The 72089-nt window shown below is 39.6% G+C and overlaps 4 protein-coding genes across 4 annotated transcripts in view; 2 read left to right on the top strand and 2 right to left on the bottom strand.

Moving 5' to 3' along the window:
• The window catches only part of CA12 (carbonic anhydrase 12), a 23812-nt gene extending 6968 nt beyond the window's left edge, over positions 1-16844 (top strand). Inside the window, exons 3-10 of the mRNA XM_009897406.2 lie at positions 2942-3121; positions 6364-6506; positions 8426-8521; positions 10200-10263; positions 10696-10853; positions 11918-12044; positions 15672-15756; positions 16745-16844. Coding sequence (XP_009895708.2) covers positions 2942-3121; positions 6364-6506; positions 8426-8521; positions 10200-10263; positions 10696-10853; positions 11918-12044; positions 15672-15756; positions 16745-16829 — 938 coding nt within the window. The 3' untranslated portion in view covers positions 16830-16844. The remainder of the gene's footprint in view (positions 1-2941; positions 3122-6363; positions 6507-8425; positions 8522-10199; positions 10264-10695; positions 10854-11917; positions 12045-15671; positions 15757-16744) is intronic.
• A 9454-nt stretch (positions 16845-26298) lies between these two features.
• On the bottom strand, positions 26299-53694 carry RAB8B (RAB8B, member RAS oncogene family). The gene is made up of 8 exons (XM_009910859.2): positions 53481-53694; positions 37837-37897; positions 36525-36585; positions 35088-35165; positions 32963-33052; positions 32131-32196; positions 29956-30006; positions 26299-29487 (listed from the first exon to the last, which is right to left on the bottom strand). Exons 1-8 carry the CDS (start codon positions 53602-53604, stop codon positions 29395-29397), a joined length of 624 nt encoding a protein of 207 aa, XP_009909161.1. The 5' UTR covers positions 53605-53694; the 3' UTR covers positions 26299-29394.
• Positions 53695-61316: 7622 nt separating this feature from the next.
• Positions 61317-65885, top strand: RPS27L (ribosomal protein S27 like). Its single transcript, XM_054169224.1, has 4 exons — positions 61317-61420; positions 61774-61882; positions 64301-64411; positions 65462-65885. The coding sequence occupies exons 1-4, from the start codon at positions 61415-61417 to the stop codon at positions 65488-65490; spliced, it is 255 nt and encodes an 84-aa protein (XP_054025199.1). The 5' UTR covers positions 61317-61414; the 3' UTR covers positions 65491-65885.
• A 2291-nt stretch (positions 65886-68176) lies between these two features.
• LACTB (lactamase beta) overlaps positions 68177-72089 on the bottom strand; it is a 10054-nt gene continuing 6141 nt past the window's right edge. Inside the window, exon 6 of the mRNA XM_009897179.2 lies at positions 68177-69779. Coding sequence (XP_009895481.2) covers positions 69236-69779 — 544 coding nt within the window. The 3' untranslated portion in view covers positions 68177-69235. The remainder of the gene's footprint in view (positions 69780-72089) is intronic.

Here is a 72089-nt window from a genome sequence, read left to right as displayed (position 1 = left end):
TATTTTTGCAATACTTCTCATATTAATACCTTTTTGTTATAACTCAGCAGTGATCAGACAGAGCCTTTGTAAACAGACTGTGACTTCCACTGATTTATCTGAACATGCTGGTTGACAATCAATCATTTGTCTTGAACAGAGCTAGGTGAGAAATGCCTTCCAGCTGTGTAGTTTATCTACTATGAAAATCTCAATTTCACATATGCAAACCCAAGCTGCAGTGAGATCAGCAATCTCAGACAGGAGTTTTGAGCCACTGAAATTACAAAGAGTACATGACAAAAGGCAGAATTTCTAGAAAAACTGGTTTTGTACCAAAAAAAAGGGGGTTTGGTTTGTTTGGTTGGTGGTTTCTTTTTAATTGAGCAGGAGTGAGAAACAGAAACTGCCGTAGCTTAGAGGTCTTGTAAGTGGAATTGCAGATTTATGTCACAGAAAGGACAATTGCTTGTAAAGATCACGGTACATAAAGACTGTGATAACTACCACATTTTAGAGAAAGGACAAAAGTTTCCCTTCTGAACTGCTAATGTTGTTGTGGAAGCTCCCATACTCTGTTACCAGCTCCTAAGTGCATTCAATTCATCCAGGCATAGTCCTGAAAAAATGAGTGGTACTTCATGACATGATTTTCACTGTCTGGGATTAGACTTCTAATTTATGCACAAATTCAAAATTATATAGAAGTCTTCTTGCATACTATCTTATCAGTGTACAAAACACACAAACCTAAATTACTGAGGGTTTTTTACAAAAAAAGGCTTCTCCCAGTTTTTTCTGACACTGCTGTAATCTTAGCTCCCTGGAAAGTGTTTCATTTCAGTGTCATTGTCTTGCACATCCAAGTCCAACCTCAAGAAACTATGATTTCCTTGTATATCCTGATATATATTTTCCTGGTGAATATTCTTGAGTATGTGTATCTCACAGTATGGAAAATTGTCTTTCACATTTAAAAAGTGAGCCTACAGTAATACTCTCCTGACTGTTAATTTTCCTTCCGAAAAAAATCTGAAGTTGCTTTGTCACTGATGACCCAATCTTACATTAGATTCTGGCATTCACGATTCATGGAAGATGTTAACATTCTGGGCGGACTTCAAAGAAACCACAAGGAATATTATGGGTTTTGAAAAGAACACTTCTCACCAAAGAGTCAAGGAATGCAATGTATTTAGTTTAAGCAAAGTGAGAAACTATGTCCTCCATGTTACAAGTACTTCAATGAGGAACTAAAGTATGCTAACAGGAGGTTTTTTGATTTTTAAGCAAAGAATTAAAAGCAATCACTATTTATACAAAGACAAAACTAGACAAACTCACAGTGAAAAGCATGCTGCCAAGGAGAGTAATTATCCACTGGGCACTAATGAAATATCTTTTCCCTGCAGTGCTTAAAGGAAGAGTAGATGTTTTTTCCTTGCTGAAATGTATTCTCACCGCAGTACAAACGAAACCAGGGAGGTCCAATGGCCTGTGTTATACAGATCACGCTGAGTGATCCCAAAAGACTTTCCTGCCTTAGAAAGAATCAGGATGAATATTCAGAGTCATGGAGAAACACACGTTTCAAGTTCCTCTTTTATTATTTAAATCCAAATGGTCTCATCTTACAGCTTGCAAACAGCTGCTACCTATTAATGTGTAATTAAATCAAAGGCACAATTAAAAATCTCTTGATATTACCTATTCTTTGTAGAACCTGCCTGAGGCAAAAGACTGTGATGAAGAAAAGTTTCACCAGAGTTTGAGCAAGTTATTGCAGGTCAAATTACCTTCCATTTTTGCAAATCAGCTTTTTGCAATGGGTTGTGCAACAGTGCTAGGTAGAGCCAGACAGTTTGTATGGAAAGGAAAGGTTTGTGAGGATCTGGCTTTCTGTCTACTGAAAAATATGGAAAATTTCCTTTTTCAGCAGGAATCTCTTCTTTCAGCAATTCAGAAGGCTGCAACAGCTGCGTTACTACACATACACCTCTTATTTCCATGGGGAAATTAATCCATGTCAGCAAATAATCCAAATACTGTCTTAGATACAAACTCTACTTGTCACATTTGCAAGCTCTGAGGAGAGACAATACCACCACAAGAGAGTCAGAGGACGCTGGCTGTGGTGCTGCGAGGTAGTTTTAGGCTATGCCTTTAAAACTTTTTCCCGAATCTTGACAGAAAGTAGTAAAATGCAAATAAATTACTACTGGGTGTAAAAAGGAAAATAATGACATTTCTAAACAATCCTATTGGAAAGTTATCTACCATAAGATTTCATTTGCAAAACAATTTCTTGCTTCTCTCGCTTCTTTGCTTGGGAGAGATACTAACTCACTTTTGCTTGACCTTGGCTGCATTGTTGTGGCTAAGTCTAACAGCTCTCTGCTCCTTTCTCTTGTCCCTTTCGTGTACAGGGGAGGTAAGGGGAAGCAGGGAGGGAGAGGCTATTAGCTTTCCCTGGTCTTTGGCCAGGGGGGGCGTTGTGCTGTTTATTAATTTCAAATACCTATAAATATTGTAAATACTGTATATTTTGCACATATTCATTGCATTCCATTGTAGACTGTAGTTTTGCTAGTAAATACAGCTTTCATTTGCTTCCAACTGAGCTGGCCTGGCAAATTTAATGTTGGGGGGGGAATTTTCAACCCTGCAAACCAAACCTGATGAGCTACCCATCCCACAGTTCCCCAGGATTGTAACATCAACAGCAGGTGAGATTATCAAAGAATCAAGAGGCAGCAAAGTGCCTCCATGTGAGATTTTTATTGGCATTTGGCCCATTTCTATTTAATGGCACACTGGAAAGATGAAATTAGGATTAAAAAAAAAATTTTAAATGTTAAAAATTCAGAAAAGGTTCCTATCCAGATTTTGAGTGAAGGCTGAAACATGCGAGGTTTTAAATTAATTTCATAATTGACAAGTGTGTCTCTGTTCATTTACACAGGTCCTGATGGAGAGAAAGCCTGGCCAAAAAAATACCCATTTTGTGGAGGAGTATTCCAATCACCAATAGATTTCCATAAGGATATTCTCCAGTATGATTCTAATCTCTTGCCTCTAGAATTCATAGGCTATAATGTGCCCTCCACTGACCACTTTACATTGACCAATAATGGTCACTCAGGTAAGAGAGCTCAATGACAGCAAGGGATTGTAAAGGAAAGATTGCTGGAGCCTGTGAATTTTTATTTCATGGGTGAACTACTTTGCTTATCAGATAAAATTAAGGTGTGATGATGAGGCCTTCACATCAGCACACCCACATCTAGAGAACAGGTTAGAGAAACCTGGGTCTGTACTAAGTACAAATGGATTCATGGTGAGCCAAACTGTGGTTTTTAAATAAGCTCTAGGCATGCTTGAATTACATCTTAAGATTTTCTTGTTACTTTGGTTGGAGTGCTTTGAAACAAACTTTGTGATTTTTTTATAACCAGATAAACTGATAAAATATGGGTTCAATGGGTCTCTGGTCTCTGACATTCCATTCCCACCAAAGCAACTCAGCTGGATTATGAAAGGGAGAGGGGGGAAGCAAAAACAAGGCAAGCTAGGAGCACCATTTTGTTCCTTGACTTGTGATAAAAGCCTCTTTAGTGTAAGGTAAGATAAAAAGACAGAAAAATAATTAGATACAGCATACAAACATGCCCTACACTGTAGTACTAAATCAAAGTGTCAGTACAGTAGGTAAAAGCAGAGAGGATGTAGTCTCAAAAAGGTCTACTATATTGACATAATATACAGTATCAGTAAGGAAGTCCCACCGTTTTTTGTTCCTTCCTGAAACATTTGATAACATAGAAGTAAGAACAGTAATAAGACCCAGCTTCTTCATATCCTCCTATTACATAACCATCAAATGAACCTGTGTTATAAACCTGGCCTCTGTATCTGCTCTTCTCCAGCATGCTTGCTTAAAAGAGGCCCAACATGCAGACATCTCTTTTTTCCCCTCATTCTTTCAGCAGGGTAAACCTGCTTTGTAGAACATCATAAGTCCTATCCTCAGTAAGGGCCAGCCTTTTAGGGAATGGTTCCTGGTTTTCCTCTTGACCGATTTCTCCATCATACCCAGGCTGCTTTAGACTAGGAATGGCTGGGACACCCTGCCTTTTGGATCTTTTCCTAAGAGCCTTTCTTGGTTCTGAGTGAAAGATTGTATTGTCACAGTTGAAGTATTAGGCTGATACAAGCAACAGGCAGAGAAGGAAACATCATCTGTAGACTTGAATGGTGCCGGAGAGCAGGCGGAGACAAAAGAGCAATACTGAGAGCCCATCCCTTACGTAATAGTCACACAGGTAAAAGCAAACTCCTCGTACAGCCTCTGTCACTAACACTGTCAGATCTTGCCCCTAAAACAAGAAGTACAACTACTTCCTAATGAAAACCAAGACAAAAATACATTCCTGTCTCAGTAAAAATGGGAATTCACTTCTAAGGTCAGCGTCCTCCTGGAAAGCAGGGGACATGCAACCCACTGTAGAAACCTTACTCAGATATGAATATTAATTGCTCTGAATAATGAAAAATTAATCTCTACTGGAGTCATCATTACACCATCAGTAGGATGCTTAGTATTGTGATATCAGTCATTTCTACATATAATTAATGTGCTTCATTGGCCAACTAATTAAGTTACAGTTACCTGCTTTAGCCAGACTGAAAACAGAAGAGATCAAGAAAAGCTTTTTAGCACTAGCATAAAAATACATGGGCTTTAGCTGTTCCTTCATTAAAGTTTTGAGCCTTGTTTCCCCTACAAGACATGCCTGGACACTCCAGAAACAAACTGTATTCACACTGGAAAATAATAAACTGCAAAGAAATCGATCTGTTCTTTACATAAAACATTTCTTTATGAAGTGCCAAAATTCCCAAGCAAACTACTCAGTTTCAGCTGAGCCAAAAATTATTGCTTTAATTTCTATACAAAAACTAACCAATTCTGTCTTCCACACTGGAAAGCATTAGTGAGCAGAAGGGAGAGCAGTGTACACAAAGGCCTTCCTTCATCATGTCAGGAAAGGAAATGCCAGTTCTTCAGGCCTGTGATATTCTTGCTGCTTGACATCAGTGTTCTGGGTTTTGGGGAGAGTGAAGAGGGGTGGAAGTTTATCTGTTTTCGTCATGTGCTTGTAAAAGAATACTAAGAGGCAATGAAATTCAATACAACAGGAGTTTAAAAAATAGTACAAGAAATATTAATTCATTAAGCTACTTTTAACTGGTTTAGGCTTCAGTTTTGCTTTAACGTGCTAATAAAGCTGGAGAGCTGAGTGAAGGCAAACCTCATGAAGATCAGTGAAGACAAGTGCAGAGTCCTGCATCTGGGGAGGACTAACACCAGGCACCACTACAGATTAGGGGGTCATCCTGCTAAAAAGCAGCTCCATGGATAAAGACCTTCAGTCCTGGAGGACAGCAAGTTATCCATGTGATAGCAAATTTGCCTTTGCAGCTGAGAGGGCCAATGGCATCCTGGGGTGCACTTAGAAGTGTGTCCGGCAGGTTTAGGGAGGTTTTTCTCCCCCTCTGTTCTGCCCTGGCAAGACCACACTTGGAATACTGTGTCCAGTTTTGGGCTCCCCAATTCAAGAGAGACAGGGATCTGCTGAAGAGCGTCCAACAGAGCTACAAGGATGAATGAAGAGACTTGAACGTCTCTCCTATGAAGAAAGACTGAGAGACCTGGGGCTGTTCAGTCTTGAGAAGGCTGAGAGGGTATCTTAGCATCTATAAATACCTGAGGGGTGGATGTCAAGCTGAAGGTGCCAGTCTCTTTTCAGTGGTGCCCAATGACAGGACAAGGAAAATTAGTACAAACTGGAACACAGGAAGTTTTACCTCAACACAAGGAGACATTTCTTTATGATGAGGGTGACTGAGTACAGGAACATGCTTCCCAGAGAGGTTGTGGAGTCTCCTTCTTTGGAGACTTTCAAAACCTGCCAGGATGCATTCCTGTGTGGCCTGCCCTCCATGATCCCCTGCTTTGGTTGGACTCGATCTCTGGAGGTCCTTTCCAACTGCCAGCATTCTGTGATTCTGCAAATTGCCTCTTCAATAAGCCTGAGATAACTTTCCATTCTTCAGGGAGAAGAATGCAACAAGTCTCACATTCAATTCCTTTAGTTTAAGAAAACAGAAAGAGAGTATATTCTAAATTCTTCTGAATTACCTAGAAAGGATTAAAGACAACTAAATTGTTTCTCTCCTAGCACAGAATAACAGATTTGAGTTAGGAATCTGCTTTGTTAATGCTCCACACATAGTAGACACTAGACATAGTAAATTTTTATTTGCCCTGTGCTTGAAAGGTGTGGTATCATCTGCTCCCATTTGTTTTTGCTCTGCTTACAGTGAAAATGTATCTATCACCTACTATGTACATCAGAAACCTCCCGTTTGAATACACTGCATCTCAGCTTCACCTGCACTGGGGAAACAGAAACAAGTCTGAAGGCTCAGAGCACACAATCAGTGGGAAGCATTTTGCAGCAGAGGTAAGACAAGTTCAGATCAGGGAAAGGAACAAAGAAGGTTAGGCAGTTCCCATTGGTTCAAAGTGGGATCTTTATCTTGAGTATATGACTGGAGGAAGGCAAATGTCACTCCAATCTTCAAATTGGGTAATAAGGAGGACCCAGGTAACTATACACCAGTCAGCCTCACCTCCATCCCTGGAAAAGTAATGGAACAATTTATCCTTGGTGTTGTCCTTAGGCATATCAAGGACAAGAGGGTCATTAGGAGCAGGCAGAATGTTTTTACCAAAGGGAAAATATATTTGACCAACATGACAGCCTTTTATAAGGACATAACCAAGAGGATAGATGGTGGCAGAGCAGTGAATGTGGTTTATCTTGATTTCAGTGAAGCATTTGACACTGTATCCCACAGCATCCTTGCAGCTAAACTGAGAAAGTGTAGTTGGGATGATCAGCTAGTGAGGTTGAAGGATTGAAGCCAGAGAGCTGTGGTCAATGGGATGGAATCTAGTTGGAGGCCTGTGTCTAGTGGAGTCCCTCAGAGGTCAGTACTGGGACCAGTGCTATTCAATATATTCATCAATGACCTGGATGAAAGAACAGCGTGCCCTGTCAGCAAGCTTGCTGATGACACAAAACTGGGCAGAGTGGCTGACACACTGCCCTAGTAAGGCCACATCTAGAGTATTGTGTTCAGTTCTGGGCCTCTCAGTTTAAAAAGGACAGGGAACTGCTTGAAAGAGTCCAGTGCAGAGCCACAGAAATGATCAAGGGAGTGGAACATCTTTCTTACAAGGAGAGACTGAAGAAGATGGGTCTCTTTAGCTTGGAGAAGAGGAGACTAAGGGGTGACTTCATTAATGCCTATAAATATGCAAAGGGTGAGTGACAAGAGGATGGAGTCAGGCTCTTCTCAGTGATACCCAATGACAGGACAAGGGGCAACAGGTGGAAGTTGAGGCATCGGAAATTTTTTTCACTGTGCGGGTGATGGAGCACTGGAACAGGTTGCCATGGGGGGTTGTGGAGTCTCCTTCTGGGCAGATATTCAAAACCCACCTGGATGCATTCCTGTGTGGTCTACTCTAAGTGATCCTGCTCTGGCAGGGGGGTTGGACTGGATGATCTTTCAAGGTCCTTTCCAACCCCTAACACCCTGTGATTCTGTGATTCTGTTAAAGGTTGCAAGATTCTAATCCAAGTATTTATGATATGGATAGATACGTAAAAATACTGCACTGTGCACCACAGAAGGGATAAACTCTGATGTACTTTCATGAATACACCACAAGTCAGGGACTCAGAGTCTAGGTTCTAAACACAGGGCTGGCACTGGATCACTTGAGTAATTTCAGGCAAATTCCTGGCTATTTGACATCTTGGTTCTTCTTTGTAAATCACGTGTATCTTTTAGCCACAAGACATTGCTTCTCTGTCTGCCTTTACTCACTTTCTTCTGTTCAATGAAGAACTATTTGCTATCTTTTCTAATCATAAATTAAGGATTTGGGATATTTACCTCAAAATGATTAAGAGAAATCAGTCAGAACAATTTGTTTGCATAACAGCACCTTAGGAACCCGTTTCTTCTCTAGTTGTATTTAACACCAGGGTTTGCTAACGTGTTACTTTTTCAGAAAAAATTACTGGTACTACAGTCAAAATGCCTTGAAGTTGAAGTGACCAATACTCATTCCATCCCACATTATATAAAGGGTGTGTGTGTGGGGGGGTGTAACACAGCTACAGCAGGGCTAGGAATAGTTGTACCAGGACCTTTTGCTCTTCTCTTAAAAAGATCTTGCCACAACGGCTAGAAATGACTGAAGGATTTCATTGTATGGTCATAGCCTGAGGTGGTCCTTTTTATCTGTGAAGCAGAGATGCCATCATGCCCCAGACATTACCATAAAATTGTATCTCCTTCTTTGTAGCTGCATATTGTACATTATAACTCTGAGAAATACCCAGATATAACAGCAGCCATGGACAAAGCGGATGGACTGGCAGTTTTGGCTGTTCTTCTTGAGGTAGGATGCAGGATTTTTTTGTTTGTTTGTTTAAAATGCACTTTCAATCATTAAGTCACCAGGGACCTTTAATGTACAAAATTAGCTAGATTATTTAACAATGCTGTGGCTGAATAAATGTTTTGCCTTTTCTCTTTCACAAAAAAAGGAGCCAGATTCCAGGAGCACATACATAAAAACAGGAGCATATTTGAAGAAAATAAGAGATTCTGACTATTTCCCATATTTTTCAGTAAATTAACTTCAGCTATATTCAATCCAATTTTGCAGCCATTGGTAAAGTTTATGGAACAACAGACAGCAGTGAATTTCAATCTTACTTAAAACTGCATGAAGCAGTTTGAACATAGCAGAGAGGCACTGGCAGACACAACCCTGGCTTTGGTCACTGTATGCAATTAGGACTCGACCACAGTCTTCAGGTTCCAAACTTCCCAGATTCTCTGAATCACAGCTTACAGTAAATAAGTAAATTCAGTGCCCTTTCTAAGATGAGAGAAAGACAGCTTTCCAGTTTTCCTCTCTGAAGCCTCACATACAAGCAATTAAAGATAATAATGATCTGAAAGAGAAACTGTAGAAGCTTGCACATACACAATTTTGTAACCCCCCCTTTTAGGATTAAAACTCCTCAATAAGATAACTATAAAGATTACTTTTAAACATGAGAATTTTCTACAGCATAAAAAAAAAAATACTGAAAACATCCAGGTTTTCACATTTCCATCAAAAAAGTGCAAATGTTCTAGTTAGCAGACAAAGCTCTAATTCTCATTAGTATTACCCAAACTCACTTCCTAGCAGCCCTAAGACTCTGACAAATTTGTGTTAAATTTCAGTTCATTTGGAACTTGCAGCCACAAAATGTATAGGGTATTGTACATTATACTAAGGAATAATACTAGGATTCTGGTTATTTCTGAGCAATGGTATTTAAAAATCAAACAAAGGAACAAGGGAGATAAGGTCTTTAAAATACTTTCAGACAGCTGCTGGCTATTACAATTGGTCTAAGAACATCAGTTTAATATATCTGGTTGTCAGAGGAGCTGCTAAGCACCAGCTCCAAAGAATCCATAAAACCCCCACTGATTATTAAACTGAAAAGCTGCTGCTAGCAGTTGAAAAACATGGTCTTTGATAGCTGAGTTACAGCTCTTGCCAGACAGTTGAGTTATAGCCCTTGCCACTGGCCCTGCAGTACCCAATAAAGTCTTTCTTTATCTTCCTGAACTGAAAAATGTTTGTGGGTGGAAAAATGTGGCTTTGAATAGAAACCAGTAGACGGTCTGAGAAGCCTGTCAGTTGAGAACTTACGCCTGCAATGTTCTCAGGGAAAATGGTTTCTCTTCATTTGCACAACATGCTGAACAGGCAAGGACAAAAGAGTCTCCTAAGTGCACACCCAGAGATCTACACTACAGTTAAGACAGCATCATGACAAAGCTGCTCTAGTAGCTCTGGAGCCAGTAAGAGCATTATTTGGGTTCTGAGGATAGCGTTAATGTTTTGAGTAAAAAGAGGTTCTATGCTATTCTAATATATTAATACCTGGATGGTGGAGACACTTGCCTTATGACAGAGGCCACGAAATACTGCTATCTGCTGCATGCAGAAGCAAAGACTCATATTCAGACTGTGGTGCTTGGCACAGCTGTTAACAGTCTGCTCATTACAGATTGGACCCTTCAACCCATCCTATGAAAAGATCTTCAGGCACTTCCGGAATGTGAAATACAAGGGTGAGTGGCTATAAACCTGCACCGGATTTCACCCAGGGAGGGATTGAACAGGCTGAAGAAAGAGTCCAGAAATCCCTGGTAAACCAGTCATGAGCTGTGAAGGACTTAAAAATGCAGTGCATTTCTGTGAAGAGTGGATGGCTAGCATGTGCCATGTGTTTTGGATTGGGCATTACTTCTTACACAGAATGTTTTTTGGTTACTGTGGCCACAGTTCATCTTGCAGAATTCTGACTAGTATCTTAGCAAGATTTGTACACAGGAAACCTAAAAGGCTGTATTCCTTATGAAACTGGAATAATCTCTGTTAAAATGTATTTTCCTTACCTAGTGATATGACTGAAAACATGCCAGTCACTGAAATCAGACTCACTTCACTGATATACCACCTGTGTGGTAATGATGCGGCATTTAACGTGAATCCTGTTTCAGATCAGACAGCCCAAGTGCCAGCCTTCAACATTCGAGAACTGCTTCCTCACAGACTGGATGAGTATTACCGCTATGAAGGATCCCTGACGACTCCTCCTTGCTACCCTAGTGTTCTCTGGACAGTCTTCCGACACCCCGTTAAAATTTCACAGGAGCAGGCAAGTTTAAACACAGCACATGTTTTCCTAATTGGTGTCTGCTAAAGCACAGCAACCACACATTCTCATTTCCTGGTCCTGTAAAGCTGGAAGATGACCATTGCTAAAATCCTTTAAGTGAGAAGAGCAGCACAGAACTGACACAAATCAATAGCCTATCAGTTTGCAGTTTGTAGTTAGCATGTTCTTAGATGAACAGAATAAATAAAGGTCAGACAGCTGCATAGCAATTAGTGCAGAGTCAGCTTGAAAAAAATCACAGCCAAGTGAGATGAACTTCTGTTTCAACTATGTACTTAGTCCCTGCTTTGAGTCTTTCCATGAGTCACTTCCAGATCACTTTTGTTCAGACTTCATGTCTGAACCCTATTCATGGAGTGTTTTAGTGCAGCTTTGGTCCTGACTGACTTAAGTGAGATAGGTTTGGTAGATGTTAAGTTTCTAAAAAACATGTCATGTGTTATTTGTCAGTCTTGAATCCCTTGGCTTTTCTCCAGCTTACATTTTTATGCTTACCTAATTAAATGATTTTGTTCTTTAATGGCCACTTACATAAACCCCCAATCACTATTTTCAGATTCACGTAATTACAAACACAGGGGGGAAATGTTATTCTCAAAATCTCTAACCAAAATAGTTCATGCTCCTTATTACAAAAGTCCATTCTTAGCTTTGTCCACTCTGTAAGATCATGGCTTCACCAAAGAAGACAGTTCTTTCATAAAGCAGCTTTAAGGACTGTTTAGAAATTAGACTGTGCTATGGAGAACATGCTGTAAAGTGCTACCATGTTACCTCCCGTCCCATTTTCCTGGTAGGTAATTACTAAGCCTGACTAATTTTATCAAGACATAAACAAAATACAGGCAATGGTTTGGAGGTGCTACATTGTTCATATATTATTATGTATTTTGACTCACAGGCCAGAAAAGAGTTAAGTATTATTTAATGTATCCTCTTCCCCTTGACCACCCTTTTGATTTCAAATGCACACTCTCAGTGATCATTCAGTGGCAATGCTTCTTCTGTACTCTGGGAGCTGAACAGGGTGCTTCCCTTTATAGTTACTGGCACTGGAAACAGCTATGTACTGCACAGAGAGTGGTGACCCAGAACCTCTGGAAATGGTCGATAACTTCCGAAATGTTCAGGAATTTCATGAAAGACTGGTTTTTATCTCCTTCCATGAAGGTAAGTTGTATGACTACTTCTAGGTAAAGTGAAAAGTGATGTGTGTAAACTTGAAATACTGAAGTTGCAGTCCTGTTGCATGGTACCACTACAAAAATATAGCAGCCACATTTTCACACAGTTCACTTCGCTCCCTTCTCTTACTACTGTGTTTTCATAGAGTACATAAAATGGCTTTTTTCAACAACAGGTATCAGGCAAGTAGTAAGCAGTAACTTCACTCTTACTGCTTCAGAGTCAAGAATAAGAAGCAGAACAACCTCCCTATCAACTTATCAGCTAAGAAACCAGATTTGTCTGTAAAATGTTGTTAATAATTGAAAACTCCCCAATAAACGAAAATTATTTCTCTGACTATACAACTCACATGCAGGACATACACAAGTCACACTGCAGATTCTACTCTTTCTGTTCCTTGATTTCTTGTTGAATACAAGAGCCACAGTCTCTGGTATTCAGCCACAGTCAATATTCTATTCTGGCTTCATACCTCTTATCAAGTCTCTACGCCACCAATTGCGAGTGTAACAGTTACAGAACACTGCTTCAATGTAATCTCATTTTAAATGAGAACTACACTAGCAGTTCTCCCATTGCTAGATTCTAACTCAGTAAGAAAAATTATCAATTCATCAACAACCAATAATAGCCCCATGACTAATATACAAACTGCTATTAGCTGCACAAGCAATATTTTGAGTAAACTAAAAGATGGCTAAATAGTGAAAAATGGAAAGCACCAGAGTACGTCAGTCCCTTTTCTGCTTTTGTGTATTGGCCAGCTAGAAATATCCCTCTCCCATGTTATATCACCAAGAAGAGGGTTAAAACTTTCTTCCCAGATCTCCAATCTCAAACACTGGCTGCCAACTGCAGAACTAGTTGGTCCAGAATGGCTATTTCAGAAATCCCCCTCAAATCTCTGCTCAAGTCAGATTATGTACAATGATTTAAAGAGCAGACTCAGGATTTGCAATACAGCTGCCACGTTCCTGAGACTGTAATGCTTCCTCCACAGGGTCTCTCTTAAATGCATGTACATAAACAGTCCTCTACAGCAGTGAATAACAGACATTTTCCAGTGAGCAGCTACCTTAAGACTAGTTCATTGTGGAATCCTAGAGATCCATTTTATGCTTTTTCTACTCTCTCAACTTGTCAGGATTCAAATACAAGGTGGACTTGGCACAGGCATGTTGCTGATTGCTAAGTGCATCTGTGGGCTAGTGATTTTCTGAGTCAGAATGGTCAGAAATGAGAAATGCAATTTTCCACCTGCTTCTTAAGCTGACCTTTCAGCACCTGACTACCTTGTCTCTGTAAATCACACTCAGTACTTAAAATGTAGAGAGTTACAATTCATCATCCCAACAACTGAAAATCAGATACTATGCTTTTCTTTAAAGACTTCACAGAAATAGTGTATTATTATTTCCATCTATTGGGAAAAATTTAATCTGCATGTGACTTTCTCATAATTGTTGTTGTGAACCAATGCCAAACCCCAGAATAACACTTGGCTCTTTGCTAAACCACATTATTTGGCTCCCATACCCAGGTGATACCAGCTATAGAAGCATTTTCAACGTATCTATAAAGCTGGCATGACTTACCAGAGTTGAATTGTGCGGCTTATAGCTCATGCTGCTGTTCTCACTCAAGAACTAGTGTTTATGACCATGAAAGGCATTGCTCAGTGCTACTTTAATAGAAACCCCATTCAGTATAAGTTCATTTAATTACAAAAGCTCATTGACTTTATTAGTGAAGCATAGAAAAATGTTCAACCAATTTCAAAAAGGGTATTCATCAGCCCTCTAATCTCACATTCCACCTACTAAGATCACAAAGGCACTCACAGGTGCACCCCCTCACATAAAGGAAAAAGGAAAAAAAATGGGGGAAAAAAAGTTCCTATCAAAGCACAAGGTTAAAGAACACCTGGCTGCTGACTGCAAGTGCCCAGGTTGATTCAGCCAGCTGTACCACAGGTAGGAATACAGCACACCTATTAAGAAGGGAAGGAGAGGCCACACACAGAATTGTGGCTTGGGTCAGGCAACCACATAAATTTATTAAAGAAATCCTGTTGTGCACACCACAGGCCCCTGCTAAAGCAAGTTTTCAGAGCACCTTTTCTGCCTCTTCAAAGCCAAGACTGAGTGCTGGCATCTTCACTTGAGCACAGCAGCCACAAGGTGGGGCCAGGAATTAGAATCTAAACTTATGCTGTTAAAAAATACTACATTCCAAAATGCCTCCAATCTTAAATGATTATTCAGCAAAAATCAAACATGTTTCTAATGTATTTTGTCTGTCAGTCAGCTAGTCTAATTAAATCAGCTTCACATGCATGCAGCTGACATTCATTATGGTGTTCAAACCTTCCACTACCCACAAGTTAAATGGAACTGGAGTCTAGCTTTGATTACAGCACTGTGATGAAATACTTTCTACCTAACTTTTGCAAGAAGGATGTCTCAAACAGAAACAACTCCTCTACCCTTCCTCTTTAAACTACAAGCTTTTTCTACAATTACCTATTTGGTATTATATTTTGTTTTCCATTTGCCACACCTTTACCATTACAAAATCCCCTTCTTTAAAAATACAGGTTTTTTTTCAGCTCCATGGATTGCAAGCTTCTTTTGTTCATCTGGACTTAAAATTAATAAAGCATCCACCTGGTTAAACGGGATATGGTTTAGTTGTTTAGGTGGGTTGGATTGGTTGATGTGTTGGACGTGATGATCTTGAAGGTCTCTTCCAACCTGGTCTATTCTATTCTATTCTATTCTATTCTATTCTATTCTATTCTATTCCTGTTAAAAAATACTTGTACATTTCAGGTAATTTTATAAGAGAAAATATTTAGATAGAATACATGAAACCTGTCAGCTTCACTCTGAAAGGGTTCTGATGGTGTTCAGAGAGAGAAAGGGAGCAATTTGATTAAATATAATATACGAGTAGGTTAATTTTGAAAATGCAGCTTAGAAAAGAGTGCTCACTTTCAGGGTCTTTGGGAGGGGCAAAATAAATACCTCCATTGCCAAAAATATATATGAATACATACGCATATATACGAGTTATCGAAGATGGGATGATAATGATAATGCCTGAGATCTCAGCACAAACGTGAGATGACACAGTTCTTCATATTAATATCCTGAATTCACTCTTACCTTCTTAGATGCCCTTAGGCAAAGCAGATCACTCTTTAGGAGTCCACTTTCTATGTTGTCCTGTCTAGAAAAAACAAAAGGCTTCAAATTTAACATCCTTAATTGCCTGGGTTTAGTTCTTTAGTTTTGCTTATGTTGTCTTATACATTATAGCATTGAAATCCAGAATGTTCCTGATCTGCTATGCCTGAATGTTGGCCTTGTGACTTCAACAGGTGTGAACTGTGGGTAGTGTGAACTGGGGATAGAGTTGTGGGATTAGGAGTTTTCATTATACACCCATGATAAATTATCCTTTCCCAGTCCATAATTGCAAAGTGGCATGAGCAGGCTGTAGGAAAGTTGCATATGCAGAATGCAAATGTCATGACAGATTAGAGACTAACCTTATCCTCTCAAGCACATGAAATAATCTGTTCTGTATGCTTTCCTCTTCTCCTAGGCTTTGTTGTTTCTGTTGTCATAGCCTGCACTCTGGGAGTTCTCACTGTTCTTGCAGTGGCCTTCTGCCTACTGAAGAGGAAAAGGTAAGCTGTCCAGCTGTCATATCACAGGAAAAGCAGTCAAACCAAATTTTTCTTCTGACACAAAGAAGTGATTGTGTGTCCAAAACCATGCACATTTCTATAGCGGTAATATTTGATCTGTTGTAAGATACGCTCTTTTCCTACAAGCTTTGATTTGTTTTTATCACTGTAGATGTTATTTCTCCTGTATCATATATGCCAAAGGAAATCTATTTTATTGCCAGCAAAATAGGTTTAATATGGCTGAAAGGTCTCTACTTGCTGCAAACTTTGTGCCAGTGGCCACCATTCTGCTGTTGTAGGAACGGCTGTTTCTTGTGAAAAGCAACCATATAAATTGTTTCCTTCACAAAATAAAAATTACTTCAACAGTGCTCATGTAGTCCCTTAAAGGATACAAGGACAGGTAATAGGGAATTGTACACAAGTACCAGGGAGAACAGACGACCATTTTCCACTCCAGGTACTGGCACGCAGTTAGGAAATGAGACTCCCTTTCTAGACTAAGTGGGACAATAAGCTGTGCTGATAACAGGCTTACCTAGTTTTTCTGTTTCTCTCAGTTGCCATTTCCTCTTTTTCTTGTTCTTTTTGCTAGCATGGCTGCTTTTCAAATCCTTTTTTTTTTTTCTAGAAGAGTATGTGAAACAAGAGGGAAATGGAGTTTTAGAAAAAAGCTTTCCCAAAGGTCACATCTTTCAAGTGGGAGGAAATCTGTACTGATATGAGATTGCTGTTGCCACCAAAGCCAAAGTCTGAAAAAAAGACTCACTGCAGACTTTGAGATCAGCCTGATCCTTTTGTGATCATCACTGAGTGCCACACAGGATGTATTCTCCTGAAATATCTTTAACAATAAGATATTGTGACATTTGCACTGGTACAGAGAAAAATAATCTAATGTATACACAATCAACCATTTTAAGTAACCAATGGTGCTTTTCTTTCATTGCAGTTATAATTATTTAATATATTTGTTTCATTTTAGCTGCAGAAAGGAAGGTAAAGACAACAGAGGGATCATATACAAACCAGGCATTTACAAGGGGGAAGAAGACATCACCAAACTTTGATGCCCTGCTGTCACAAAAGCCTCTTTTCCTTCATGGCACTGATTTATTTTGTACTGTTGGAACACTTCTCTTTTTCTCAGCTAATGATAAAATTCAAGAGTTTTCTGAAAACACAACAAAAGTTTTCTGTAGCCCTGTTTTCCAGGGAGATATGACCAGTAAATACTCCTGAACTAAATTTCTCACCATATTCTTTTCATGTTTGCTGCTTACTGAGTCTGGGTCTTTTAACTGATGTTACAATTAATCCTGAACTTCAGTTTTATGGTTGTTTAGCACAGATTTTCCCACAGGTATTCAAATCTGAAGACACTCATCAAGCTATAAGCACTCTTCCCTGTTAAATCAAGGTATTGGTTTTGGCACCATGAATATAAACAGGATACAACACAACGTGTATTTGAGATCAGAATATGAACTAGGTCGTTCAGCAGATAGAGTTTTTACAATCACAGCAAATTATGTCAGAACATTCACCCCTGGCTTTGTAACAGAAGTGTTAAAAGGAAGACAAGATGAAGGACAATGACAGCCACATGTATTGTTAGTAAGGATCAAACCCAGGAACTCAGTGCTGAAAAAACCCTGCTGCTAGAGGAAAAGCTCACTTTCCAATTATTACACAACCTCACAAATCTGTTATTGAGGTCAGCCTCTGTATGGCACTGGAATTAGCGAAACTACTTGTCTTATTGCTCTGCTCTTATTTATAGTGTGCATATGAATTATGGGAGATAATGCAGTTGCTGCTGCTTTGAAGCAGACTTGCCATTTAATAATAAAATCTTGATTGGTTTTACAGTATGTATTAAAACTGCACTCATATAGTAGAGGGATTTGCTGATTGAGGTCTCTGAACTTAGTAATTTAATTATTACAAAGTAACTGAAGTTATATTTTTCAAATATCATAAGCTACTCTTTCTAGAGTCTCATTAATTTTTGAAAATGAGAAGCATAAGCCTAACTCTTTCCACTGTAGGCAAAGTGAAATGTCATTGACTTCATGAAGAACAGGGTTTAGCCAACCTAGCCCCATATGTATACAGAGTAACTCTTGAATTTAACATCTCAAGTGTGGATCTGAAATGCTTGTACTTCAACATACAGGTAGGAATTGATTGCGCACAGGCTTATACCTACAATAACCTCAGATCCGAATGCTGTTAAACACTACTGGAGAAATTCCAGTCTGAACTTTACACTTAGATGTCTTTTACCTCCAGTAGCACCACCACCCCATTTGTGATTTTAAATTAATACATTGTTATTGTATATGTTATCTCCTTTAGAGATAGCAGATGCATACTTGTTTTGATTCCTTCCCCTTCCACCCCCAAGAAAATTGTTTGATGTCAAAAGCGAGCTTTTGAGTGGGAGAAATAACTTATGAATACATACTGTACATGAAACTGAGGAACATAATCTTACAACCAAGTACACTGTATTTGCCAGCATTTTTCTCTCACATAAACACACAAAGATCATCCTGTTGAAATGTTATTAAAAAGGCAGCATTTGTGTGCTATAGGAAGCATTACTTACTCTTTGAATGTAAGCGTTGAAAGATAAGAACAGGTAATAAATGCTTATGATGTTTCTTTGGTCTCTTTGTTATTGCTTCTAGAAGACTGACATTTAAATTAGTATTTTAATCTTCAGCTCAACTGATTAGAAACATCAATCACTCACTTTCTTTTGCATGCAACATCCTCGCCGTCTGTAAAAAGCAGCATAAAAACCTCAGCCCAGTACTATAAATTTACTCTGAGGAAAAGCCTTTGAAAACACAAGCACATGGAAAGTTTTGGGTTTCCTTAATACTGGATTACCAGTTTGCACAGCCAGTGGTCCCTGAGCTGTAAGAATCTAAAGTCATGTTTTCTCGGTTTCTTAGTCACTATCATTTAATAAATCTATTGAAGTATTAAAATGTCACATTATTTTAATACTTCCCAGGACACCTATTTTGTCATTATTACATGCACAACATTTCAGATATACAGAAAAATCAAGCATCATCAGAAAGACCAACATAATTAACATGCTACCATAATAAATCAAATGACACAAATCACAATTCACTCTTCTTTAAATTGAATGACCCACTTTTGAGGCTCCAATAGTAACTTAAGCCAGAAAAGAAGTGAAGAAGTTAGATGCCACAAGAGGTGCAGAGCTGTCCTTGTACTTTCTTGTGAAATAAGGAAACCCACTCCCTTGTGTTACAATGCACCTATAGCATGACAGTGTAATCTCAAGCAGAAACTAAAGAGTATTTGCTTCCTGTAAGCAAATATGAATATCCTCACAGAAGTGCTTTACTGACTGCCACTTCCTGGTTTAGTCAAGTGTTTCTCCTCTCAGGAAGAGATTATTAAAATAGCAGCTGCTAGAAAGAAGAATTTACTTCAGGACATCCTAGCATAGTTTATATAATAGTTTGAAGTTAACATGGTACAACTTTGTCCAAATTGTTTGACCAGTTTCAAACTATTCTGCTAAGAGGTATGTACAGTAGGATCATGATAAATGTCTTATTTTTACATTTTCTGCGCTCTGAACAGCTTAGGGAGACAACATATCCTGCACTACTAAATGTATTTCAACAAAAAGTTCTGCACATATCATATCTAATGTACAAAAACAAACACCAAAGGATTCATTTTAATATATGTACCCAAAAGATAATGCCCAAGAAAGGCAAATTTTAACTTCCAATAAAAGTGTATTAAAAATGGAATTTTTAAGAACATAAGAAGGCTTCTTGCCTTCAGCTAAAATGGTGGAATGGAGTTATTCTGCTATTGCAAAACTTACTGTATTGAAGTAAAATTTTACTTTCATTAATTCTGTGGCAAGATCAATAAATGAATTCTAATCTAAGTTTAAGGCCTAGTCCCAACTTTCAATCTGTTACTCATCATTAAACATATAAATACAATATTGAATCATTTGTCCTGCTATTGCAGAAAGCTACAACTGAACTGTTTAGGGTCTTTTTTAACCACAAGTATAGGTCAGGACATAAAAATTCAATAAGACACTGTGAAGTTTATATCATTTCCTTGCAGAGGATATTTAAATCTCACTAACACTTCCACTTTAGTTTATTTCCCTTGGTTTTTCTTCTACTGAAAAAAAAAAAACAACAAAAAAGACAAGCTTTTTTCTTCATCACTAGAAACTATAAACTGGCACTTAATCTACCTCTCAGACCTCTTCAAATGAAGGCAACAAGTTTGTATTTTAAAACCACCAGATAATCAGGAACATTACAGAAAATAAAACCCGAGACCTTTTTTTCAGGGTTTGGCTGCCTATTCAACAACTAAGTGCTTACAGATTTCAAATTCCCTGTACTTTAACTGAGCCAAACAAAACCAAGCAGACTGTAACTCACAGAGGAAATTTCACACCATGTTCATCTTTCAGAGTGGATGCAAAATGACCAGTGACTGCTCGATGGCCTTACACAGCGAGACCCTTGGAGTCCCACTGCCAAGAACAGTACAGGTTGACACAATTAAGTATCTAGCACCATGATATGTGCTTGGCTCTTCAGAAAATAAGTAAAAAGCAATAGAAATGGTGGCTTGGAAGCCTCAGGGAACCAAGGAGCTCACACAATTGGTTAAAATGTTTTGGTGGTAGTGGCTTGAAATCATTAGATTACATTAAATCACAGAGGTCCTGCCCATGTTCTAACCTACAACCATGACTCATTTACTGCACAGGTTTAGACAACTTAAGTATTTGCTACTTTTTCGGAAACCTACAAAGTTGCTCCGCAACCAACCTAACCCTGATTTAGAGAAGGAGGAGAAACTCAGTAAGTTTCACGTATTACACTTTTATTACAGTGCTGCACATAGGGGGATCTTTCCCAAAGGCCTGTGTACCAACAGAGGTTTCAGTACATGCTTATATACAAAATGTTATCTATCGAAAATGATAGAGGTATGTTGATATTTCACAGAAAGTCCAGATTCTTCCTATCTATACAAAGGTTATATATCTAAGAATGACAGGGTATAGCAATGTTGTATAGAAAGTCCCAGTTCCTCTTTGGTCTTCCTTTCTTCTTTTTCTTACACTATTGCCTATTCTTTTCCAAACAGGGTCCGTCTGCCCCTTCCTGTATTCCAGCCAGTTATAAAAGGGGGAGTTCTTCATCAATTTTGTCATTTCATTAAATTGGTATCTCCTTATCAACTCTGTTGTTTTGTTAAACTCAGTAATTCTTTTTAAACAATTTTCCGCTTATCAACTCCAAGGATTTTCTACTTATCAACCCACTGCACCTCACGCACTCAAAAAAGGCTTTCTACCACAATATGGCAGCTACAGTTTTAGACCATCTTTCTCACCAAGAAAAGACTTGGAAATTATACCCACCACTTGCAACTAACTCATAATCAGAACACAAGTTGTGACAATATGCTCAATTACCACATAGTTTTTTAAGGTGAAACTATGAAACAAAAGTTTCCTGGACAACTTTTAGTCTGTTAAATTAAATTACACAATGTTGTTTCTGTGGCATTCTAGGACTACAGTGAGATACATAAATGAGCCACTGCTGACGCTCTTCGATTCCTCACATAGCCAAGCAGATGTACAGAGCGTCCACGGATGAAAACAGCTACACCTCAGCTGAAGACCTCTGTAGTATAATTCACTTCCAGAGAAGTGAAATGGCACCATCTAGTGACTTTCAATCAAGTCAGGAAAGTTGCCACTTCTGCACAACACCATACCTTGAAGTTTGGAAACAACAGTAAAACAAAATGTAAAAATAAACATGAATACTGGAACACTTACTACGGAACAAGGAATAAAAGTCTAGTCTTATTATTCAAGGACTACTTTTCTACAAAACTAGGTATCTATAACCTTTGGTATATGAAAATGGTTTTGGAAGCACATACAATATAAATTGAATAGTCACACACTACTGAGATGTGTATCTTCCCAGGAAAGCCAAATGCTTTCTAAGCAACAGTAACAATTTCTTATTAAGGAGTCTTCTATTAATTAATGAAAACGCATACAGCTGTAAAAATTTATTAATAAAAATGGAGTCACTTTGGATGCACCTTGCTCTTCCCTGACAGAATCAAGTGGCAGTAGCCCCTTCTCTTCAATCAAATAACCACACATTGTATTTACACAGGCACCGTGATCCTAAGTGCATTTATTCTCTGATTGACATTTCCAGAGATGGCCTAAAAGCTGCCAGCATAAAACACTTCAAAGCTATTTTTTAAAGAACCAAACTTCAAGTGCTAGGTGCAAAAAAGGAAACAGTGACTTGAAATTAACTGGAGACAATATGAAAATGGAGGACTTGCCTAAACACCACAGCTGAGCAGGCTCAAGTTGTCAAGCACAGGGCAATATGCCATGGAGCTCAGGGCCAGGCCTTCCCCTCGTGAGACCCCCAAGCACCTTTGGTGGGTACCACAGCCCTCTAGGACACTGAAACACCCAGGGTGCTAACCCGACCATGTCTACTTACTGTAATGCAGTATCGTATGTTTCCTCAAGAATGCCCCAGGAGAAACCAAGCCGCCGCCACCATAGAGATCCGCAACTTTTTACCCTCAAACACTACTGCACAACAGTGGGGTGTCCAGAGAGCATGGCATGTACTTGGCATCCCCAGCACTTTGTCCCAGGAAGGTGACTGACAGCATGGGGCATGGGCTGAGAACGTTTATGGACCACGGGTGCAGCCCGGAGGATCCCCGTGGGGAGTCTGGGCAAAGGTCCCAAGAGGCTGCGCGGGCCTACGGGGTCGTGCTCCAGGCCTACGCGAGGGCCGATTTTCTGAGGCAGATACGGCCTGCAAGTGCTCGTGGGGTAGCCCAAGGGGGCAGGTCCACAGAAAAGCCTGAGGACAGACCAGGACTTGAGTGTGCTGCCGTCATCATCTTAGAAAAGGACCCCACCGAGGCAGCGGCACGGCTAAAGCCGCCGAGGCTGAGGAGGAAACGCTGCAGGCCCGCTACGGGCGGGCCCAGCGTCCGCTTCGCCCTCACGCAGCGGAGCGCGGGCCCGCTGTTCCTAAGGGCGCCCCCCGCGGCCATCCAGGGAGAAGGGAGGCAGCGCGCGGCTGCAGCACGCGGCCCAGGGGCGATGACCCCCAGGGAGATGCTCTGCGCTGTCCACTTCCCCGGTAGCGCCGCAGGATGCCCAACTCCGGGCCCCATCGGCCGCCTTGGCGCGCCGTCGCTTTGGAGAAAGCCGTGCTCCGATTCCCACACTGTGCACCAGTGAGGCGGACGTGTGGCAGCAGCCCCGCCTGCGCTGCCAGGGCTGTGGCGGCTGGGTCGTGCACTTTACGGAGCGCTCGACCGTTTGCTTCAGAAGGTGAAGCCGCCGCTTCCCGCCGCCTCTGCCGTTATCGCCACAGCCCGGGAGGTTCCCATGCACGTGGCCGTGTGGGTGCCTGGCGGGACGCACCTGTAGTCCCAGTCTTGGCCGCCTCTGCGCTCCGAGGGGAGGTCGCAGGGGCCCAGGGGCTCCCCTGAGACAGCGCCTTGGCGGGAAGCGCGGGGCTGGCTGCAGCTGGCCCGTGAGCAAGGGTCTTTCTCCTCCGCTCCCTTAGAACAGAAAATCACAGTGTGGAGTAAAGAGGATATGACACTCAAAGAACAGTTAATTAATTTAGTACTCTGTTTAAAGGATCATCCAGAGTTCTTGTTCAGTGTGAAGTCAGTACAGTGGATTCAGTAATAGAGTTCATTATACACACTTTCCACCATTCACTAAACATGTTAATTCCTCAGCTGAAGAAAACACAATCCTGCACAAACTTTTATTTTGCAAATCATAGGAACAGTGGGTACTGAGTATGTGCTCAAGTAAAATGTATGTAACATCTGTTCTCAGCAGCTTAGTGCTGATGTGCTCTGATGAGGACAGCAATGCTGTTTAGAGGTAACTACAAAATACCCTAGAGCATTAAAAATTCTTTTCAGTGTGTTTTGCATTCCATTTGATGCCCTTTCTTTAAACCTCGAGGTGGCAAGAACATAATGCATAATGAAAGCTCACTTTAGTTGTAGAAAATTAGAATCTTTCTGAAGAAAAAGTATTTCAAAATCTTGCATTAATGATTTCAGTATAGTTCCAAGAATTGTGAAGAGACAGTAGTCAACCAAGTCAGAAAAATAAACATTTAGGGAAGAGGCTATTTACCAGATTATAGAAGCTGGACACATTCTATGTGTGTACCAACAACTTGCCTCTGGTCTACTAGTGTCTTTATAGCAACTGCTGGTCTGCAACCAAATATAGATCCAGGAACTGTAATAAATCACCATTTTTAAGCAATGTAAGTATGCCTGCTATTTCCTTTAACAAATGGAGAACACAAACGTATTTAAAATGGTATTGGGTTGCAGATGCATACCACAAACTTCTGTGAGAAACGGACTTGCAGAAGTGATTTTAGGACTGCCGAGTATCCAGAATCAGTTCAGATCAAGGGTACGTGCAAGGTAACATTTAAAAAACTGGTCTTCAGAGCAGCAAACTTATCTGCCAGAAGCTATCTGGAGAAAAACAACCATCCACAACAAAAGAAACCAAACCAATAAATAGTAAGATCAAGAATGTAACTCTAGCTTTCTGTTGTTTAAGGTAATGGGACAATGCATCCTTGCAGCTAAATACAGCTGCTTAGATAAACATGCAAAAAGCACAGACTTCAGAAACTAGTTGTCATCCATGCACTTCCTATGTATTCCTTAGGTTGCCCTAGGGTAATTTAACAATTGGCTTTTGTCTTGAGTAGATAAACCAATTCTTTCAGTAGGATTGCTATTTTTATACCAGTTGTGAGTTATTACCAAACCACAATAATTTGAAAGTCAAGGACTACTGCTAATATTCAGTATTGAAAGAAGGTGAATAATATTTGCTGTATTATTTAATGATATTTCTGCCTCAGGTTACTTAAGTCAAATCTTTCACATGAAAAGGGTCATATTTTTCATTGATCAACAACAAATGCTAACAGCTCAAATGAGCAGATACTTCTCAAACTGGAGATAGTGTCTCATGTTATCTTTATTAGCACTGCTCAGAATTTACTTTGAAAGGATATTTCAAGACACTAAATGCTTGAAAAAAATATGGTTCCATATAAAGCTGAAGGTCACTGAAATAGTATACTTAGATTTAAGCAATTGCTGCAGGAATAGAGAATATTTCAAGAGAAATCTAGAGGAAAGAGACCAGTTTAGGAACAAGCAGAGCCATATAAAAATCCTTGTGGTTTGCCACCAAAGTGGCAAAGCTTTACAGATGCAACTCAGCTGGACAACCTTTCCATGAGAGATGTGTAGAAAACACAGTGGAAATGCCAACCATATAAAAACTATGTGGAATATTTCATACTAAATACTCCAAATACTTTTCATTATGTAACTTTTATTTGAGACACACGTTGTAAAAAAGTTCACATGTAATAATAAAACCATTGGGAGTATGAAGGATTTTTTTAGGGGTTGGGTCTGGGGTTTTGTCTACACATCAATACACAATTAATGATTAGGTTTACAAGTTAACCACATGACAAGTTCACTTTTATCTGCTGGAGTTTTTTCACATTACACCTTATACCAGAGATAAAATGTGCTTAAACACACACAGTAGAACACTTCTATTTCAAAATTAAGCATTTTCTCACAGACTATATTTTTTATTCTGAATTTAGTAGCTATATAACATTAAAACAACTGTAATTGAAGTTTTATTTGCAAAAATGTTCGTAAGGCCATAGGAATGCACTAAAATACTTAAATTCACCAGAAATAAGAAAAAAATCAATGGGAATCCTGCTTTTGTGGAAGGAAGAAATACAAATTTTATTTATACAAATGAGAATGGCATAAGCAGTTCAGTGAGAGGAGAAAAAAAGACCTATTATCACCTACAGACCAATCCTTAAGAAGTTTAACATTGCAAAATTTCAGTTACATTAATAACCAAATAACAGATGCATTTTCACAAATAACACATTTATGCATTTTACATATTATTAATGTACTTTCAAATCATTATCCATTTGTGATATTTTAATGTGATATGTATATTCAAGACTCCCTTCTTCACTTGTGAAAATGATCCACTTAATTCACTTGGCTTCAGCAGACTACTATGGGATAGGTACTTAGAACGGGAAATGCCTTCTGTAAAAGAACTACAGGTCCGAAATTAGCAGTTTTGAGACGGTCTCCCAAACAGCAGAGTGAGTTGCATTAAGTTTCATGAGTGGTTTAAGCTTTAGCAATACTAGAACTTTCAGACAGCAAGTAAACCAAATATTCTGTGTATAGACTCAACAAAACTTTTTGTGCGTATTTTGCTGAGCACAGACCAAAAGCTAAAATTGCAAAGTACTGACACCCAGTTTGGGTTTTGTTTGGCTACTTTTTTTTTGTAAATATATATTTTATTTTTTTTCATTCTCCTTAAGCCATTTAGAAAAATATTGGCCAAGATGTAGTGCACAGCCATGGGGCTGAGGCAAAGATTTCACACAACTTCAGTGCGTAAGCAGCATTTTTGTTTTAGCGAAATCCACCAAAAATGCCTGTCTTTCCTGAAAGGTTAATGGCAATTTCTGGAACAAACCAGAAATACATATGCTGCTTAATGAAGAATAATTTTATGACTTTGATTCTAATGGGCATTACAACACTAAGTAGTTCGCTGAGGTATAGTTGAGTCCTTCAAAACCTAGACTATATAGTCTTGAGCAAAGCAGTAACAGAGAGAAACTGCACAACACAATCATAGTGATATTAGAAAAGCCTGTAGTACCCAGCAGCTGATGCGTGGGCAGAACACACCATTCATCATCCCCCACTTGGAAAATACAGCTAAAAAATTCCCAGTAAAACACACAGCTGATTTGCACACTAAGATACAGCACATTTTTCAACGTCTGACAAGGCAGACTGTACACAGGAAGAGGTCTTTACCGACCAAAAGTTAGCACACCAATAAAGTGCAGCCACTCAGCCATTTAATACTGCTGGAAAGGAGCGGTGAAGGAAAACAACAAAGAAAGAGAAATCTGCATTTTACCTTATCCATAAGACCACATGAAATTAGAATTCTTCTCTTTCAGCAGGGGACAACAAAATTGCATTAAATTCTTCTACAAATAGAAAAAGATGAACTTTACATGAACATTTAGCAAAGTGAAATACTTGCTGCATTATTTGTCATGCATAAAGTGACTTTCCTATGGTCTTACCTCACATTTATGTACAGTTTAGCACAGCTAAATGTAAGAAAATAGCAAGTTTTTTTTTCTCCCTTCCCCCTCCCTCCCCCCATACAGAGCAGATACCCCAATTCGCTGCTGCTTCAAGAAGCACTTCATAGACTCTACTACTTACAGGCTCTTTCAGAGGAAAGTTCATGGAGACTAATAATGAATGAACATTTAACCACACAGCAAAGACAAGAAAAACAATACAAAGCATTCTGTAAACGGTGCCAAACAGAATATGTCAGTTTTGGTTTGCAGACAACCCCTGAGATAAAACCAAAGTATTACGACACCAAATAAGTCAGAGGTAAATTAGTGAAAATAAACAACATTCGTAATTGGTGTCACAACACTTTCTGTATAGAAGCACTTTTTTTTTTTTTAACCATACAGAAAACATAACTGCTTTAGCCTGTCCAAGAAAAACATCAAGGGTAGACAACAGAGCAGTTAGGGTTGCTTTGTTTTTTTCACTTAACTTTGTTGCCATGAAGATTCTTCTGCTTTAATTCAGCAACAGCAATTTATGGGATTCGCCATGTAGTTAAAATAACTATTCCTATTAAACTACACATGGGGCCAGGTTGATAACCACTTAGAACTTTATGGAACCAGCTACTGATGTTAAACCTTTTAAAAATCAATTCTTTATCACTATTGGCCCAATCCATTTTAAAGTATTTACAAAAAACTCAAGAGATGACCAATTTAGTACCTGACCCCACAAAATCAAGTGGTTATTTGTGGTTAACAACCAACTCACTGTTCACAACTCTAGACAACGTAGTGAAGCAAAAGCAAGCACGTCAGACGTGAACTTTGACAATGACAGAACACATCTATTCCCTAGTGGCAAGCATGCTGGACACAAACTTGTAGTTAAAGCTTACAATGGTCCAAGTTTGGCACATCAACAGAACTAAAGCACCTGTTTTAATTGCTCATTGAGGAAATTTTTCAGAAGACAATAGAAAAGTAGTAGAACAAAGACTAAGTTATACAATGCTCAGTAGAGTAAAAAAAGGCAACTACGTTTCAACTCTGCTTCTAACAGTCTAGGTCACTGTACCAGTTTTTGATGAAAAAGTAACTGCTTGAGCAGACCAAAGAGGGCTTCACACATTCAGCGCTAGCTGCATAACTAGTAGTAAATTATAGCCCTCACATGACCATTTCCTTAGTGCCAGAACTTGATAAACTTCAGCAACTGCACAGGAAGCTAGTTCTTGGACACCCCTGTTGCATGGGTCAGTGTTTGCAGACATTAAACTATCCTTAGAATTACAGTAGAAATGGAAGTCACCTTTAAAAGTAGTCATTTCTGAACAAATGAATCCACAAAGATGTAACTTAAAACTCATGCATTCAGCTCCCACAAGCCACTTAAGTGATAGTGATGAGGCCAATTTGTGTCAATCATTTCAATTCCAGAGTGTAGCTCCTCATCACAAACAAGCAAAGGTGCAGAGAATTTGAGCTACTAAAGGGAAGTTCAGTGAGGAAAGACACTGTGTTTATTTGATTAATTGAAAGGTGCATCTGTGAATCAGTGACTGGCAATTCAGAATGCAACTTTGCTAAGTCTGGTAAATAAAGAAAAGCCACATACTACATTCAGAATAGAAGCCATAGCTTCTGCATGAACAGATTTGTGCATCTAAAAGACAAAACCCATACAAATTGTTAGATGCCAATTGTTACAGTAATCACTGACACTCTAGCACTGACACTCTAGTAATCACTGGAGTGTCAACATCCATACTGCAGTCATGGCCACAAGTATACAGCGTAGAAAATAATGGAAGTGAGACAATTTTCTTATCCTGGCTCTTCTGCTTGAAAAGAAATTTGTTCAAGAAAAGAACAAAAAACCTGCACAAATCTGTTAAGAATCCTACTTACGAGTCAAACTGTGCAAATACAAATGGAAGATTGTGCTGTAACAGGCAGTAAGAGGCCAATACGGATGTGCAAAGTTAAAAGAAACATAGCAGCTTTTGCAACAGGCAGTAAAACAGAAAGTAAAAAAGGAAAACAGTTAACTCTTGCATTTGTGTCTCCACTTCATAGCTTCCATATATCAGAAAGAAGAGCCTGACAGGCCAATAGGCTTAGTGAGCAAAATCCACTCGGTATTTTGTGTATCACGGTCTAAGTTCAATGGAGCTCTCAGCAGCAGCTTGGTGGTATTATTTCTGAGGCTTTGTGACCCTGTGCTTTCAAAGAAGCAGAAAAGGTTCTAAGTGTGCTGCAGTCTATCATTAGAAGTTCATCAAAGTAGCGTGCATCGAAAGAAGCTGCTCTTCTTAGATCGATTTTCTGTAATTTTTACCGGCCCACCTGCCCCTGATGAACTGTTGTCATTCTGAAAGAGAAGAAAGTATCAATATCATCAAAAAAAGGAAAAGGAAGTAGCTTTCCTATTTCCCTTCCCACTTCCACCCCTTGCAAAGCAACAACCAGAGCAGAGGTTAGTTGCAACTGGAGCTCCTCATTTATCCAGAGTCTGTTAATCAGCCAATAACACTGGCTACATTAAAAAGAAACATTTATCTGGCAATCCAGAGCTCAACTGTTAGCTGAAAGATTGCCTATGTAATCTGTTGTTTAATAAAGCACATCAGTTTCAGGTTACCCAATGTCAATGTTCATGCAAAGTAAGGAGTAACTGCACTCTGATCTGTAATAACATGCCATAACGCATTGTTTGCTCAAATTTCATCTAGTATCTGCTGTAATCCCCATCAGTTTAGTTTTCTGGTAGGGCTACTACTCAGTCAACGAATATTTGATTTCAGGGTATCTAGTTTGTATGCCAATTGGAAATACAAACCATTTTTCTGTTGAGCTTTGTCATAATGTCCCGTGCAAGTGTGAAAAATGCCTGGTGAGGAGCAGAAATAACAAAACAGTAATTAGTCACAAGACATTACGATAGGTTCAGAGTAGCCAGGTATATTAACAATACAATATTCTGCAGGCCGCTGCTAGCACTCGGAGTTACAAGGCACTCTATGTACAACAGCTGTTTATGTAAAATTGCAGTAAGCTCACTTTAGAAGAGAAAAATACTTATTTTTCCTCTCCATCCCTTCAAGCAAGTGAGCAGACATTCCAACTGCAGACCTCTTGGGAAAAACATCTGCAAAGAGAAGGCTGCCTACACTAATAATTATTTTTTTTCTTTCAACACTGTACTGTGTACCACAACTACATTCACATTAAGGTTAGCTTGCTTTCTGTCCTCTAGAGATTTCTGTCCTGGCTATCTATAATGTTACTTCTGCTTCCAACATCCCTCTTAAATCAATCAATCCGGCAAATTTTAGCACCTCAGACTTCAGTGTATGACGGAACAAATAAAACTCTGTAAAAGAGAAATTCTGCAGTTTTCAAGAAAGGAAAAAACCCACAACCCTGTAAATATTTTCCTCTCACTGTGTTCAGAATACATCCAAAGGCAGACACTTATCTCAACAAATAAAATAAATTAATTCACTTCTGATTACCATATCACAAAATTGTGTAATTTCCCCACAAGCTGAGCATTCAGTAGGAAGAAGACGGAATTGTTACTTGCTGAGTGCCTGTATCAGCTGCACCTTTTCATGCTTTCTCCACTATTCATGTAGTTACTTCTTTGTTTCTCAATATAAAATAACATTTAAATAGTCAAGTTGTTTGGAATAAGCCCAAACTGATGTTGGACATTTAATGACCTACAGGAGTTAAAATTAAACTGCAGGACATGTCAAGAAAGAGCAAGTCAATCACCTGGAGGAAGAAAAGAAGTACTTCTTATTAGGAGACTACTGCTATCCACTACTGGTATTAGCTGCTAATGTTCACACTTCCAGTGTCTGCTGTAAGAATCACATTACTGAAAATCAGGTCAAGCACTATTCCAGATGCAGCACAATGCAAATACGCATTGTATAACAATTATTCTGCAATCTCAAAAACAAAATGCTTGCTGGCACTGCATCGGTCATGTCATTTTAAAGCAACAATCTTTTTAGTTCCTAGTTAATTTGTTGGCTGCATGATCAGCATATGTCTGAAGAAATTTTAAAAGGTGTCTTAAAGACTCATGAAAAGGTACAGGAACAACATTTAGTCTGCCTTATCTGAATGAATTCATCTTAATGTAACTGCCTTTTGATGTCCTCTTTTTTTCCCTCCCACACCTTTCAGAGAGTTAAGATCCTCCTCCCACATCATTCATTGTAAGACGGACTGGCGCTGAGCCACTCTTCCTTCTGATTTAATTTCCTATGTTCTCATACATGGGGATCTTGTGTTTATAGGACAAAATTTATTTGCAGGAAAACAGATTGCAAGTCCACAGGTAGAGCATTATAGACCTCCTCTAACATTAGTTCATAACAGTCTATGATGATGATCCAAGCTAACATATCAATCTCTAGTATCATCCGCACAGCACATACTGACCAGGCTGGACGAGGCACTGACCAGGCTGGACGAGGCTCTGGCCAGCCTGATCTAGTGTGGGGTGTCCCTGCCCATGGCAGGGGGGTTGGAACTAGATGATCCTTGTGATCCCTTCCAACCCTGACTGATACTATGATATTCAGTAGTAACCTGAAGGCTCCTTGACACAGTAACATGCTATTCTGAAAGTAAAGAATCTTGACTTCAATTTCCTGCACAAAGCATTGTTCTAAAATGACACCTATTTTCTGTCCAAAACCACTTGCCCTTTAAATAGCAAGGCACGTAAGTCTAAACAAGTGTTGCTACCTTAACAGTAAACCACTCTGTTAATGCCCATTTAAGAAACAATCACAGACATTACCAGAAAAAAGAAATGCTGGATTTTAAAGTAGCTCTCTAAATAAAACAAGACTGGGGGGTTAGAGAGGAAGGGATGACAGAATGTGACACAGGAGCACAGCTGGGTCTTCACATCCCAAATCAGGTCAGAAAGTCCAGCAGATCTTGGAACATGCCTCTATAGACATACCTATGGGTAACATCCATCTCTTACCTCTTCCACATTTATGCTGGATTTTGCACTTGTCTCCAAAAACTTGATTCCATAATCAATTGCTAACTGGAAAAGAAGTTGAAGTTTTTCAGTATTTTTGAACTTTCTTTCTAAGAGGAATGTTTCACATAAGATAACAGAATAGATGCTGTATACTGCAGCAGGCTTTAAAAACAAAACCAAGCAAGCTTCGTTTCTGCTTTTTTCTTGCAAAAGCATTAAGTTCTGGAAAATTAGACAAAATATTAGAACAGGCCACGCCTTCATGTAAATTCAAAAACAACAAAGACATTAATTGCTCAGAGAGACTAATTTAGGATCTAAAAGAACATTTAGGTAAAATCTTCACTAATGCACATTTCTTGGCCAGATAACTGTATACAACCATCCCATAAACTGTGTTACTAGCAACTACACTACTTCAGCTGTGTACATGATAGATTATATAATGCTCTTACTTGCTGTGCAGAACAACTAAAGACTTAAATTTTAATAGCTGTATTTATGACAAGTAATCACCATGGTGAATTTAATACAATATGATCAAACTATATAGAGAGCTTTAGGTTGAGATTTAGAATACTTCACTCCATAGCAAGTCAACATTCTTACAGAGTCTTCCCCTCAAGTGGTACCATTAAATTTATTCTACCTTGGAAAGTCACACGCTATTTTTAAAACAAAAAGCCAACCCAAATCTGGAATCCTCTAAGTTTCTGAAGTCAGAAATTCAAGGTTTATTATCCCTTATATGCCTAAAAGTACCAAATACCCAACAGCTGAAATCCTAAGAAAACTGGGCTTCTAAATAAAGTGAATCACCAAAGCTTACCTTCTCCCCCTTTTCTTTTGAGACTTGTCTTTTTTCATTCATATCACATTTGTTACCCAGGATCATTCTTTCTACATCTGAAGAGGCATGCTGAAACAAGAAAAAAAAAATAATCTCTCAGGAACCAAATGCATCATTATTTAAAAGAAACATACGTGCCCAACTCAACCACAAACAAGTGAGTTACCTAATGTGAAGGCATTACTGAGAAAGACACTAACTTTTGAAATAGATAATGCTTAAACGGGTAGGAATAAATACTCTGAGATTTCATGTGCCTGAGCATTATTCCAGGTCAAATACAGTACCATGAGCTTTGTACCAAGTTGTACACATGTGCAGGCATTTGGCTGTTCTGAAAATGTAACAGTACAAACTTTACTTCCAAGTAAAGTGGTGCATGGATAGCTGGAGTACTTGGCTGGAGTATCATTATGTGATACATTTACACTTTTAGAATAGATTATTAGTAAGACTTCTTAAGTAATAATAAATTCAGCAGGAGAACTTTTCTAGCCCAGTCCCTATTGCCTCAAATTGGTCACTAATACAGGGATTTTGCTTAAGAGCCAAAGAATAGTACTAAAGAAAAGCCCAAGGATGTTATTTTTAAAGGGAAAAAGAACAACCAAAAACAAAGCACCCCAGTAACAGCAGCAAGCTGAAACCAAAACCCCCACAAACAATCAAAAAGAACTCCACCAAGATACTGTTACCAATTCCAGCTTCAGCAAAACTATGATTTCTCCTCTAAATTAATAATGGCCTATCCCCACTTGACAGTATGCCCCATTAAATAACTTACAATGAGCAGCAAAGAAGATTGCCCAAGACCAATGAAAAAGTCAAAAAACTCTAATCAGATATACAACACAGCAGTAACTGGAATTAATCAGATCTGTCATCTCAGTGAAAGGTAGACACCCTAAGATCTTGCTCCTTCCCATTCCACTCTAAGGTCTTGCCCCTTCCCATTCCTTAGAAACACCCTAAGGCAAAAAAAATAAAATAATAAAAGTCATACAATAAGAGCACTTTATGCTTACTTTTTAAACTTCTAGTTTTGTACTTTCTATCCCTAGATCACAGTATCACCAAGGCTGGAAGAGACCTTAAAGATCACGAAGTCCAACCTGTCACCACAGACCTCATGACCAGACCATGGCACCAAGTGCCACATCCAATCCCCTCTTGAACACCTGCAGGCATGGTGACTCCACCACCTCCCCAGGCAGCACATTCCAATGACGAATGACTCTCTCCGTGAAGAACTTTCTCCTCACCTCGAGCCTAAACTTCCCTTAGCGCAGCTTGAGACTGTGTCCTCTTGTTCTGGTGCTGGTTGCCTGGGAGAAGAGACCAACCCCTTCCTGTCTACAACCACCTTTCAGGTAGTTGTAGAGAGCAATGAGGTCGCCCCCGAGCCTCCTCTTCTCCAGGCTAAACAATCCCAGCTCCCTAAGCATCTCCTCATAGGGCTTGTGCTCAAGGCCCCTCAACAGCCTCCTTGCCCTTCTCTGGACACATTCAAGTGTCTCGATGTCCTTCCTAAACTGAGGGGCCCAGAACTGGACACAGTACTCAAGGTGTGGCCTAACCAATGCAGATTACAGGGGCACAATGACTTCCCTGCTCCTGCTGGCCACACTATTCCTAATGCAGGCCAGGATGCCATTGGCCCACTTGGCCACCTGGGCACACTGCTGGCTCATGTTTAGGCAGCTGTCAATCAGCACCCCCAGGTCCCTCTGTCTGGGAGCTCTCCAGCCACTCCAACCCCAGCCTGTAGCTCTGCATGGGGTTGCCGTGGCCAAAGTGCATCATCCGGCACTTGGACTTGTTGAATGCCATCCTGTTGGACTCTGCCCATCTGTCCAGTTGGTCGAGGTCCCTCTGCAGAGCCCTTCCACCCTCTAACTGACCAACATCTGCTCCCAACTTGGTGTCATCTGCAAATATGCTGATAGATAAACAAGGTAACATTCTCCCCACCAGTGTTGCATTCACTGCACAGTCTAACTTGGCCATGTATATCGGCCACTATAATGAAAATGATTACTTGATTTATTTGTCCCAGGGATATTCTAAGAGGGATCAAGTATGAAGTACCTTCCAAAGCACCTACCTCCTCTATGTTTCTTATCCAGTTTTTTATGTTGTCAAAAGACTTTTCATTTGTGATGTCATACACCAGCATAATTCCCTAAATGAAATGAAGAACATCCAGTTAGATGACCTAGCACTGTTGGTTGACTTTTTGATGTACGCTGTTGGTTTGATTATACTTGCAAGAAATTCAACATAGGTCTACAATCCCTTCTCAAAGCATTGCTGAGATTTTACCCAAAATAGTACTATTTAACATCTTTTGCCACTGTTAGAGGTCAAGCACACCACCAAGATAAAGTTTTAAATTATGAGCCCATAGTCAGGGAAGTTTAGAAATTCTACAACAGCAGTAACTAGGACGGTGTTGTTAAGGCCAAGTTCAGAAGCAGGAGCTTTAAAAGCAGTTGACAAAGCTGTGAAATTCAGTCTGCCGGGGCCAGTAGATACTTACAGCACAGCTGACACTACATGTTTTCTCAGAAGATTGAGCTCATTTAGACAGTTGTGTACATATACTAGACTGGATTCTCAACAATTAGCAAATCAAGGAAAACCACACAGCAGCTGCATTAAAGACAGATTGCCAGGTTCACTTCCATTCCTTATGGCCTTATTCCTTATTCCTTGTAGAACAAACAAAAGTCCTTGGGCCATGGACTGGGAGGTGAGGAGGAGATCACATCACTGCTCAAACTTTCGTAATTACTAGAAAACTCTAACACAGAAACACAACTATTACTATTTCTCCCCATCTGTATTCCATAACAGTATTTGGACCCACAGCCAGACTATGGATCTGTTCATACTAAGTGACAAGACCAGACAGTAGCAGCATAGCTAGCAATCAGCAAGCTGAAGTTAACAGTGTTCCAACAAAGTTTCTTAAGTCATAGCATTAAGAACCATTACAGGCAGTTGTACCACAAAGAGTGCAGGCTACAAGTCAGTTATTTGACTTCAAGTCCTTCTTAATGGAGGGAAATGTAACAGTAGCTTTTTTTCAGTGACACTATTTCTAGCCCAAATTTTGCATCCTCTACTGGGTGAAGAAAAAAAAGCAATTCAGTGAAATAAGCTTTTAAGATTAAAAATAATTCATTACCTACTTTTCAAATGTTTAAAGGGGTTGATTGCATTTAAAAAAAAAAATTTACTTGATTCAAGCTTGGCAACTTAGCTTGTTATAATCTGCAAAAATTTTAACCATATTAAAAAAAGCCAATAGGCCTTTATGTTCTATCACAAGACCAGGACTAGACAAAGCACCAGTTTTAAAAATGAGCAACAAAATACCACTAAACCAAAAAAAACCAACCAAACCATAAACCTAATTCCCAGCATCTCAGGTTGCAATTATCTAATCCTCCAGTTGAAGACTTACAGGATACAACCAGAAGAAGAGCAAACCAGTTACACTAGTTGTGCCTAATATTTTTGAAGTGAGAGCACTCACCATGGCTCCTCTGTAGTAAGCTGTTGTGATTGTGCGGAATCTCTCCTGGCCTGCTGTATCCCTAAAAAACAATAAAAATAACATTTGTTGGGAGATAGCATTTACAGTCTTCTCTAATTATTAATGTCTTTTTAAACAGGGAACAACATATTGGTACTAAGTCACTACAAAAAAACCCCCAACATTTAGAAAATGGTCCTGCTCTGGCTGGGGGTTGACTCGCTTTCCAGAGGTCCCTCCCGACCCCTAACATCCTGCGGTCCTGTGAAGATGTTTGCACAAGCTTCTTTAGCCATCAGCATGTTCCTCACTCCCAACCTACCCTACACTTACATCAGCATCAGAAATATGGCACAAAAGCATTTAAGTTTTCATGCAAGCAATAAAACTCAGTGCTACACAGCCTTCCCTAGAATAATGGAAAAGGCAGCTCTGGTGCATCCAAGTCCTACATTAAATAAAGGCTAAAACATGCATCAGTAAAGTATTTTTAGGAGATTGAATTTTCATGTACAATTAGCTATCAAAATCAGCCACTATACCTTGGGGTACGATATTTTATCCTAGATGCCTTCAAAGTAGTATTTGTCTGTAAGTGAACAAGAGGACCAAAAGGTTTGGGTACTAGTCACACCTAGGGGAAGCTGATGCCCAATGGCCTGCCAAAACCAGCTTTTTGACTTATGTTACAGAAAAAAACCAACCAACTGTACCCACCACTTCTTGTACTTCACTTCCTTAGTCACAAGAATTCTGGGTTGTGTTCAAGTATCACAACTATCTTTTCTAGAACTTGAGAAATCAGCAAGAGCCCTACATTAACCAGTAGCATTTGAAGAGCTTGGCATGTGTAATAATGCTACTCCAAAAATACTCATCTGCCACCATCAGGAGGATCAGACTTTACTAACCCACCATGCATGGAATGGGAGCTTTATTGCTCACCTGTGCCTCTGTGAGCACGACTAAGTATCCAAGTACGAGAGGAGATGACATTTGATTAGGTCACATATTTTAGTTTACAGCTACAGAGTTAACATCTCTCTCACACAGAACAGATAAAAGCACATTTAAGAGGAGAGCTTTTGATAAAATGGGAAGTTGCTGTAACCTTTGCAAGTGAACAGGCTATTTCCTGTGCTACTGAAGCAACACCAACAGCAAGCTATATAAGAGCATAAACCTTTTGAATGGTCAAGGAATACAAGGTATGAAAACTTCTGGTACACCCAGGCTCAACAGCTATGAAGTACTCCTGCTCAAAGATTAATTCAATACTCACCGAAAACCTGAATTACTTTGGAATACTTACCATATTTGCAGCTTGATTTTCTTTCCATCTAATTCTATTGTTCTGATCTTAAAGTCAATTCCTGACAAAAGAAAAGAGAGATCCTAAGTTTTGCAACAAAAGGAGACGTTCAGTTTCTTGACAACTTGGAAAGAGTGAATTCAGGGAAAAAAATAATAAAAAAATTGGAAGTAGTTGTTTCTTCCAAACACCAGGAAGTGCTGAGGAGACACCAAGGTTTTCAGCTGCACCCAGTATGTCAAGGATAAACTATTCTGTGCAATGAAAAGTGACCAAATGCAGACTCAAGACTCCATCTCAAATCTTCCATTTCATACCAATAAGGTTACTACCTTGCATGTCTATTTCCCCCAACTGTGACCAGCCCCTGAAGGTCAAGTCAGTTCCCCAGAACCTCTGAGGGAAAGATACATACCATTAGTCCCTTCATTCTTTTATAAATTGGCACCTACTTTTGAAAACTGATTTTTAATGCAAGTCCAATCAGACATTACAGTAAACAGCAAAGCATCCCAGGAAAGGAGGGCTATACAGATAGGTACTGAAGGTGACTGAAATAGAGCATGCATGGGAGTTTTTCCAAGAATACCAGTTTAGGAGAAGTTTAGATTTTCTAGGAAGCTTCAAAAGGTATCAAGAAAACACTTCTCTCCTTTCCCCCTCTTACACTTAGTCATGATACACATCAGTTCTGAGGTTGATTTTGAAGGCAGATTGTAAGCCATGAGTAGAAAAATAAAGTAATTAATTCAGAAGGGCTTAATAACATCTTTTATGGTTTAGAGGGATCAGATAGATGCCTGAATCAAAGCTAAGATTTCCAAACAGATTAGCCTTTGCCCTAGACTATTTTTAACTTTTGTGATTCTGCAACAGAACTCAAATTGAGACTTGCTCAAGTCCTGCCATGTGAGTGCCATATTTTTTCAATCCCAGGACAGCTACCTCCATGGACTCAACCAATTAATCTGTTTTGAAACAGTGAGTCACAAATAGATATTTGATGTTTATTCACAGTGTTTAAGAGATTTGGGGTGTATGCAAATCATTTCAATTCTTCTTCGTATGTAAATTAAGTTACAATTAAGAGTACCTTACTTGGGAAAACACTGTTCCTAGCTTTAATAATGCATCCATCACAAAAGGGAAGCTGTGGGATTTTTTTTAATATACTGCAGTAACGTGAATATGAAATATGGATATTCATTAACTATCCAACTGTCTTCTCATTTGTGATATTAATATTTTAAATATATTGAAAAAAACAAGTTTCAGCCATTTACTCTTAATGTGCTATGAATATGTAGTTTAGCCCATTAGTCAGAACACAAATTATGAGCAAACACACCACATCAGCACTTTTAAGAGCATATGAAATTAATTGTATTAATTTAAAATGCTATGACTACTGCAACACTTGCAATTTCCCAAGACTCACTAGTAGATTTACAGGCAAAAAGATACTTACATTATTTGCATTCTTCTAAAAATCACAGGAGAGTGATGATGTGTGCTTAAAACAATCCTTACTATATGTAACAGACTTTTGATTAAGTGTTTCCCCTTCACCTTTGACAGGATTTTGTTTCCCTTGTTGTAAAGATTCTTCTCCTAACTAAAGGCAACACCTGCCAAAATCACAGGTAATGGTATTCACATCAGGAAACAAATGACCTTTGCTCTGAATAGATTTTCTTTCGGCCTCAAGGGTTATAAAGCACAAATACAGATTTTCTGGGAAGGGTATTGTAACATGCATAACAGCAAATTAAATCAGCTCTGAAAACTCCTTTGTGTCTAAACCTGAAGTCTCACAATTAAATGTAACATAGGGAAAATTAGGTTCAGAGACTAATGTTGTCAAAAGGCAATTCTGTATCTACTGTCAACTACCAAAACTAAGAGACAGCAGAATAAGCAGTGAGACTGCTTCATGGATGGTTTTCAGAGAAGGCAAGCTTACACTGCAGTCATGTTTGCACCAATCCATGCCTTGCACAGACTGGTCTTCTGTGGTTAGTAATTTCCCTTGCAGCACCAAAATTATTTGTACATCCATTCCTTTGATTGCTTCTAAAACTCAGGCTCTGCACAAAAAAAATTACCTTCTCCGAACATAAAATTTTGAGTAGGAACCTCACCAAAATTCTCAGGCAAAGATGGATTTTAAAGCTATAAAAATAATATAATGGGGAATTCCATAAATACCTCTGTTAGACACTAAGGTATTTAACAAATGCAAGTGCAACTTTTTAGAGGCCAAAACCAACTAGAAACTGGTGTTCCTTTTGTTCTTTCACTTCAGTAACAGGAAGTGGTGAGCTGCAAACATTTGTAGAGCAAGACTGGTAACATGTGCTACCACTTCCTGCCAAATACACTTGCATGGCTAAACATGAGCAACATTTTGGTTACAGTTAAACTTAAATTACACTATTGGAGTGTTTTAACACTCCAATGACTATAGCACTTCAGAAGTGATTGCTGACAGAAAGTTTCCTTTACCAATGAATTCTTGTTTTGCACAGTTACACATGGGGATACAAAAGCATGAAATGACACTCAAGTCTAATACAAAAAGAGTCATTTGCAAATCAGAAAGCAAAAGCTCACACAGCCTTCTCATTTTTAAAATGCAGTGTGCAATGCTGCTTATTCCAGCAGGGAGTGAAAGCCCAGAAATGTTTGAATGTCCACCTGAAGACAAGTTTTACAAACTCTTAGCAAACACTGACCCAGTTCAATTCTTAGAAGGCAAAGGCTAACAATGTGATTATTTAACTGTTCCAGTGGTGCTGCCACACAAGTCTGACACACCGGTGTCCACCTAGCAAGTCAACACGTATCTAATATGGATACAGGAACATTCGTTGCAAGAATCACAAACTTGCAGTCTGCAAGGATGACGGCCAGATTGAGACCCAAGCTGTGCACTGGTTAGGATTGTAATTGCTTTTGTTTCCCTTGCAGCATGAGGCAAAAGCAGTTGAGGAATTGTTTTCTTTACAATCCTTTTCAGATCCTTACTAACTATAGACCAGGGATACCACCTCTCTCCTTACTTTACTGAGGGCATTTTATGCCAGAGCTTCCAAGTAAATTCCTGTCAAGGAATACCCTGAGCAGAAGAATCTGCATGCTAAGGAAAACTCACGTGTCATTCATACCACATGAAGCCTTACACAAAACCCAACAAAAACCCAGAGCTGCATGTTGCTGTATTTACCTTGTGTCATGATGCAAAGATAATAAAATTCACTGGCTAGGGGATACCATCATCCATCACCACTCAGACAAACATTTAGAGGCCAGGGAGACTGGTCTCACCTAAGCCTCTCGGTTTAAGACAAGAAGTCATGCTCATCTCACACAATGAAAGCTCTTGAGCCATTATTACTTCTTCCACCACCACCACTCCACACCCTAGTTACACATTCCTTCTTATTCCAGCTGACCTAGGCAGATTTTACCCACAATTAAGCTGTAATGCAATCATTTTACAGAGACATTAGGAAACACTCCAAAGAGCTGCATTACAATGCTAAGTATTTCCAGCTACAAACTTTAACAACACTAGTTTGGCACAAGTCTTATAGGAATGCAAGGACAACAGAGCAGAGGTGCTGAAACAGTTCATTTTGCTACTTCAATTTTTAGAACAGTAGCTTACTCTCAAGGAATCACTGTTAACTCCTTTGACGTCCCTTCACGCATGATTTTAACCCTGTAGTCACCAGAGCTAGCATCTCAGGTTTTCCAGTGCTACAGAAAGAGTTTCAGCTAGGTCTCCACTACATTTCCTTACAAAGTATCACTGTCTGGACTTACAGATTGTTCCGTTTCAAACAAAATCTGTTGCAGAAGATGCCACGGCATGAAGAAAGCAAACCAAGTAAACCACTAGAACAGTATGAGCAAACACTTCCTGAAGGTAAAGATTATTTGATCTTCAGTCTGCTTAGCAAGAAGGTACTAGAAGGGCCATGTTCTTGAATAATACAAGTAGTGCAAGACAGACAGGAAATAAATACTGAAATTAATATTAGAAGCCCCCAACCACTTAGCAGCCACTGGCAAGCAAGTATTAAAAATCTTAATATTTACCTGTTACACAGCTAACCAGTATTTTAAGTTAATTTTGCATGTGATGAGTTTCCAGAAGCTGGACCTTACATGTGAGGAAGCTGTATGATCAAATGACAATTACTGTTGATTTTAACTCAAATTGATCTAACAGGTTTCACATCTTCAAAGTTCATGGAATCTATATAATTAATGACGTTTTTCTGGTGCAGCTGTTTCAAGAAATCAGCCGGGAAATTAATCTCTTTCAGGACGCAAATAAAAGTCACCCGCTGATAGCATACACTAGCCTGTGTATCTACCACTGTAGAGTATTTCTCCATCTCTGGGGAAGCAATACTTTATCAAAGAAAGAAAATAATTAGTACTCAGTATACTGGCATTTAATGGATTTGGTGGGTTTTGGTGGCTTGCCTTTTTTTTTTTTTAATATAGAAACCAAGGGAATTTTAAAAAGTGATTAAACACCAAAAATTTGTGAAGAAGCTGTGAAAAAAATACTGTCTATTTGCTTGCTAGTCTAATTTTAGACCCATCTATCAAGGAATGTAGAAGATGCACTGCAGTGTCTGCTCTTGTTTACTGAACTAAAAATTAAGAAATATGTTTTGCATGGTGTTCACCTCACAAAACCACTACCCTCTTTTATCTAAATCTTACCTTACTCTTTTGAAATTAGAATGAAGTAAGTAAAACTAAATGGCAGTAAAGATTTTCCCACTAGGATTCCTTAATAAGCAGAAACTTTGTGGTCTTTATCATCATTTGACACAGACCACAATAAAAAATAAATTGCAAGATGGGGAAAAGAGTCAAGGTACAAAGTCTGATGACCCTTTTTGAGCAATACAGAATCAGAACAACTGGAATTTACACATCAACTTTCAAACTGGACTTGCTCCAACTTCACAGCACTGATCCTTCCTATCCTGCTGTGTTTATATGTGAAGTTGGGGGGGTTGATTGTTTTGGTTTGGGTTTTTTTAATGGGCAGAGCTGGAGGAGAAAATTTTGCAACTTCTTCACTGCAAGATGTAACACGTAAGAGTCTTCAAGATAGTCAAAAGGAAATGAAAACATTTTCCTGCAGTCACTTGGAGTTAAGACTGAATTAAAAGCAAGTCAGAAATGAGCAAGGAGATTTGTAACCCACCTTCACATAAAAGAAGTGAGAAGAGGAACATGACTGGGGGGAAAAAAAAAAAATAAATCAATATGCATCATCTTCAGATTGCTGAATTCTGAAACAAAGTTACTTGGAAAAAACTCCTCCTATAGGCTTTGCTTCTTGTGAACAGCAAGTGACTATGTTATGTTGCACAGCTGAACATCAGAACTAGTAAACAGTAGTACTACTAAAGCACACCTGTAAGAGCTGGTATTGCTCTGCTGGTTTTCTAAAGGTTAGGTTTAGATTTGAGACCCATCGCAAGACTGTCAGCAGTATGTATTTCAGAATCAACTGCAGCAAGTGCAAGACAGACGGGCAGATATCAGTATCAATCACACAAGCTTTGTGTGGACATACAAAGACTGAAGAGTTTCAACATTCTTCATGCCGATTCCAAGCACACACAGACCTACAGGTCAACATTTTTCCAGAAACTCGTTCTTTTAAACATGCATCCAACAGCTGAGGGATATCAATGTGTTTGTGTAGATTTTCCCCACAAGCTTACCCAGGGATTACTATTTCTTCTTGTTGTTCTCAGCAGTAGTTATGGCAGGGTTTGGACTAAATACACAATTACTCTTTTTAATAGCGTTCTTAAAGGAGTATTTGCTTGTGCTACATCAGTATATGGTCTCACTTTATAAAGGTAAATAAATGAAGCCTCAGAAATTTGCTTTTATAACGGCTCTTTCCTTAAATATTTCAGTACACATAAGAAATAACAAAGTAGGAAACAAAATCAGTGTAAAAGGCAGGGTGGGGAACACTTGCAACACACCAGTGTGTCATACACAGCCTCACGCAAAAGAACAAAGTCTAATCATTTTGAACTTGAACGTTTGGCTTTAGTCCCCAGTAACATCTGCGAGGCATTTTCAGATGACCTCAGCAATGTCTTGTATCACTATGCAAATTAAAGGCACAGTAGCCTTTTATTGCAACCATTCAGAAATACAGCAGATTAACACCAAGCAACACACCAGGGTGAAGGTCAACATTTTTTAAACACTGTAAGGTTAATTTATTTTAGAATTACACAGAAGTGCAACCAGTTTTATTCATCCTTTCACAACTTAAAGGGACAAAGCTGTATTCTATTCCTTCTGAACACCCCTTAAGAATCCACAAAACATTACTGAACACAGAGTGGACTGAACAGGCTCCTTCAGGCTAACTGGCCCTTCTTCATCTTACTAACCACCCACACACAAAAATCTAATACTGGGGGCCGATACACTGCAGTGTATAGTCTTGCCCCTTGAAAGATGTTAATACTTAGTAAGATTCTTTAAGTTTAAATACACTACATGAGCAAAATAAACAGCTAAAGGTAGGTAAGGCAGTGAAGAATGCTGGTGCCATGTGTATATAGAATATAAGTCAGCTTCCTGCTCCTAAGACCTTGAAACTTACTACCAAGATCAGATCAAAGCTCATACTGCTAAGCAAACTGGTGCTTGCTTCAGCATATGTGTCTTCAGCCATGATACAGCTACCACTCTTAAAGAATAGTCTGTCCTAAGAAATAAACTTGTTTAAAAGAAAACAAAGGATTCAGCATATAACTTATAATCATCAGAATCAGACCAAAAAACACTTTGAAACATACAGATCTCTGACAGCTCAATAACCTAGTGTAATCTGACTATTATGCTAAGATTTAAATCCAGCGCTCTACAGCCACTTGTTCGTAACAGTGAGCCCGTGAATTCTGCCACCACAACCATGCATTGCAGTGTTTCAGAGTGAATACTGGAAGACCATGCAAAGTGAAATTACCTTTTCAGAATTTTTAATGCAGGATTTAGATTGCTGTGAGCAGCTTTTGAATTGCACAGCCTACCAAAACACCAAAAATACTCAATGTGAAGACTACGAAACAATGTAACAGTTGAAATTCATTGCCGCCTAACAGGAGTAAAGTTACCAGTCCTAACGATGGCCCAACTTTAAAAGCGTTTGGTCCCTGCAGAACGTCTTTTAGAGTTTACAACCTAGGCACTACAGCCCTGTGAAAGTGCACAGAAATCAACCAACATCTACCTCTTGTTCTATGTTGAATAGAAAATAAGCCATACTTGATGGTAGCTCAGTTTCCTCCAAAATAATTTTGAAATAGATTAAAATTGCATTACTGATACAGAGAATAAAGTTTATTTTAAGTATTATTTATAGACTGTCTCTAAGAGGAATGCAATAACTTAGCTGCTTTGAGAACATGCTCTTTTCAAGCCAACATGCAACTAGAGAGCAACGAACTTGCCACACTTGAGGCTACAGTTTCACATCTAGCTTGAATAGGTGCTTCCACTGACAAGTCACAATCAAATCCTTTTCTCTTTTGATCAGATTAGTTTTCATCTGAGTGAGTTCCATAATTTGGTTTACCATCATTTGCAATGAGAACTAATGGTGTAACTTAGGTAGCAGGTGGACACACTCACAGTCCTTCTCCTGGAAGCAGCAGACCACAGACTCCATTGTTTCAGTTTCTAAATTAGAGCCCTAGGTAATGCAAACCAAAAAGTGGCCCACAAGTAATTTGCAAGCAGTTTTAGTGTGAATCCTACACCAGGATGTCCCTGACCAACTCCAACCCCATGCTGACAAAGGAATTGCTCTGTATTTCACAATCCAGCTATGGCTACAGCAAGCCATACTTGGACCCAGCCCCATACTCACTTAACCTGTAATGCAGCAATGGGAGATTTGTGCATCTATCGTTTACTTGGAAGCTCTTGTTTCCCTCAGCTCTCTGGGACCTGCTGCTTATGGCTTTCTACTGGACAAGAAAAAAACCCAACTTTGTCACATGTTTTAATGGATATCAACACCAGATTTTCCCATTTAGAGGGTGGCTTAGGAATACAAACATTTGATTATTCTTTCAGAAGTCCAGTGCTTAACATGACATAACATGGGATGAGCATTTATCAAAAGCATCATTCAATAGTTAAGACCCAAAAAACCTGCAAGTGGAACCCTCTGGAACAGCAAAGGATGATCCTGAATCTCCTGTCTGTAAATCAGGTATCTGTAGATGTAGAACACATAGAAAATGCCCTATTTTACCACGACAACTGAATACTGCTGCTATTGGGGTAGGGGGGAATAATTAAAAGGTCACTTCATTCCAAAGTTATCAATTTAAGCATCCAAAAGGTTGAAAAATGCCTTATTAAAAAAATTCTGTGTAACCAACACTGCCTTGACCCAAGGATTTAAAATTGCTCACTGTTCATATACTACATCTCAACTGTGATGACAGTCAGAAAACACAGGTTTGGGTTTGTTCACTAATTTTTGGTCTAGATGTGGAGATATATAGAATACATAGAATAAACCAGGTTGGAAGAGATGCCACTTCTATTTTTAAAAAGCCTCTTCAAGTTTCAGGGCTCCTACTTGATCTGGCTGTCTATACTAAACTGGTTATTTGGAGTGAAGAAATAAAGACTTCTGGAGGCTGTACCATTGTCTGTTTACAGCAGAAGAGGCACCACATGAAAAGCAAGCATACAATGTTCCAGAATTCACAAAGGAAAGGAAGAAATGGTTAAGTCACAAATGGGACTTTGGAGGGCACAGACCTGCTAAAGCTGGAAGGAAAAGTGCATAGAACACGGGTATTACCAGAAGCACCATCAGAGACAAAAATACCAAAAATGCAAAGCACTCACCAACAATGGTTCTTAGCTCTGTAACTGACATTCTGGTTGAAAGCATCTTGGTTACCTATGATGAACAAAATGTCTCATCCAGCAAGAATTATCTTTGTTATGATAAATTATCTAATCTAGGAATTTTAGAGTCTGAAATACAGTCATGATTCAGAAGCATGTGTGGAGAGTACCTAGTAAGGCAGCAAACTCCAGCCAGATCAAAGCTGGTCCAAAGTTGCTGAAGTTATTTTTAAAGACAGCACTCCAGAAAGATCATTTTTATCAGAGGCTTCTTTAAACCCATGTTTTCACATGAGGTTAAGTACATGGGTTTTTCCTTGTTTGGGAAGCAAAGGACATGAAGGAAGAAGGGCTGCTTTATTTAACTTCTTAAGTGAATGACAAAATAGGCCTCTTTTGAAAGACTCACTATCTAAATTAACAGTTAAAATTACGTATCGTATTACCAAAAGTCATATTTATCTTTCTGGCATATAACAGTTTTCTTTTCCTCCATTATGCAAGGTTTTTTTTAATGGCCACTTTACCTCCTTTTCCTGCACTGCATATTCTAAGTACTCCTCTCTAGTCACTTCCGCTAAACCAGAGAAGTTCTTCCACCCAGCAGTTACTCTGACTGTATCTTCCTCCTTCCTTCCATGCTTGAGTTGACACAGATACTTCACTTCACCCATAACTCCATAAGAAGTTATACCACACAGACACTAAAGGAAAGCTATTTCTCTGGCAGATGAAAGAAGGAAGGAACTGGGGGGGTGGAGGGGGGGTAGGGGGGGGTGTTTGCAGCACATATGTTCCCTGGCCAATAGCCATCTTAGTTTTACACAATTTCTTAAACTTGGCCTGTTCTTCTTGAGTTCCAGGTTTGGTGCCAGACTCCTATTAGTGACCAGTCTGCTTTACATTTTCTTAGATGTTGCCATACGTATAAAAGAATGCCACTGACTTTCAGCATTAGCTTTTTCCTTTGATCCCCAAAGAAGCAAAGTTTGTACTGCAGCAGCAAAACTAATACAGATTATCTTAAACTTGTTGAACTGTTCTCTCTAGCAGAAGTCTTCTGCAATATGCAGTACCTTAGTTGCCTTTAAAACTTCATCAAATCTAAACAAAAGCATCATGGTTTACATTTAAGAGGAGAGATTACTGTAAACCAGAAGATTAAACTGATACTACATGCAATTATTTGTCAAAATTCCTTTAATAGGCACTAAATTACTTCCCACTTCAATTCCTATTGGAACAGGAAGTTGCTGACTTAAGTTTAGAGTTGCAAATGCGTAACTAAAAGCCCCTGGATCAATGCTGATTGTACAAGGGTCTCACACAGTGCAATTCAGCTGTAGTTACTACTATTTGTAGTTTATTTACAATAGAAAAGGATAAGATCCATTTCATATATTTACAGTTAGCCTGAGCACTTAAGCTACCATAACATCCACTTAAAGGTAAAAATCAATATAATATCGTTTGCATTGCAAGTAAACATCTAATTTCTATCATAAAATGTGAAATAAAGCACCACTAGAAGTATTTATCACATATGAATTTCAGTTAAATTCATATTAATCATTTCAAGATGTATTTCTACCAAAAGGACACCCAATTGCATCTCTCCCAGAAAAGTAAACAGACTATCCTCAAAACCTCTCTCAAAGCCTGTATCCATCAATCAATGCATTTGCTCCTACTTTCATTCAATATTACTTTGCATTTGTAACTTTGCATTCAAACTAAGTCACAAAAGCAGCTCAAAGCTGCCCTCCTGTCATTCAAAAATCCAGATATCACATAAACAAGATCGACCTCCATCTGCCAGTTATGAATAGGCACAGAGCAGTTAGACATCTGCCACACCCTTTCAGAGTAACACGCAACAAGAAAGCTGCAATAATAAAAGCCGAACAATTCCACTTAGGTTGTTGGTCTGTTGCAGGGTAGGGTAACACAATCTCACCAGCAGATGAAAATCAAAGTCTGTGATGTCTTTTGTTACCAACTAGGTGTCCCAAGAAACATGAGCTTCAGTGCTTTTAACCTATGATGTCTCCAACTACGACACATTCTGACTGCCCTCAGGACAATACCTTGCTCACTACCCCTAAGATACCTTAAAAGTGGAATCATTCTTCTAGTTTCATATTTACCTCCATAATGCTGTCTGCCCCTACTCCCGCATAAACCCTTGACCTCCTTCTCGTACTGTACTGGAGATGACTAAGTCTCAGATCTTACAAACCGTGGACACACACTTTCATTCTGTAGATAGGAATAATGGTGCCATCTGAGACACTTAGTGACTTCAAAGTTGTGTTTACAATTACTTTATTATAATAAGCATTAATAAAACAGTACTGGCAATGCTTTCCTGACTCTTCCCTCCCTTTGTTCATCTATCATTGATGTGCATTTTCTTCTACAGCTCCTAATAAGCTGGAGAAGCCCCAAAGAAACTGATTGAATAAGGATAGGGAATACTGAAGTTTAATGGGAGGGTGATAAAAACCCGACAAGCCAACCAGTAATCTTTTTTTGTCTATAAGGCAAGTAACAGTGGGCAGAAGAACAGAAGTATACAGCGAGGCATTATCTTTGTACACTAAACTATTTCCATTACGTAATACAGGCATGGAAATTTCACTGCAAAAAGGAAGTTGATAATTTTGCTTGTCAAAGGATTTTCATCAAAGTGTTCAAAGGTCAGCATACATGTGCTTGATTGCTGGAGTGGTGTCCTATTTTGCAAGAAGTCAGCGAAGGAAAAGTTACTTCTGTAAAATCAACAACTTGTTCTAATTCTCAGATGCAGTACTGTCTTATGTGGGCAACTTCCTGCCAAATGCTGTTATCATTTTGGATTAAAAAAAAAAATACTATGAATTTTAGTACAAAGACTTGCTGACTCTGAAACAAGTCAGAAATGCTATCAGCTAAAAGATATTACTTTACTCTCACAGAAACAAGTTTAAGCAAAAAGTTGAAAGGAATGCAAAGAACAAATATTTTTTGGAATGATAAACCCAATCTAGTTTTACCACATAGCACTACTTGAACAACGAGTTAAGGTACTTAGAGACTGCTAAATTAAAGCCTCTTGTTCTTGTACACCCCACAAACTACTAGCAAAATGCACATAAGATACTCCAAGATAAGTTTCACTTAAGAGCTGTTGAAGTGTGAAAACAAGCTGACCCAACTGCACTTCACTTTCCGTGTAGAGCTGTGTAAAAGCAGAAGTTTCCACTCAGGAAGCAAACTGAGAAACATTACCTTACATAATACAATCGTGCTGTAAAAAAAGTTTTATTCCTTGTCAGCAGTGAAAAGCTGATCCTCACTAGGGACAAAGTAGTATTATGACCCTAACCCTTTTACAGGTTTTCCAAACAGAGATACTGAGCTCTGCACAGAAAATGTAAAGCTGCTGAAAGCCAAGGACTTGCCTTGCCCAAAGTTGCCCACAGGACACCAGGCTGGAAGATGTTTGAATCAGTACAGCCATCAAATTCTTGAGAAGAAAAGTCTAGGGGCCATTTGTAAACCTCTAAGCTATCTACAAGGATAAAGCCTTACAGGCATATTTGGCATGACAGCAGAAAAGTACAGAACCTGCAAAATATGACACAAGTACATCATGCAAATAAGTAACCTATACTATGACCATTAAGGCTAAGATGTAACCCAAATATTCTGTATTAAAGCAATACATCTATATCCCTCCCCCCGCACTTCCTTCTTTTCTTTTTGGAAACTGTATCCATTGCTCTGGTAACTGTAAGTGTTACAGTTTAATTTCAAGTAAGCTACTAACAACAATAGGAGTGGGAAATTATGAGAAAGGTATTTAGTGCTTGGACATGATGCAGACTCTTTCAGCACAGCAACAAAGTTTGCTTTAATTTCTGGATGTAGAATCTAAGAAAAAAAAAAAGTTGAAATAGTTCAAAGTTTAACCCCATGTAGTTAAGATCTAAATGACTCATCTCACTCACAACATCTACACACAGGAGATTAAACAATAAAATTTGATGTCAACACCTCTCAAGTATATGCCTTCTCAGACATCTACAGTTAAAGCAACTCCAACCTTGTTTGCAGAGAGCCAGACCAGAGAACCAGGGCGCATAACATTGTGTGTGCCAATTAAAATCATTATGAATTGAACACACATTGTAATGGTAAGCACCATGATACCGTAGAATCCACTTGAAAAAATACATAAACATAACAGCCTGGCAGCTTACACTTCAGGAGAATTCAGTGTAGTCAATTAGGAATGTTAATCTGGAGATCTTAAAACTTCAACTGACAGGGAGCCTGTTTGGGAAAAGCATCTCCCTCCACACCATGGCTGGCTGTGCTTTTCAGGGGAAAACTAAAACCTCAGACTTCTACAAAGTGGAATGCACCTATGCTCAGCAGATGTATTATTAATGACTGTAAAACTGACTAGTATTGAGCAGCCACCAGGCACTCACAGAAAAAGTGTGTGTGAGTACATCTTCAAACAAATTATCTGCATAACTGACTTAAAAGTAATGCAAGCAATACACTATGAAGACTGATTAAAAAACACAAGTATTTTTTATTTAAGCATGCATCAGCACTTTATGGACAGTTTCACTATTTCCTGTGCTATCAACTTTCCTGTTTGTAGGTCCTTTCCTAAAAAACAAAAGGGACTGAAAGAAACAAATTATAAGAAGGAAAACATAACTGTGAAATCACAAATCCTAACCATGGAATCAGAAGTATGCCTCAATTATTACTAAGTTTCTTCAAGAGTGCTGAAGACAAGACCCTTATGAAAACAAATACAAAGGAAGGAAATGAGAGCAATTCCTATATTTACTAAATAAGGTAAGAAAAAAAAAACCAAAACAGAATGACATTCACAATCCTCAAGACTTCAAAGTGAATCAGTCAGAAAAACCAATACCAAGGAGGAAAGCAGTTCAAGAAACATCAAGAAAATGGTTGGAAGACAGACATTTATGATAGCTATCTCTTTAAAAGAGGTCTTTCATACTTAACATAGTAGTAATGTAGGCTTTAGAAAACTCCAAAACTATACAGTATTTATATTAGTGTTTATTAAGCCTTTTATTCTACTGTAGACACAGCAAAATACTTATTCAGGTAAAATTAGCTGGTGTTACTGATAGAGCACTCTGAAAATGGGTGCAGACAGAAAATGAATGTGTCACCTTAATCCTTCAGAAATTTTGTTTTGAAATGCAGAAAATGTGTTCTTAAAGTCTTAGAAATGCCAGCCATACCTTATTTAGGCAATCACATCTGCCCAAACAAAAACTTATTTTCTCCCTAAGCATCAAGTTCAGCACAATAAAATATCTCAAGAGAATCTGAGTAACAAAACAAGTCACACACTATTCCCCCTCATCTATAAATCAATTTCCTTCCAATGAAGGCTCCACTTACTCTCTTCCTGTTATTTTTCAAAGCCAGCATTGGTTTTGCCCTCCTAAATACTAGTAACCTCCAACACAGTTCACCCCTTCATCCTGGAAGTTGTACTTCATTTTATTTTAAAAGTGACCTCAACTATGAGTAGTAACCATGAATCTAAAGTCTGTTTGTTTATGTTCAGTTCAGCAGCAAGTAGTTAAAGACTGACAAATATTACAGAAATGTATCTAAACAGCCTGCTGTGCATTATATCTGAATGACATTAGAAAAGGTTATCTAAGCTTTAAAAAACTCTTTTCACCACCAAATGTACTACCAAAGTCAACTTCGGTTAAGGAGGATCCCCTATCTAGTTACTAAGGAGCTTCTGACTGTAGTCGACTGAGGAGCTTGACCAGAACTTTCAAATCTCAAAAACGGGAGCTGCATGTGCAGGAACACACAGACGGGTTCAACTCTGCCGAGTGCAGTGTAGTCACTGTCACTATGCATCTTCGCATGAGCCACCAGAGCGCTCAAGCAGTCCAAATCCTCTTCCACTTTCTGAAAACTCACGTCTAAACATAAACCGACCAGTAAAAGAATAGCAAGGGAAAAAACCACGACAGCAAGATCATTCCGTAACTTAGCCAGTGCAACGCTGTGGATCTCGCACAGGTCTCACTACTGCTGCAGCCCCGCACACGCCATTGCTCCGGCAGCCCTACAGCAACATCTTTTCCACCACAGCAGAACAACGGCCGAACGGCCCAAGAGCTGTGCACGGCCGAGGCTGAGCCAACTGTTGCTGCGGCCGGGGCAGAGGGAGGCGCCGGGGCCGCCGCAGGACCGGCTCGTGTCTCTGCGGGTCCCTGGCAAGGGCCGCGTCACCGAGTCGTCCTCCGCCCCGGGAACAAACCCAACCCCGCGCGGCCTGCCCGCACCGGGCCCCCCGAAAGGCCCCCTGCTGCCTCCACGGGGATGGCGGGAGCGGCAGAGCTCCCGAGCACGGGGCGGGGGTGAGTCCTGCTCCCCCCACGGCGGCCCGGGCACGGCGGCGGCCCGGCACTTCCCATCGCATGGGGCCCGCAACGGCCATGGGGCTCCCGTCCGCTCCTGCACGGCGGACACGCAAAGGCGGCCGAGCAGACACCCCAGCCCTAGGCTGCGAGACGGGCGGCGCCCGCCCGGCCCTCCTTGCCGCCTGGCCGTTCCTCTCCCGGCGGGAGGCCCCCAGCCCGGACCCCTCTCGCCCCCCGGGATGGCGGCGGCCGGTAGCGGTCGCGGCCCCTCACCAATGGTGGAGATGAAGGTGGTATTGAAGGCATCCTCGCTGAAACGGAAGAGCAGGCAGGTCTTGCCCACGCCCGAGTCGCCGATCAGCAGCAGCTTAAACAGATAGTCGTAGGTTTTCGCCATCTTCCCTAGGGCTCGCCGCCGCAGCAGGAGGGGGCGGCCGCGGCAGGGAGGGAAGCAGGGAGGGAAGCAGGCAGCGACGCGACGCCCCGCTCCACGCCCACTAACGGCAGGCAGCGCCGCCTCGCGTCACGGCGCGCCGGAAGTGCTCCGAGCCCGATGGGAGATGAAGGCTGTGACGGCTCGGCACGGCGTGATCCGACCTAGCCGGTGAGCGGGGGACCTTGTAGCCAACGCGTCGCCCCACCGGCCCAAGCCAGATACTTCTCTGAGCACTGCCAGGCAAACGGAGGTGTAACCCTTGAGGCTGAATTGTGAGTTACGGCTCCACCAGTTAGGTCTGAGCCCTGGCGTTCTTGGTCCTCAAATAGCAGTAAGTGCATGAGTTTTTTGCACAAACACATCCTGAATTTAGTAACACTTAGGGAATTGCTTTAACTGAGCAATCAGGTGGCCTCATTCTGCAAGGGCTTGGGTTAAATTCTCCTGGGAATTAGCTAGGTTTCTAAGTAGAGTAATTCACCTGCTGAAGGGACACCATACATAAAGAACGGGTGTAGGGTGCATGGCCTCAAAAGTTTTACATGTTGCATTAAAAGTGTCATAAGAAACTTGTTCATACAACAGAAAAATTATTTCCACACAGTCTCAAGTAGCACTAGAAATGTCAGTATTCTAGAACATATGGCTATTCTAGAGCACTTCCGTAAACATTTTTCCTCATCTTTTTCCATTAATAATTACCTCTTGGTGTAAGGAAGCCTCATTATGTATTCCTTATGCTGTGTTCCTCACAGGATGTCACAAGGCACTATACAAATAAACAGCACTACTGAAACATGTTAAAATGACAGCAAAGAGCTATCATGTTAATTTTAAAACTGTAGCCTTTAGACAAGCTATAAACAGCAGTCTCTAGTAGTGTAAATCACTACAAAAGCTCTCACTTCCCTCTTAGGAAAACAAAGGAAAAAGAGCCATTTTCCCCAAATCATTCATTAAAGGATTGTCATCCTGCAAGGCCTGAGCCATCAGCTTCCTTTCCAGCTCCCTTTTCAGCTGCCTCCAGGCTTCCATGCAGGAACAGCCCTTTGGCACCTGCTAGCCAGGGCACCACTGCTCCTAGTCATCCTGCCAGGCCATGCTCAGCAGCTGCCTGCAGTAAGGTGAGGTAACCCCTGTTACTTCTCCTTAGCTGTGTTTCGAACAACCTCTAAGTGTGATTTGAGGGGCATAAATATGATTCAACCACCTAATACCAGGTACCAGCTCAGGCACTTGTCTCCCATCTACAGCAAATCCATTTTTCCATAGACTGTTATAGCCTACAGCTATAGAAGGTCCCTTTTCACTCTTTTTTTTTTAGTGTTAATGTGGCAAATATACATGCTGAGTTCTATACAGAATCAAACAACAGTGGTTTTTAGTATTAAAGCTTCCACAGTCCAAGCACACAAAAATTATTCCATGACATTAACCTACAATTTAATGGAGTGAAATAGTCTAATTTCTGCCTGCTGCTGTATTTGTGCAAAGAATTTTGAGGAATCATTTAAAAAACCACCAACAAACAAACAACAAACCACCTTCAAACATTATAAACCCTCAAAAAGTAAAAGCTATTCTGCTTCTAGTTATTAAATTATTCCAACTCTTCCTTGTTAACCATCTCAGTTTGGTGACATTCATAGCCAAAATATGTTTGTGATAACAAACCATCAAAAATCCAATGACAGATCTGATGTAAATCTCTGTACAAGACAAATTCGTTAAGAGCTTGTCATGAATTCTAATTCAACTTCCAGTTAATTGTACCAAAATCCAATTTTATAAATTCTGTGTTGTGATTCAGGTGAAAACATCGTAGTTTGTTTGCCTGAGACCTCTGGAGACCAGGATATCTATGTCACAGAGCAGAATCAAGACAGCAGAACAAGAGTGGGAGGAATTGCTGGTTCTTTTTCTTTTTTGTTTTTTACATATTTGGTGACATTTACCCAGTTCAGGGTGGAATTTGGAAACATCACAGTATCACAGTGTGATACATGGCTGCTGCTCGGCTCATTTTTGTACGGTATAACTAGCAGTTGTGCTGTTTGGATGTTGGGTTGCTACAATACTCACTACAAGATTTAAGATTATAAATTGTAACGACAATCTGTCACTGAAGCAGTCAAACCCGAATTGGTTAATTATTTCAGACTTGGATGAATAATCAGATTACAGGAAACTGCCAATGAAAAACTAGTCTCTGGGACATTTCCCTGTATCTGTATTTTTAGAACTGTGAGTTGCTATGTACTGTAATTATGTCCATACTGAAGACTACTATTTCAGCATTGAAGAGAGTAATTTTGGGGTTAATATTCACTCTTGAGTTTTATGGAACAAATAGGCTTCCATATGTCTCTGGAGCAGTATGTTTGTGATTGCCATCTGTTACTCAGTAGTTTTATAGAAAAATAATGCAAATTACTTCCCTCTTTAATTACACTCGTGCTTTGCAATATTGCATTCTGCTCTGATTTGGGAAAGTGCCAATTTGCCAGATTCAAGGGACAGATGTTTACTTAACCATGAACTTTAAAAACAAGCTATAAAAATTGAATTAAGAGTTACTTTAAAAAGATTTCTTGAATAGTGAAAAATTATGATTGTACAATTGCATTGCATACCTTACAATATGTTAGTAAAACTTATCAAAACCTATCAAAGTTGTTAAGTCACTATGATACCTGCTTCATGAAAATGCAAAGCTCAGTCTTTGCTACTGCACTAAATGGGAAAAGGCAACACTTGTTTTATAATGCATGACAGTCAAACAGATCAACTACAATTAAACATCTCATTTGTTTCTGTCATGGGAGAACCACTGAGGGGAACACTGAATGGGTATGAAACATAAAATGTTTGATACTATGTTTTGCCATTTGTCACTACATAAAAGTGGGTAGCACTGGAACAGTGTGATGCTGATTTGTACATCTCAGAGAAGCAGAATTAGAAAGCCCTTCACAGCCCCATAATGTCTGCCTTAACAGTTTAGCCCAAATACCACAGCTGAAGCTCATCCAATAAACAGGTGTTCAGTTCCAAGCAAGACAAAGCAGAATTCCGTTAGTCACCCAGGTGTATATCAAGTGCCTCTGCTAAAGCACTCAGTTGAAGAAAGGCACTAATATCAATAGCAAAATGCAATTACCTCTTCTATCCATATGGAATAAATTTGAGAATCTTTACATGCACATTACAAAAAATGAAAATACTCATGTCCAGTTTACCAGCATCTATGTTTTAAAGGAAAAAAAACCCACAACAGATTACATTGCTCCTTCATTCCCATTCTCCTCATTTTTAGTTTCTCAAATGACAGACATCATCACTTCAAGCTTTCAAAAATCCTTTTCTGCCTCAGTTCAAATGTGGAACTGGTTAAGTAAAAAGAGGCCTGTGAGAAAATCTGTCTTGAATCAAGCTCTTGTGTTCAATATATACAAAAATAAGGGAAATTCTACATCTTAATTGTTTTAAGTTCAAAGTTTAAAAAAAACCAAAAACCCAATACCATTTAAAACACATTGGTAGAACCAGGATTTGTTATTTTGGCACTAACTGGAATCCACAGGTCCACGTCCTACAGAAGGTAATCTTATGAGGAAGTCTTGCCCTGAATGCCACCTAACTGCAAATCATTAACATGAGCTTTGCTCCTTACCTTTTGGACTTTTCTATCTAACATGATCATATTTTTGATGTATACCTTTAACAACTCTGGTATTGGCAGATGCCTCTGCAGTTTATTACTGTTTGATAACAATCATGTGACACTCATTTAAAAAAAAAAAAGCCACTTAATCCCCAGGAAGATCTTTTAGGAAGATCAATGCATAGGGGTTTTTTTTTCAGGCTTAACAAAGAACAGTGCTGTCTTTTATTCTAGTGATCTAAATGTAAGACTTTTTCCTGTGCATATGCTGCAGCAATTTATGTAACAGAGGTTAAATCAAGTCATTATTGGGGAAAAAAAAAAAAAGTATGTACAGTTCAATTCCAGAAAAGAAAAGCATAGCAAGACTCTTATCTGTATAGAGTCATAGAATCATAGAATCAACAAGGTTGTAAAAGATCTCAAAGATCGTCAACTCCAACCTGTCACCCAAGACCTCATGCCTACTAGACCATGGCACCAAGTGCCACGTCCAATCCCCACTTGAACACCTCCGGGGATGGGGACTCCACCAAATCCCCAGGCAGCCCATTCCAATGGCTAATGACTCTCTCAGTGAAGAACCTTCTCCTCACCTTGAGACTAAACTTCCCCTGGTGCAGCTTGAGACTGTGTCCTCTTGTTCTGGTGCTGGTTGCCTGGGAGAAGAGACCAACCCCCTCCTGGCTACAACCATCCTTCAGGTAGTTGTAGACAGAATAAGGTCTCCCCTGAGCCTCCTCTTCTCCATGCTATACAGTCCCAGCTCCCTCAGCCTCTCCTCACAGGGACTGTACTTGAGGCCTCTCCCCAGCCTCGTTGCCCTTCTCTGGAGACGTTTAAGTATCTCAATGTCTTTCTTAAATTGAGGGGCCCAGAACTGGACACAGTACTCAAGGTGTGGCCTGACCAGGGCTGAGTACAGGGGCACAGTGACTTCCCTGCTCCTGCTGGCCACACTATTCTTGATGCAGGCCAGGATGCCATTGGCCTTCTTGGCCACCTGGGCACACTGCTGGCTCATGTTCAGCCAGCTGTCAGTCAGTACCCCCAGGTCCCTTTCTGTTTGGCAGCTGTGCAGTCACTCCGACCCCAGCCTGTAGCGCTGCATGGGGTTGTTGTGGCCAAAGTGCAGCACCCAGCACTTGGACTTGTTGAATGCCATCATGTTGGACTCTGCCCCTCTATCCAGCTGGTCAAGGTCCCATTGTATGTTCCATTAATTTCAAGGTTTGCCATTATGGCAGTGTTAAAAGTGAGTCTTCTTCAAGTTTCAGTGCTAATCTGAACTAACTCTGCATAAGCATATTTAAACCAAATCACTACACACCATGGTTTACACCAATATCACATCATTGGTTACAATGATAATATTTAATTCTGCAGTACAGGCAAAACCACAGGCAGACTGCATTCCAGACCAAACATACCACCTGAAGTGAACCTACTTTGAGTGCAGCATAGAGGTGGTTAGGAAATCTAAACAGGCTTAATGACAGTACCACAGAGACACCCACCCACATTTTAGTATTCTAGGCAAAGCATTACAAGCATTATTGGGGTGAATTAATTTTTTTAGATCAGTCAATACTCAATTCCTCAGTGACCACAGCCAGTTTATATAAGGTTTTCTAGTAACCACGCCACCAAGTAGCAAACCCTAAGGACCCCATAAATGGAGCAGAACAAAGTAGCACTGGGTGTCAGAAAGCACTCCCCCTTCTACCACCCTCCTCAACAGGAAGGCTTTGGGGCTGTAGCAGCCCCAACAAACCTCACATGCCACCAAAGACACAGGGTCAGCTTTTAAACAGCAACAGACTGCCACTTGCAGTGCAGGAACCATCCTCCCCCTACCTACTCCCACCCCAAGACTCTTCCAGATCAGCTTTTGGACTTTTTCTGTTTGCATTCTAGCAGACAGATAATATTGATTTTCTTTTCTCTAAAATGAGATCTAAGTCATTGTTTCCTACAACAAGGCTGGAAGAGGGAAGTAGACCTCAATTCATCTCTGTGTAGGTCATGCCACTGTGGTACAGACTGCGTTTCTCTCCTCATTAACTTGCACTTTAAACTCAGTGCTGTATTTCTGTTTTCTAAAGAGCATACTTGAAAAAAATCAAGTCATGAGACTGAAGGCAATGCAGTAGAATTGACTCATTTGGCGGGTCACTGACCTACAAGCAGTTGTGAAAAGGAAATGAATCTCCAAGTAAAACCAAAATAGAGAACCAAAGAGAGGAATGTGTCCAAAACACATCCTGTTTTCAGATCATCCCATATGCCCCTCCTTCCACAGAAACCAATTTTTAAGGTAAGTTGTTACTCTGAAGTCTTCCTCAAGCACCAGAGGCTCTTTACAGGAGAGACATTTAAGAAGGGAAAGCCACGAGGAAGAGATGAAGAAGGGTGGCACTTTAGATAAAAGTTCTCTTTTGTTGGTGGTCCTTTAAACATTCTGAAGGTTATTTTCCTAAACAAATCAAAACATGATTCTCCCTCAGAGTCTGAATCAACAGACTTAATAGGTTCTCCCTTTTCCCTTCAGCTTGCAGAGAAATAACATATATTTGCAAAGGACTGAATACTGCTAGGAACAGCTAAGACTCAGGAGCTGACTCTGCGCTGATAACTGGTTTATGTTCCCAGCTTCACAGGACAACTGGCAAAGTATGAGTCAGAGCTATTCGTATTAAATTCCCCATGATATAATGAGAAATGCTTCTCAAGTACCTCCATCTGTGTGTCATCACCACTCCAGCACATAAGGAAAAAATGCTAACACAGCATTGATGTTACAAGACAATGGCTGTGATGGTGAGATGAAGAAAATCAATATAATGTTGTGGAGCACTGCAACATGGGTCTATTCTTGCGGAATCAGGTAGGGGTTTGGGGTTGAAGACAGTATTCTGATAGCTGTGGTCAGTGTCAGCACTGGAAAGGCCATCCCAGATTTGAGAATACTGTTGTCAGAAAGATATGCCTCCACAAAACTTATGTCTCCAAAGCAAATTTAAAAACGTTTTCTGCTAAATGCATCAGGCCTCTCTTCAAAAGAATGTGGCTTAGCAGCACACTGTCTGATACAGTTTTTGATAGAGTTTCCACACTAAATAATTTTTGTAAGGTCTATTTGTGCCACTTACTGGACTTCTAGTGAATTACACTTTTAAATGTTCTGGGCTTGATTAAATGAAGTCCAAGAGCTTTTACAGATTGTGATTTATATTCATGTATGGGGAAAAAAAATGATTCAACCACTTTAAAAAACCCACAATCCAACGAATGAAAAACCCACCAGCACCACCAACAAAAAAGTTGCTTTCGTTTTGGTTTGTTTCTAGTTATTTCTCCTTATCTGCAATATTATTTTTTGTTCTCACATGTTCTCCAAATCAGTTTAAGCACATAAATGGCAACACAGAAATTCTTCTGCATTTTTCTTTTTGACTGAGGCGGGGAACTGCAAAAGAACATGCACAATGGTGCAACTCAATGCAATGTGTAGGAAAACACATGGAACAATTTAGTCGGTATCTAATATAAAAGTAAATGGGACTTCTTAGATTCCATTTCTTACCTAGAAGTACATGTGTCATGTATCAATCTATTAGAGGGGAAAATAAGTTGATTTTTTTGAGAACTGCAGTCATATCCAGACTCTGCATTCTCTGTTTCTGAACGCCAGCGAGAGAGCACTGTGGCACTACCCTACCATAACCACTCCGGTGGCGATTACAAAAGCTCCCGACTGCTTTTCCCTGGAGGCACCGTTTTGCTTACGGGGAAGCGGCAAGCGCGGTGCTGTGGGCCGGACAGAAGCCGGCACATGCTCTCCGCACTGCCTGTCTCACCGGTCACAGGAACACCACCGATGTTCCGCGCAGGGCAATACACGGTGGCATCCCCGCAAGTACTGCAAACATGGGTCTCTCCCCATCTGCAGCAGTCCGCCCTGACGAGCCCCGCCCGACCGCCCCAGACACAGCCCAGCGTCCGCCGAGCCCCGGCAGCTCGGGCTGCGCACCGCCGGAAGCGAGCGGGGAAGGGGCGGCGCGGCGGCGGGCAGAGAGCGGCTAGGCGCAGAACGGCGGACCAGACATGCCTGTGAGTTGTTCGCCGTGGGCCATGCATTGCCACAGCGGCCGTGGGGCTGGTCCCGGGAGTCCGCTCCCGCTCGGCACCTGCCTTCGGGCCTGCTCGGGACGGCACACGGGGGCTCCGCCGGACGAGAGCCGCCCCGGTATCGCCTGTCGTCAGTGGGGGGAGCAGAGCGGACGCCCCCGCCCCGCCGGCACAAGCCGATATTCTGCCGGGGTCTTGCTGTCCCCGCCACCCTGTCCTGCCGGGGAGGCTGGCTACAGCGCGGTGGCCGTGCTCGGGAGCAGACCGCCGGCGGCTTCATGCTACCCGGCCGGCCTGCGTCACATGCAGTGCCTTTTCCCTCTTGTTCTCCCCAGCTGGCCAAGGATCTACTGCACCCCTCCCTGGAGGACGAGAAGAGAAAGCACAAGAAGAAACGGCTTGTGCAGAGCCCAAACTCCTACTTCATGGATGTAAAATGTCCAGGTAAATCCCAAAAATATCTGTCTTACAGAAGGGACCAAACTAATTTCACATTTATTTCGGCCTCATAAAAGGTCCGGATTTTTTTGGTTGGTTGGTTGGTTTGTAAATCTAAATGTTATTTGTTCTGTAGAGCAGAAAAAAAACCAAACCAAAGAGCTCTGTATATTGCTTTGCTTTTGTTTAAACAGTAAAAGTGTTTTCAACTTCTTCCAAAAGGCAAGTTATAAACAAGTAGCATTTTATTTTCTCTTCTGGAGGTCTGGACTGAGGGGTCTTTTGTTGGTGTTTCATTTATGAAATCTTGTCAAGTAGGGAAAAAAGCAAACCCCCAGACAGAATAGAATAGAATTAACCAGGTTGCAAGAGACCTTTGAGATCATGGAGTCCAACCTATCCTCCAACACTAATCAACTAAACCATGATCTGCGTATGTAAGAAGCAAGATAAAATGGATGCTTCATACCATCCATGGCACAAGTTTAAAACAGAAGACATCTTTGTTCTCCTCTTTTTGTAAGGTGGTTGATTCTGGAAGAGCAGCCAGCAGACCTTTTCACCAAGACACAGGCAGAGATACTGTGACCTCCAGCTGCTGAAACACAAACTGCCTCCCTCCCGTGTTGCTGTTGAGAAGGCAACATCCATCTCACAGACACAGGGGTTACACTTACGGTGTTGCCTGTGTCTGCTTTTAACATATTTTCTTTACTTCATCTCAGAAACACCTGTATAACCAACTTGTCTTTCATAAACTAAACCACTTGATTATTTCAGAAGTTACAGGAGGGTGCGCTACCTGAGAACAGCTGGTTTTATCAGCGTAGCCACTGCCATATGGAACCACAGAAACTGCCAAGTGTGGTAATTTGACTCTTAGAAACTGCTGCAGTATATGAATATTATAGCAATAAAAAATGCATAGACTTACTCAAAATTGTGAACATCCTGACTAGAAGCGGGGAAGTGCTGCTGTACTCAGGTTTTCTTATCTCATTCTTTCTTAAAAGCTTAGATTTCTAAGAAGCTCTGAGACAATGTTTTCCATCTAAAAGTCAAGCAAATTCATTAAAACTGTTTGAAAGTCATTTGTGGTTACCATCAAAAAATACATGGTTGAAGCCTAAGCCACTGATTTTTATTATTTTAACTTTGTTCAAATGAGTGCACATGCATATAGCAGGATACAATTAATGTCAACACAGGCCCATAGCGTTATCTTCATTAGTGTTGGATTAATTAGTTACTAAGTTAGAGGGACCTATAGAACAAAGCAGGAGAGCTGCACTAAGGAGGGAGTCCTAAGCAGGAGGCACTGCAAGTGCTTTACACATGGTTCGTGTTGTTGGAAGTTGCTACATAGTTATAGAAATTGACAGGGCTCATTTCCCTGCAAAAGCCACAGTTAAAAAACTCATCAAGGCCCCAGTTCAAGGAGGGAAAAATAGCATTTACTGTGGTTCAATTTTATGTGTTTGTTTTTTCAAAGAAAGATTTGTGCAGTTACTGTTTGTGCTTTAAACAAAGCAGAAATCTGTTACTCTGGCTTGTAGTTCTCCTGACCAACCAGTTCTCTTATCAAAGAGCTTTCTGATGATTTTCCTCACAACATACATTCTGTCTTATCTTCCTGTTTCACACATTCTGAAAATGGCATCTACGCTCATCTTTGTCTATTTTTTGTATCCACATCTAGAACTTTACAACTTTTCTCTTTCAAAAATTTCTCTTGGCTAATTAAAAATACTTTTCAGGGAAACCAATGAAAGCAGTGAAAATCCTTTTGACTAAGCCATGTATGAGAGTGATTTCATTCTTTAAGTGGCAGAACTTGCAGACAAAAATGTTGCTGGTGCCTCTTCCTGCGTCTGAAGTTAGTGAAGTTACTCTGTGCAAATGTTCTTGTTTAACTATGACGCTAGTAGTACAGAATGCCATCAATCACGTGCCTTATATGTAGCAATTATTAAACAGAAAGCAAACAAAGATTTGAACAGCAGTGTTTATATTCACAGCTGCCAGACTTTGTCCACAGCAGTGTTCTACAAGTTGAATTTATTTCTGTAGCTAGATGGGTTCTTCTGTTCAGCAGATAAGGCAAGTCTAGAACCCCTTGACTTTTTTTGCAGAACACATACTACAGGGAAATGGGGGGCTTGTCAGCCATCAAGTTGTGTTGATTTTGCATATGGGAAGCTACAACAGTTTCAGTTAATGAACTTGCTTTCATTTGCATGTTAATGAAAGCAAGTCTTTCGCACCACAATAACAATGCTTTGCTTTGTTTTACTTGGTAAACTGTGTAATGAAACACAGATCCGGTTCTGGACAAGTGTATTTAGAGTATCCTATTTAATCACACATACAATAGAAGAAACATGCCAGAAATACTCAACAGAGTTTAATAATGCTGTTTTTCAGGATGCTACAAGATCACTACAGTGTTCAGTCATGCTCAGACAGTAGTTCTGTGTGTAGGGTGCTCAACTATCCTGTGTCAGCCTACAGGGGGGAAAGCCAGGCTCACAGAAGGTAAGTGGCAATGTTTAGCAGCCTAAATATTCCACTTACATAAATGCATTTATGTATTCATACCCTGCAAATATTTTAGCTTTGATTTTAAAAACAGATGTTGGAACACTTACTTTGTAAACTGATTAGAGTTGGCTAGTGAAAGCAGCATTAATGGGCAAGGAATTGCCATTTTTTCCTTCAGATTCTTCTTTCTAAATGGCAATACAGAAATGCACAGCAGCTAAGCAGCTACATTGTGGTCGAACGCTCTTGCTGTTAGGTACTTTTTGTAATTTCCTTTAGTTTGTCTCTAACAAATATTGCCCATTTAATTCTGAGCTAAGTATAGAGCATTAAAAAGCACCATTAAAGGTGTAGTGTACTATGAGGCTGAAGGAATTCTGTGCCACTGCTCTTCAGTGGTGGCTTGCCTGTTTGTTTTTAAATAGCAGTACTGTAAGGCAGTTTCCTGACCCATGTTACTTAATCCCCAATTTCCTTTCTATAAATTATAAGGGAACAAAATAACCACTAATAATGGTATATAGCTAATTGGTATAGCACCAGTATCTTGAAATGCAACCCAGGAACCATTTGAGGGTTTAAAAAAAGGTAAAACAAATGCAGATTTTATTCATGTTTCATGTAAAGGACGAAAGGTAACTACATCTACAAATAACATACAGTAGTGCATATTTCAATCACTACTACATGGGTGGAGTTTCTATGAGGACAGAATACCTTAATTAAGGCTGTTAAGCAGTTGAAAAGGTATTCATGCTCCTAGCAGCTGCTTCAGGTTGAAGTTTGTATCACAAAGGAGGTGGAACAAGGCAGCTAGCAGAAAAAATACAGTATACCTTAGCCTTATTTTAGTCTTAATTATACAATAGCCATGTTGTTGGTTGGGTTAGAGAAGACGAAGTGTGAAATCTTCAGTCCTTGTGGGACATGAAATTGCAATTTATTTTGCATGAGTTTTTCTACATAAGTTGGGTGGGCAATTTTACAAGGCAGTTTAACAACTTCAGGACTACTGCTATCTATGCTCATGTGATTTCTTTACAGGCTGTTCATTTAGAAGAAAGCAACATTGAAGACTTCAGCATGTGGTTTTGGATCTGTATTCCTGAAAGCCTTAGCAGTTGAAAAATGCCTTTTCACATAACAATGTCATTACAACTGATTTTGTAAAAATTACATGCTATTGGTGACTAATGAAGCTCCTCTTCAATAAAAGATTTGAAGTGCAAGTTTTCCCCGCAGTTTTGCAGCCAGCTTTCAAGCAGTGTATTGCTAATGGGCTGGTGTTATTTCATACAAAAACCTTGGGACTCCCTACATATTTCCCCTCATTAATCATCAGCTACAGTGGTACAATGCACAGGGTGACAGAAACTGGGGATGCTTTATTACTGCAGCTATCCTGACTTCAAGGGTTGCAAAGGCTAGATGGATTTTCAGTGGCTCATTTGCTTTCAGCATGGCTTTAGTCTCTATTTCATCAGCATGTTAATCAACATAATAAAAATATAGTTACTCACTTATGTTCAGCTGTTTTTCTGGAATGCATGCATTTTTTTCTCCCTCTAATCTGGTCTCAAAACTGCACTTGGAAAAAAAAAAGGCAGGGAGCCTTGCAAAACACTGCAAGCATTCACCATAGAGAATGTGTATGGTATATAAGCAACAATAAGGCAGTGAACTACACTAACAGCTGTGAATGGTGTTTAGTCATTACAGAAACTTGTACAGCAAACCCATGCATATTTTGACATGAAATAATTACCTTTTTCAATGAAGAAACAGGTTTTTTAAAAAAGCCATCCCTTTGTAAATGACTGTTAAGACAGCTGGATGTTTTAAACCAAGAGAAAACATTAAAAGTCTTTGATGCATCTTATTTTACTAAATTACAACTCAAGTTGTATACCAACATCTCTTTCAAAGTATGAGGTGTCTTGCTGGGCTAATTATTGTTGGGAGTTTCTATTTAGCCTGTGCTCTTTTCATGAATTTTAGAACTTTTATGTTGCTAGGCAATAAAGAAAATCAAAACCTAATATTAGAATTCATTGCATTTGCAGGATAAGTTTTATTTCAGTTAATTTGGTGAACACTTACAATCGCCAGATGTAAAAAGTAGGTGTTTGATAAATAGATGCAGCAATTTAGTATACATGCCTTTTTAGAAAAGTATAATTTTGTGTCAGTGCCATACTGTGTTTTCATAATAAAGGCTATTTTAAAAGCAAGTTTATCATGAAAGCTGCTCTTAATTGACCAGTTAATTTTCTGCACTTAATGCCAGTCCATCACATACCTGGTTTCAGAACAAATATCAAAGTAGTAATACTAATTCACTTGTGAGCTGAATACATCTGCTAAGGCCAGATTAATTCCTAGACTCTCATATCTCTGTATTTTCTTCCTCTACCCTAGAAGATAAGAACTCATGAATAAGTAAGTACATTCCAAATAAGCAAAAGTCAGTGATCCATTTTGTGCCGGGTACAGGAAGATGGAATGCAGACATCAGAGCACCTCCAATACTGTACAGATGACAGCAGAAACTTTTTTTACAAGGTACAGGACAGAGTACTTATACTGTACTTACACTGAACATGGTATACATATAAAAAGTTGGTAGCTAAACATACTCTGTGAGGGGAGTGAGACATTGTCTTTAATTTATTGGTATTCAAAATGCCTCAGACGCTTACTATTATTCACTTTTCATACACACTTCAGATATCTACATCTGTTAGTGCTTGGTCATATGCCGACAAGCATAATGGTAAATCTACCCTACTACCTTTTAGATTTTTATCTAAACCCAAATACAACAGTCAGTAAAACTTGTTTTCTCTCAAGTATGTAAAATGGTTTTCAAGAACAATAAACACCATTTGCAAAACGGATGCATCACACAAGAAAAGTATGGTGAAAATCCTAAAGTAATGGTGTAACATTTAGATTTGCTATGCTTAAAGCATTTTATTTGGCCTATTTCTATTCATGTATTCTTCAACATGAAAACAGATCAGAACTGCTTATTCTTATTCCCTGTGTAAAATGACCAATGACCTACTTGCTGCATGTTTACCCAGCTAGTAGGTACTCACAACTGGAAAAAACCCACAGTATTGGTCTTGTAGAAGACACTTACCTCCAGTACTTCCATATTGGAACTGTCAAACAATATCCCAGACTTCAGTGGAGAACCAGATAATTTATTGCCTGACCACAGGAAAGTTTGTTCAAAGGTTCTCTTGGTTTTCTTTACTGATTTATTTTCTTGAGATAAAAACAACCTATTATGAATGAATTAAAAAGTGAAGTTTTGGTGAGTGGACCAGAAAACCCAGGCAAATAGCTTAGGTGTAAGCTTTTACTGTTTTAAGGCACAAAAATGATTATAATTATGAAGAGCATTAAAATTATGTTACAAAGTATATTATGTTGTTTTATCAAAGGGCTGGTAAGAACAATGAAGTTGCCACTAAAAACACTAACTTAGGAAGGTAAGGCTATCTTCTGCTAGCTGTTATCTAAGACATCTCGCTCCTTAAATTCAGAGAAACCGAGCCGCTAAACCATGCAGGGATACAAGTATTCCAACCTTTCCAGAAGGATACTTTGTTTTGTCGCATCATGGAAATATTCTGATGTAACTACAAGGGAAGTAGGGTGGAAGAGATCATGGAGTTCTTCCATGCTATCACAGAATATATAGCATTGTCATACTCAGGTGCTACTGCATTCCTATAGCAAACTTGATAATTTGAAAATGCTGCTTTGGAACTCTGTCATAATTTCTTGTTCAGTTGTGTGCAGTAGTACCTCCTTGAAGCAGGCCTCCAAAACAAAAGAAGATGGTTTTAAAAAAAGCCTCTCAAATTCCATGAGCTTTCTACTAGTGGCTTCAAGAATGGGCTTTACATTTTACTGAACTGAGTTCCTACTTGCTGGATCTAAAAGAACATGTACATTATGGAATACAGCACCATTTCTGGCTGCCAAAGTTTGCGTCTCATTCAAGAACAACGGGCCCTTTGACAGCTCACCATGCTGTGCTATTCTGGCATATTTGACTGTGGCAGTAATAACCTTATTTCACCATAAACCACTTTCACACATTCTCTGTATCCCGTAAAGATAGAGGAAAGAACATCTAAATAACAACCATTTTTACTTACATCATCCTATCTTCATGCTTTTCTAAAACTTAACAATCCATGACTCTGATAGAAGTGTACTCCTGGTGTAAATCTGCATTCTGGAGGTAGCTTCAGGGTTTGGGTTTTGTTTTGCCTTTTAAGCAAATAATGAATGCACTATGTGAAGATATAAGAGTCAACAGTAAAATTATTTTCCTTTAAAAATTAGTAATGAATAGTTTTGGCAGATTGGAGCTGTGAGAATAACAAAATTTTTGTGTGCTCAGATCAAGACGTGAAATTTAACATTTAAGGTAGCTAATTTGTTGTTGTACTTCTCAGTGCAAGGAACCAATGCCTTTTTTTTTTTCTCCAAATCTTGGTCAAGTGCTTCACTGAATGACTGGATGAGAAAAAAACCACACCTGCTAATAATAATGAAAATTTACACAGGTGCTACTGAAGTAGAATTTGACATTCTCCTTTTCTGTAAGCTAGGAACTTCCCTGAGAGATGAATTCTAGTTACACATTAAGTTTAGCACCACTAGTTAGAAGTTAAGTGAGTTCTTGATGCATTTTCTTCAGGCATTTTTAGTGATGTCAGAGTCCAATTATACCTTCTCCAGTTGTTTTTCGTGTTTCAGTACAGTGAGTTCAGTCACATGTATTTCTGGTTTTTTTTAATCTATATATTGTGCCCATTTTTCTTTATCAAATTCCCTTGCAATCTTTAAGGCAGTGCTGTTGAGTGAAACAGATTGCATATTACAGATAATACTAACAATTACTCCTCTAGGTGGTGCCACTAGCCTGGTACCAACAGCTTCAGAATCAGGTTCTTCGGGAAGAATCAGGAGGACACTGCTTGCCCCTACTGCACCACCCGTATGAGATGCATAGTGTCTCTGCTGTCTGCAACAGCCACACTGTTGTTTCTTCTCTACTACAGCCCAAGCCATTGCATATTTACCATCCCTGTCCCATGATACTTCTGTTTTTGGCACTGGGGTCCACATCATTGCGACTGTGTCTGGTTTGAGGTACCCAGGAAGAAGTTTGCTGTTAGTGTCTTTAAATTGTCCAGCTTGGTAACTGTACAACAAGGCATTTCCAAATTTCAGAAGGTCACCTACTGATGACAGAAAGCCACCACCAGCCCACTTGTAAGAGTTGTCCACGTATGGTGCATTTACCAGCCGTCCCTTTTTGTTGTAAACATAGCATCTGGAATTCAAAAAAATTCAAGTTATCATTCTCATATGTTATACACAGTTATTTTAAGCTGCCTGACCTTAAAAGAGCAAATCAAGTATTTATTGCCTTGTTCTCATAAAGCTTAGATTATTTTTTTTAATGTATTTTAATGTATTTCTAGCAGAAAAATCAACAAAAAATTCAGACAGGAAAACAATTAAGTTGACTTCTTAGATTAGAAGCTGTTTCAATAAAAGTACTAATCCTTCTACTTACTCATAGGATATCCTAAGAGTAAAGACAGCATAGAAATGAGACATGTGACAGAAATTTATAGACCACCCAGCACAGCATTTTTCTTAAATCCCTGTACTATGTTTGAAGTGTTTAAGGAAAAAGGAATCCTGCAACTACATCATGGGTATCAGACACTGAGCTGAAAATTCACTGAAGTGTTATGCGACTGCTCCAAGACAGCTTCCCTTTGTCACTGATTTCCCCCCACTGTCCCATTACAATTGCCATATACTAAAACAACTGAACACTAAATATTCTGGAACCACTCAGCATGAAAGAGTCTTGCAAAACTTGTTAAAATAAAAATGAGAAACTACCAACCAGAACTGCAGAGTGAACCATCAGAAACAACACAAGAGAGCAGACTGAATTAGGCTTTTGAAAGAACAGTCCAACCATAATTGGATTAGTTTTGTACAATGCATGAAAAGGAATATTGAGTAACTACAATCTGATGAATTTCAGCCTTTGGTGATTAGACCACAAGAAGCCCATGTACTGCTTGGAGAGTTATGAAAAGGAATTGCACAAAAATAAGTGAGAGAGGTCAGAGCAAGCCTACTTTGAAACAGTGAATACTGTCTAGTACTATCTAGTCTGCACTTGTATTGGAAAATGCTCAGGAAACTTCTGAAAGCCACAATACTAAAAAAAAATCAGAGGCAAAGCATAGGAAAGACAGATGAATAGTCCAAGACTACTTCCAATTCTGCCAGTGACTTATAACCATTTTTTTATCATAATAAACACTATTACAGAGATGCTGAAATACTTAACTTGCACCTCACAAAAGGCTAGAACAAGAATTTTTAAACATCTCCATGTCAGCAAAACACAGTATAACCCAGTCATTAAACCACAACACATCAGTATGTTCTCATTTGAGGCACCATTCATGAAAGCAGAATCATCACATTAGCGTCTCAGTTTTACTTAACAAGAAGTAGCCCACAAAAAGACACCCAAACCAGCATCTTTCCCAATTCTTTCAGCCCTACAATGGTTTGGTTTATAAATGTTAATACACACACGTATTTAAAATAACTTGACTGTAGAAGCTTGATAATTTATGACAACAATAGCATCCAGATGTGCCTCTGAAAATCTGCAAGCAAAATAAATACCAGCACTAAGCATTCTAAGCATTTTAGAATACAGCAGTAAATGTACCCCTAAACCGTGACAAAACTGTGTAGAGACACACACTTTAAATATGCACTTTTATATAAGTACTATAAATCTGGGATTCAACACATTCATCACTGTTTTCATTCCTTTGAGAGCATTTTAGAAGCCAAACTTTAAAAACGTTCAAGTCTCATTTTCACGAGACTTTTTCCACAACCACCTTCTTGTGAATCGGTTTGAATTCTTCTCCTCCACCAAAATTTAACAGGGGTATCAATTAATCTATTTCAAAGCCCAGACACAGGTAAGCCCATAAAATAAGACTGGAGAGAAAGACAAGAAACTCTACCCTTATCCACCACACTGGAATGAAGTATCCAGTTCATACATCTCTCTGGGGCTTGTGTGGTTGCTTTGGCATTTGTTTGTTTTGTTAACTTAATATATCAATTGGTATGTTCTGTGTTAAAGAGAATTTTAATTCTGGTGAAAATTGATAATATAATTAAATACATGAAAATGTGCTACTGTGAGAGTATAACAATTCCATGGAACTCTTAGAGTGGAAACATATATTCTAACATGAGCTCCTAATTACTCCTTTATTTTACTCTATTTACACTTACCTGCTTATTTCTACCCCAAAAAAATGCAAACTTCAAAGTCACTCTTGCTACTCCCCCTCCATATATACTCTCTTAACAGGAAATGTGTATTTCCTGTTCTTTAATTTTACATGCTGATGGCAGAACAAATGCCATAATGCTGACATAAAACCAATTACATGACTAACTTTGAAATAATATAAGCCACTTCAATTAAAAGTCGGGAAAAAATAATAAATTCACACTCTTAATTTAGTTGGTGTAATGAAGATAGAAAGAACAACAACTGTGGGGGGGAAACCCCCAGTTG

Source organism: Dryobates pubescens, chromosome 17 (assembly GCF_014839835.1).
Source record: "Dryobates pubescens isolate bDryPub1 chromosome 17, bDryPub1.pri, whole genome shotgun sequence".
In the NCBI taxonomy this organism is placed as follows: domain Eukaryota; kingdom Metazoa; phylum Chordata; class Aves; order Piciformes; family Picidae; genus Dryobates; species Dryobates pubescens.
Note: the sequence above shows the minus strand (reverse complement) of the source record. Positions and strands in the feature narration are given on the sequence as shown.

Excerpts from the sequence above, each read along its gene's own strand:
- RAB8B (XM_009910859.2), bottom strand. The coding sequence starts at position 53,604 with ATGGCGAAAACCTACGACTATCTGTTTAAGCTGCTGCTGATCGGCGAC. Across the intron at positions 33,053-35,087 it reads GGATAAGAAACATAGAGGAG|CATGCCTCTTCAGATGTAGA; the intron begins GTAGGTGCTTTG and ends TTCTTGTTTCAG. Across the intron at positions 30,007-32,130 it reads CCAGCATAAATGTGGAAGAG|GCATTTTTCACACTTGCACG; the intron begins GTAAGAGATGGA and ends GCTCCTCACCAG.
- RPS27L (XM_054169224.1), top strand. Across the intron at positions 61,883-64,300 it reads CATGGATGTAAAATGTCCAG|GATGCTACAAGATCACTACA; the intron begins GTAAATCCCAAA and ends GCTGTTTTTCAG. Across the intron at positions 64,412-65,461 it reads GAAAGCCAGGCTCACAGAAG|GCTGTTCATTTAGAAGAAAG; the intron begins GTAAGTGGCAAT and ends ATTTCTTTACAG.